The 54,048-nt window shown below is 33.3% G+C and overlaps 2 protein-coding genes and 1 pseudogene across 3 annotated transcripts; all 3 read left to right on the top strand.

The window, feature by feature from the left end:
• On the top strand, positions 2,638 to 19,195 carry LOC109327433 (protein ENHANCED DISEASE RESISTANCE 2-like). Of its 2 annotated transcripts, XM_019560575.1 has the most exons (22): positions 2,638 to 2,914; positions 3,308 to 3,382; positions 3,508 to 3,561; positions 3,914 to 3,979; positions 5,573 to 5,631; positions 5,951 to 6,027; positions 6,407 to 6,520; positions 8,412 to 8,446; positions 9,825 to 9,925; positions 10,016 to 10,111; positions 10,727 to 10,791; positions 11,143 to 11,214; positions 12,090 to 12,260; positions 13,624 to 13,826; positions 13,962 to 14,028; positions 15,270 to 15,445; positions 15,821 to 15,922; positions 16,515 to 16,562; positions 16,872 to 17,015; positions 17,097 to 17,192; positions 18,093 to 18,194; positions 18,683 to 19,195. In XM_019560575.1, exons 1-22 carry the CDS (start codon positions 2,708 to 2,710, stop codon positions 18,773 to 18,775), a joined length of 2,223 nt encoding a protein of 740 aa, XP_019416120.1. In that variant the 5' UTR covers positions 2,638 to 2,707; the 3' UTR covers positions 18,776 to 19,195. The 2 variants fall into 2 exon arrangements, with proteins under 2 accessions (XP_019416120.1, XP_019416121.1); XM_019560576.1 differs by lacking the exons at positions 2,638 to 2,914; positions 3,308 to 3,382; positions 3,508 to 3,561; positions 3,914 to 3,979 and adding an exon at positions 5,085 to 5,180.
• Positions 19,464 to 21,145, top strand: LOC109327641 (annotated as a pseudogene).
• Positions 35,657 to 35,998, top strand: LOC109327640. The gene has a single exon (XM_019560814.1). The coding sequence runs from the start codon at positions 35,657 to 35,659 to the stop codon at positions 35,996 to 35,998; it is 342 nt and encodes a 113-aa protein (XP_019416359.1).

Below are 54,048 nucleotides of genomic sequence, written 5' to 3'. Positions count from 1 at the left end.
AACCATGACGTTCAAGGAGAGCTTTCCAAAGTGTTCCTCTTGACATGAAATCTCTTAGAAGTATGTGTGAGAGATTGAGAAAACAAGAAGAGAAATACTTTGAAATCTCTTAGAAGTGCTTAGAATGCAAAGTGAGAAAGTGGGGGACAAAATAGTGTTCTCCCTCTAGGCCAAGGGGTTGCTTTTATTGAGGAAGAAATCAGATTTTGGGGGGAGATCAAAGTGGTTCCCCAAAATCATGGTAGTCTAAGGAGTTCATGAGTAATTTAGGGGATTATGTAAGTGATTGTACTTTTGCTTATTCACCAAGAAAGTTTGACTCATGAATGGGTGATGTGACTAATATGATGAAACATCATGATTAAAACCATTCCCGAGTATTGTCGGTTAAAACTCGGTCGTAGATTAAAAATCACTCGATTTAGGGTTACGTTTAGAACGTCCAAACTCAGATTTTAGAGTGAAAAATATGTAGAGACGAGTTATGGAAAAACTTGGTGTCTATTTTGACTCGAAATAATATTTCAAATCCAATTGCGCAATCGGAATTCAATTTCGAGTTACGGAACTCTAAAATTACATTTGGGTCGAATTTAGGGTGAATTTGGGCCTGAAAGAGGGCTGAAGACTTTCCGTCCCAGAAATTATAAAAATTTACCATAAATTAGGAAATCAGAATACATGACTAAAACTCAACTGAGGTTTAGCCTAAATCAATACCGATTAATATATAAAATTAATCATTTGTCAATTAAATAATTAATAAAACACGCACATAAAATTATGGTGTTACATTTATTGTTATTATACTATAATTTATGCATTACTTTTTATGTTATTATACCATGATTTATGCATTATTTTTTTATGATTATTGTTATTATAAGTCATGTTTATTGTTATTATATCATGACTTATGCATCATTTTTTAGGGTTATTCTTATTATATATAAACAAATATATATTTATATATAATCTAGTATTTTTTTTAAAAGAATTAATTCTTTGAGTTATTCTAATAAACTGAATCAAGTTGCGCCGAACCGCTTGTGAACTTTAACTAGTCGAACTCGAGCTAAAAAAATCATATCGAACTTGAGTTATGTTTCAAGCTAAATAAATCTTTAACGAGTTGAACTCTAATTCGATTCGGTTCGGCTTGTTTTCATCCCTACTTATAAATATAGAGATAAACCCACTTAGAGTTTTATAGTGTTATTTGAATCTTAAATAAAATCGATTGTCCGTATATAAATATTACATTCCTAAGTAAAAATAAAAAATTATATAAGTTAGTTTGTTCAAAAATTATTTAATTAATTTTTTATTTAACCTTTACTTAGAGTAAGAATGTAAAAATGCATGTATTTTTTATTTCTCTTTTAACCAATGTTATGAGATTGTTTCAATCGCTAAAGGGACTTAAAATAGCTCTAATTTATAGTCTTAACTGAATGAAGGGTTTGACCACTTTAAGTATGACAAACTTTGGTCCGACTATGTTAAACCGCAATAACCTGGAAAGTAAACCGAACAATTCACGTAATTTAAAAAAAATAGAATGCTACTCTACTATTTTATTTCTTTCCGGTCCAAGAAAAGATAGAGAGATGTTAGTTCAATATATTGGACATAATTATTAATTATATAAAATTTTGTATTTTATATGTAATTATTTATTATAAATAATTATTAATTATATATAAAAGATTTGGCCTGGACAGTTTAACCGTCAAAACCAATTAAACCTAATACGAGATCTTTTCTAGTTTAATGTTCGGCTCAGATTTCATAACATTACTTTTAACTAGGATATTCTAAAGTTCATCCTCTCATCTTATAAACCGATATGTAAAAATATTTGGGTCTCTAATTTATATGAAACTTCCAAATCAAAATTGAACAAAATCTAAATATGTCAAATTTGGGTCTAGTTTGGCTCAATCAAAATTGATTGATCTTGAAAATCGACATGAGTTTGGTACGGCTTTAATTCAATTTTTGATTTGATTTTGCGAGTTGCTCTATTCAACTTGCCAACTCGAATTGGTTTATTTTACTTAGGGGTGACATGGGTCATGGTGGGTTGGGTAAGACTGGTCCCTTACTTGCCCTTAAATATTGGTTGAGTCAGTTTTTGAATCCAGACCCGACCTTAGACTTGATGTTAGCCCGACCTTAAATATCAATAGAGTCAACCTTTAAACTCAAACCCGACCCCATATCCAATTAAATATAATGCTTTCTCATTTTAGATAAAATATTCTCAATATTACTTATTATTATGCATATGTAATTTGACATATAAAATGATATTTGAAATAACTTCCCCCTCATCAACCATGAAAAGCAATTAATCAAGAATTACTAACATCTTAAGTGACAACAACTTATTTACATATTAAAAAAACTTGATTAAATATGAATACACAAAAAATGTTATTTAACACTCGACAATAGGCCACAACTCAAGCATGCTACGTGTAAAAACAAGGAACGTATATTAACATGCACTTGACAATATTACCCAACCATATATTTCGGACAAATTAAGGTAAAGAAAGAATAGACGAGAGAAAAAACAGTGCAACATATCAAATTTCATTTTTTCTTCTTCTTCATATCAAATTTCATTTTTTTTTTCTTCTTCCCCTTTTCATTGAGATCTAATAATCCTCTAACTAGAAGGAACCCATAATTGAATGGAATGGACACATCTTCTGTGATAAGTGAATCATCAACACATGGAGGAACAGAACGCAATGAAGAGAACAAAATGTTTGAATACTTTGGTTGGGTTTATCACATTGGTGTTAATTCCATTGGTCATGATTATTGTCACCTTCGATTCCTTTTCATTAGGGGCAAGTGTGTTGCTATGTATAAACGTGACCCACATGAACATCCTGGCATAGTATGTTTCTTAATTAACTTGCATCATCATTTTTCATTCATTCATTCATCTTAATCCTTTATTTCTATTTATAACTTAGCCTTAAATATTGTTAGGTTTTTTAAATATACTAATATAATATTTGTACTAACAATGCCTTAATCTAGTGGTATAAGACTTTGTTACATCCTCAGAAAAATTAAAAGGTCAAGAGTTCGATTCCTAAGAGGAACACTTTGTTAAAAAGGATTAGCGTCTAATTCATTAGTACAAAAAAATATAATATGTGTATCGTAAATAAATCATGTTTGATTCAACATAAATGCAACATGTTTAGTTCTAAGCTTTCAATATTGATTTTTTATTTTTCTTTTCATAATCTTTAGATATGTGTTATAATTTTCCCTTATGCAGAAACCCATAAGGCAAGGAGTCGTGGGCCCCACCTTAGTGGTGGAGGACCTAGGTTGTAGAAAGATTAACAATGCGGTAAGACATTCATATTTGGTGCTATTTTATGATCATGTGTTTCATTTATTTTTAAATTTATGGAAGCTAAGTATTTGTTTTTAATTTTATGGAAACTAAGTATTTGTTTTTAATTTTCTCTTCAGGATCTTCATGTAATACGCTTTTACAATCGTTTAGATGAGTCAAAAAAGGGAGAAGTAAGTTATATTTTCAAATTATTTCTTGTAATTAATATTTGTTATTATTATCAAATTTGACAATTAAACCCTCAAAGTTGCTCCTCTCTGTTCTAAATCCAAAATAAGAGCATAATATCAATATTGCATTCATAAGGATGTTATGATGGATAAACGATATGGTTAAATAATATATGATTATAAATAAATGCATTAGGATAATATGTTAAGTTATTATAGAAAGAATAATATGTTAAGTTTTTTAGTCTAAAATGCATAGGTACTCTGAGAATTTTATTTTATATTTTGTCCAATTATTTTAATTTATTGATTATATAAAAAATGAGTTTTTGACATATACATTTTGTTCCAGGTTGCGTGTGCTACAGCTGGGGAAGCCCAAAGATGGATAGAAGCATTTGATCATGCAAAGCAGCAGGTATGACAAAATTATTTAATGTATGAGGAAAAATTATATATGCATCGAAAAAGTATATGAATTTTTTATGTCATCATTTATCTTTATATTTAATTATTATTTACTCTTAAAAAATAATAAAAATGAAATGTGAATAATTTATTAAATATATACAAATATTTAAACTAACAGTCTATAGATTAAATGTGAAAGTATGATATATATTAGTGTAGGGGATACCTTGGTACCCAAATTTTCAAGGTTACCACTTAAAGTGCTGTTTGTTTAGGTAAACAACATAATTGAATGTTTGTTGGTCAATAAGCTTTTCAAAATAAACTTATAAGTCATCGAAATAAAAGAAATTATAGAAAGATTATAAATTGTTATCATAAACCTAAATAAACTTATTTTAATATGTAAAAGATGTATTTTGATTTTATTTGATTAGACTCCACCATTTATTTTTAACTTTAATATTTGAGCAAAGTTATGTCATTTAAAATCTTGTTTATTTTTATTAAGAGTGAATATTTATATTGGTCTTCAAAATTCTGCATGTATCAATTTGATTTATACAAAAAGTAAATAACTCAAAGTGGTATTTAAAGATGGTGAATGTGAAAAAAAATAATCATTCACAACGAAAATGTATTAAAAAATTTATACACAGTCGATACATCATACATTATTTATTTGCATTATATTTTTAAGAGTCAATAATGATCATAATAAAATTGATGATATATGATATAATGATAATATATATTTTTTACATTGTTAATCATAATTATTTTTCTCACCATAAAAAGTGTTTAAATGAAATAATTTGACTTATATTTAATATTTATTTATGAGTGTAAGTCACTTTGTATAAAATTTAGAAAAAGTTTCAGCTTAAAGCATCTTATATTATCTCTAAACGCAAACTTTTATTATGATGGATGAAGACATGAATATTTAAAATAATATGTTGAAAATGTTATTAATTTTTTTATATAAAATAATTGTGTGGATATTTTAGCAAATACGTAATAACCTCATTATTTTTAAAAATTGAACAAAATTCCATGCATGGGCATCGTAGTTTAATAAAAACAAAGCAGAATAGCGACAAAGCGCGCTGGTTCTGCAATGGTGGATGATTATAATGGTTAATTTCTTGGTCTCTGTGTTTTGGAGCTCCGAGGTGGCTTGTCGAGGAAGTTTTAATATGGTGCAGGTTGCTTGTATCACTGTGATTCAATGTCACACCACAATTATCGTTTGATGCGGTTGTGGCGGTCACCGCAACCCGAATATTGTGATTCTACACGTGATGCGGTCTGCAATTTGAATCAGTTTAAACCGGGAGATTATGACCTTTGTCCTCTCCCTTTGGCTTTCCCTTCTCATCTTGGCATTCCTTGAACCAAAAACAAAAAAGAAATAATTTAGAAAGAACTCATGGTTATACAGTTATGTGATGACCTTATTGAAATAAACTAAAAAGAGCGCACAAAAAAGTAATAAGAGTTATTTTCATAAACTTAGTTGGCTAGCTTAAAGAATTTGGATCTCCATATTTACCATAATTATGCTGATTTGAATTTCATCAATGTATGTTCTTTGCAGGCTGAGTATGAACTGACAAGTGGAGGAAGTGCCAGAGACAAACTAAACAAGGCTGGCGAGTATGCTTTTATTTCTCCATTTCACATAATTAGTTGAATGATCTTGATCGGTAAATGATTAACGATGGTCGCTTTCGATCATCTTTGAGTTGCGATTGTCTTTCCTTTTCTTCGTATATTTTCCGTAATCATGAATAAGTCATCTCTAAGGAATATGCATAACAGTTAGATATTACTGCACGTGTTTTGATGGGTTAAGCTTAATGAAAGATGTGCATTATTGTTGAGATCATTGTTAGGTGGTCTACCTTAGAGGTGTTACTTTTGTTAGAGGACTTATTTATAAACTGACATGCCATTTCTCTTCATGTTGTGGAAGGATCAATCTCGAAGGACATCGACCGAGAATGAGGCGTTATGCCTCTGGGTTGAAGAAGTTTATCAGAATTGGCCAAGGTAAAATGACAAGCATTGCTTGATTCATAATACTCTACATGGGGTGCTTTTTGAGGTCTTATATGCTTAATTGATTTGTAACTTGTACCTATATTCTACTATGTATTATCAGAGTATGATGGTGTGTGTATTATGTTTCCTATTTCAGTAGAGGACTTAAATTTGCACTATTGATATGCACCAGAAACGTGTAGAGAAATAGTTATGCAAGTGTGATCCATAATTAATATTGGTTGCATTTTTGCAAGGAATCCCAAGCTTCTATTAGAATTTCTATGCTTGTTGATGAGATTGTTGTGTCATTAATGTTCATCCTTATATGTCTCTCTTAGTCTCTTTATATATTGATTAACATTATTCTTGCTCTTTCATTTTAAAGGCCCAGAGACACTTTTACGGCAATCATCCAAGTTTTGCAGTACAGATGGGTTTGAAGTGGAAAGTGGAGATGCATTTGATCCACATCAGTGGAAATGTGTTCGTACCATGGCTGGTAATTTTCTTCTGCCACACTATTTTGCAGCCTTTTGCAAGCCGATATGTTACTGATTCTATACATTTTTCCCCTAATAATTGTTAAAAATAAAGTATGCCCATTTTAGTCAAGTCTATGCAGAAATTGTAGTTGTTTTTTGTTGAATAAGTTTGTTTTGTAGAAAAAAGTAGAAGTATAAGTAGAGGAAGGTTAGAAATCCTCCAAAAATAGAAAGAAAATAAACCATAAACCATAAACCATAAACAAGGAGGGGGAAATGAAAAAAATAATTGAACAAGAAAACTTTTTATGTCACTTCATTATTCATGAGTGAAATACTTGTACTTTATACATAGAATTATTATGTGACGCGAGAAGTTATCCAAATTAACTGTTCAAATAATACTGCCCGGGACAAATAAACCAAGTATGTTTCAAGGCTTCCCAATCTCTGCAAGTCAAAGATAAAAGCACACTTGGAGTAACCATGAGCACAATACAAGTGTTACTCACCAACCACACATACCAAAGTGGCACAGAAACAACAACTAGGCACTACCCCACCATATGAAAATGCGTTACAGATTGTTTGCACTCTTTGATAAATCTTGGATTAGCCCTATGCTGCTATGCTTTTTCCTCCTTCGAGGTTTTGGTTCTTGGAAAAATGCTGATATTTTGTGGCAGTGTGCAATCTTTGCTAGTATTTGATGTATATGGCTAGAAAGGAATATTAGAATTTTTAGAGATTCATTCTCCTCTTCAGAATTTGTTTGGGAAAGGGTAACTTTTTTGGCATTCCTCTGGTGCTCTGCCAATGGATATTTTTGTGGGGTTTCCATGGTAGACTTGCAAAGGGATCGGCACGCCTTGTTGCATTGCTCTTCCTCCTGGAATAGTTGTTCCGCTTTCTTTTTGTTCTTTGTGAGGGTTTCTTATTCTCTTCTCTTGCATTACTCAATTCTCTTGCTTATGGTTGGAATTTTAAATCTTTGGTTAAGCTAGATCATGTCCTTTGATGATATGGATTTCATGTTAGGGGATCCATTTACCAAGTTTACATGCTTAAGTTTACATTTCCCTCTTATGTTTGGACTGGGAGGATTTCTTATTTGTTTATTTAGAGTTTTTGGAAGAATTTTGTGAAGAGGTTCTTATGTGCACTTTTTTGGTATGTTTGAGTTGCAAGAACTCAATCTTTTTTAGAAGTAAAGTTTAGTTATTAATTTTCTATTGGAATGTCTTTTTAATGTTATTCTCATAGTTTGTATAGAGAACTATGACTTATGCATATTCAGCAAGATTGGTAGGTCATGTTTTTGCAAGTTTAAACTAATACTCTTTCTGTCCACGTAGAGGATTGTTCTTCCTCCATTTCTTGTTTGCTTCTCTATAATAGAATCTTGAGTAAATAGTTGGGGTGGAAATCTTTTTACATTCTTAACTTTTTAAGATTTAACATATAATATCATCTTCTACATTTGCATTGAGATCATTTGGCAATTAAGAGTTTTCTAATAATATCATCTTCTACTTTTGATGATATGGATTTCATGTTGGAGGATCCATTTGCATCTCCTATATATTATTTCCCTAATAACCTCATAGAGGTTTTCTTGTACCAGGAAAAAGAAAAAGAAAAAAAATTAAAAGAAATACTTCAAGAGAATAAAATCATTACTTGTATCTTTTTAGGATAAGGTAATCTACATGTTTTCACTTCTGTGCATGGTGTGTTTGACTATTGACTTTTGTGCATGATCTGTTTGTTAGACTATTGTGGACTTACGATGATACTTGTTCTTATATTTTTCTTCTTCTTGTAATTCATGTTTTAATTGGACATGATTGAAAAGTTTCTAGTTGGATTTTTTCTTACCCTCCTATCTTTCTTTGTTTGTGGTTTCAGGAATTAGAGTTTTTGAGGATGTTTCTAATCGTAAGGTATGTGTGTATACAACCTTTTGAGGCTCATGGGAGCAACAGATTATAACCATATATCTTGAGAACTAATTGGCTTTGCATTCATTTATGTTATTCTTACAAAATTTGTAAAACTACATTTGGCTTTTCCTGATTCATTTATTGCTAATAAAATTTATAAAAAAATCTGAAAATACTCGCTCCGCTTGTGGGGTAGGATTGCATGCATCTATTCCTCAGACTCCACTTGGTGAAAGCCTCGTGCACCCGAGTCGCCCTTGTAATGTTATAAAGATCAGCAGTTTTCATGTAAAGCCTGAGAACTTTTAAGTTTTTTAACTGAGCCTAGTAGGATAAAGCCTTGGTTGTTGGTTGTTGTTGTAGGTGATGTTCTTTCGGTTCATTTATTTCTTTCGGTGCATCTGTGTAAACACAAATGCTGATTAATTTTAAGGATATTGTATATTGGTAATTATCTGGAGTGATATAAGAAATGAGAAATGGTGAATTTTAGATATAAGTATACTGCTAAATTAACTTAAAGGAATTGGTTTTCACCAAGGAATTAAACCATATGTGCAGCTTTTCTCCCAGAATTGGTCATTTATGCTTTAACTTTCAAGTGTTAGTTGATATGTGAAAACTCTTCGATTCTCTATTCTTAATGAATCCATTACTAATTCATTCATGAACAGAAGTTTTATTTGTTTACTTAATTTGATATGCAATTTGTCTTGACTCAAATGCTAGAACTTCAATTATCAATTTGAAAACAATATTTTGATTGTGTCTTTGTTGTTTCACTCCTTTGATTGTCAATATTCATTGAATAGAACATGACTATGTAAACATTAATTATGATAAAATATTATATGTGAAAGTTGATTTGGAAAAACTGATAAGCATATAATCTCTATCTTTCCAATCAAAGTTTTTTTGTGTCTGTCTCTTTTTACCCTACTCACTGCAAAATTATGTTTGAAGAAGCAGGTCCGTTAATTTCTATTATGATAAACAATAAATTGTGTTCTATTCTTCCTATTATGATTTCACTTGTGATTGGATTTTTAAATTGTGGTCTGTATTCATAGTTGCACATGTATTATCACAAAGTGTACTTGTAGTTTGGTTTTATATCTATATGGAAAGACCCTTGTGTGTATTATTGTCTTTTATATGGAAAATGAAGAATGAAATGAATTTTACTTTTTCATGATATAAATAAGAAAGTGTTCTCATAGAAGGGCTTGAATGTATAACTCAAAAACCTTTACATTCATGATAATGAATCATCTGGTCTTCATTTCATTGCATTAAGTAGAATGAGTGCTTTAATTTATTATGATAAGATAGATAGTTATATCTTATGCTTTTATATTCCATTTTATATGCTTTGTAGAATGGTAAGGGTGTCCTTGCAAAGTCAGTTGGTGTTATTGATGCAACTGCGGATAGTGTTTTCGAAGTTTTCTTAAACACTGAACAGCAGAAAAGATATGAGTAAGTTTCCCACTAAAAGTACTGGAGAGTCTTGACAAATCATTTGATAGAATATTGGTAAATTGGTCTTTCTTATAATTAACTTTGCAGGTGGGATATGTTGATGGGTGATTTGGAGTTGGTCGAGTCTTATGATGGACATTACGATGTTGTTTATGGGACTTATGATCCTAAGTATCTAACCCGGTAATCATTTAATGTTGACTTTACAATAGAAATATCATTTGAATAACCGATTTAGGCAACTTTCATGATATTGATAGTTTACGTATAAAATATGTGTACTTTGCTAAAAACTATTGGGTTTCATGAGAAGTTGTCTGAACCGGTTTCTCAAATTACGTTTTCGTTTTCAAAACTAAACACTCTTTCAACTACTTTTTTTAATAGCATGCTTTGTTCTGAAAAACTTCTTTGATGGTAATCTTGGTAAAATACCTCAGTAATCTTATTTTTGCATGTAAAGAGTGCATTGTTATAATTGATAGACTTTCAAACTGGCAACATTGACTATTTATTTTAACCTCAATTTTGTAGAATTCTTCATATCAGAGATGTGCTACTGTATGAATTGTATTTTATTTTTTATTGTCTCTATCCTTGGCATAGTTATTTGTGATAAACTTAAGTTTCCAAGCAGCTATAAAATTTTCATTTTTCTGCATTTTCTTCTATTGCCTTAAGAATTTCTATATGCCTAAATAAATAGAAAGCACATTTGACGAAAAGTTATTTGCACTTAATCTATACTTTACACTTAACAATGTCTATTCCTAAATTGTATTGTTCAAATCTATCCAGGTGGCATTCAAAAAGGGATTTTGTCTTCTCTAGGCAATGGTTTCGTGGACAAGATGGAACATACAGTAAGAATAAGATTTTCTTACACCTTTGATTATATTTTATTTTTTGTCGAATTTCCAATTAACTAAAACTTTTAAATAATATTTATCGAACTTAAATCAGTCCAGCAATGAAGTTTATGAGTTTATCTAATTATGCATAGCATCCATGTTGCTTAGTTTTATGCAAACACATTATTGGTTCTTTAGTAGAGCAGTTTGCTATTACTATGGTAGTTGTTGTTGTAGCCTTGGTTTGCATAGATCATCAGAAGTGATTATTGGATTAGTTTTTTGGTTTAATGGAAATTATTCTGTATTTTGATTTACTTGGCTGGTATATTCTGACATTACTAATTTGTTTAATTGATGCAGCTATCTTGCAATTTCCAGCTATTCATAAGAAAAAGCCTCCACGATCAGGATATCGACGAACAAAGATTAATCGTAAGATATATTATTCATATTAGTAATTCAGCTTCCTTCATTGTTGCCAATTTCCAACAACAAATATAGCCTTTTAGTGAAGACCTTCACAAAAATCGATCATTTAAAGAGAAGAATTAGGTTCCTAACAAATTTGTGAGCTACTGTGATAGTGAGTACATATTGATGATATTCGGGCAACAAATATTGACTCACAGACTATCACTCTTCTTAGAATAGTATTAGTGTATTACCATGCAGCCTTGCCCATCATCAATAACATGTTTCTGTGCGCTTTACTGAGATAAGTTCAATGCTATCTCACATGACTTAGGAGTTGTAGGTAACCAATGAAAGCTAATCCATCACATAAAGAGTACAATGCTTACTGAGATAAGTTCATTTCCTGTAATGCTTTCTTGTAGATTTTCAAATTAGTTATAGTAAACAATTTTAGCCCTTATACTTCTAAGTTATAAAAAAGTGATTTCCCCCTTTCACACTCATTTCATGGTGAGGTATTGCTGAAGAAAAACCACAAAATCTGATCCAATTTTCTGTAGTCGATTATTTAACATGTTCTTTAATCGTATTCCGAAACAAGAAAAGAAATCATTGGTTTATCAAATTATATATTAAGATATTAAAACAGTTCAACAAAAGATAGAAACAAATTCACTATTTGTTCTGCATCAAGCAATAAATGGAGAAACTCCCGATATAGCAATAAAAGCAAGACGTGTAGACGGATCGACTCATAAAGTTCGCATTACAAAACTTTATATAAATAAAGAAGTAGACAGATAAATTGACATGATTACTGCCTTGAAGTTTGTGGTGTGCTTGCTGATTTGGTTTGACTACTTATCCTCATATGTTTTGTGTTTTGGCTGCAGCATCTACATGGGAGATTAGAAATTTAAACACACCAATGGGATCAAATAGACCAAGATGCTTAGTGACCCATACATTAGAGATACACTCTGCATCGTGGTGTCGATGGAAGAATAATCAGACATCAAAATTTGAAAATAGCATCCCATATGCATTATTGTGCCAAGTAGCAGGTTAAATTAATTAACTTTTCTTTTCATCTAGTACCTATCTGAATTGTTTAGAATCATTTGCAATTCTAAGTTCTGTCTATCAAAAGTATATATGGTTTAAAATACGCACATCTACCCTTTAGTTTGGCCACATAGTTCTAATGTAGAAATCATTTTGTTGTACATTTAATTTAAGATATTCACAATTAAAAGAGAAATTATTTTGACCTAAAATTATTCAATTTGCTTCTTTTGTTTTGTTAATTTAAGGTGTCTTTTAGAAAATAAGGAAAAGGGGGGAAAGTAAGGAGAATGGAGGAAGCACTTCCAATTTTATTTATTTAGAGAAAGATAATCATAGAGATATATATTGACTTTCATTTTAGGGATAGCTCTGATTAACACTTAAGCATTGCACTTTAAACATTTAAGCTTACAACCCTAGAGGTAGAATATGAATTTTGAAACAGTTCAAACAGGAATTAACTCAAGTTAATTATTAATTATCACATGTTTGTATGAAAAAGTCTAAAAGTCTAGAGAGTGAGCCTCAGTGCAACGGTAAAGCTGTTTGCCTTATATCTTTTACTCTAAGAAATTCTTCATTCTAATACAGTTGATACAAAAAAGGTTTAGGATGTATTTTGATCCTTCAAGCTGTAAGTAGATTAACCAATTGCTTCTACTTGGTGTATAGTTCACAATTTTTCTAGAGGACTTTTCTGACAAATATGAAGAATGATTTGTCTAGCTTTGCATCATTGATATTTTTTTATTTTTCAGTGATTATTTTCTTTTTCATTATGGAGGATCTCTTATCCTCCATTGACATTTTTATCTCTCTCAATGAACTTCTTCTTTTATACTAAACAAATAGAAATTGAAAATTCAATGAGTTATTGTACTCAGAATCATCTTAAAACTCATTTGTCATACCTAGGCATGAGGTGGGTGTGTTAAGTATAAAGTACCACATAGGATGAGAATATGAGCAACAACCATTTATAATGACTTAGGCAATCCTCCTATGAGATAGCTTTCGGGATGGAGTTAGAACCAATTATTCTAGCATGATACCAGAGCCTACCCGATGTATAAAGTCCCACGTCGGATGAGAATATGAGCCAAAACCATTTATAATGACTTGGACAAAACCTCCCCTTATGAACTAGATTTTGAGGTGGAGATGAAGTTAAGCCCATCTATTCTAACAAACTCCTTTCCATTTCAATACATGTACTAATTCTTTTCCATTTCAATACTTTTACTAATTCTTTTCCATTTCAATACTTCCCAAGTACTTTTAGTGTCAGTGTATGTGGCATGTGACCTATACTCTCATATTGAACAGTGGCATTTAATAATTGTTTTTAAGTAATGATAGGTCTGAAGGAATATATTGGAGCCAATCCAGCAGTCCATCAATTGCAACAATATGCCACCACCGATGTTCATTCCAAAATCTCTGAAGCTTCTATGACCAGTGCTGAATATGGAAAAGCTGAAGTGCAGGATGAGTTTTATGATGCAATTGCAGCAGAGTCGTCAACATCAGATGAAGAAAGTGATGAGGAACTGGATCAACAGGTTTCCTTGAATATTCTGATCAACAATAAGAGAGTGTAATTAGAAATGGATGTTATATTTGTCTTGCTGGTTTAAAACAAAGAAAGTGTAGGTTTTATGTTAAGTTCTTTATCTAATGAATTCTCCAATTTTCAGGAGCATAAAGTTACACTAAAGAATATTTCAGGGGCCATCACAACCTTAGATTTGAAGAAAACTGCAGGTCAGCATTTCCTTTGTTTCTTGTTATTTTCAAGGGGAAATGGGCCTAACGGCATTTTAACTTTCTCTATGTATTTATGTTTGTTTTGACTATCCAATTCTCAATGCCTATCGTCTACATAATTCTAACCTCAAAACAGTACTTGAAATGTTGAATTCTATATCTAATTCCAGCAAAACCGAGAGTTAAATAATAGTTGAATGCTACTATATCAGATTCCTTAGAAGTGAGAGTCAGAGACCTCTGAAACTGAGCATATACTTCGGAGAATAGGGACAAAGCTAACAGAGGAAGGTTGACCTACCATAATAACAGCTATGACATGTACTATCAATATCAAAATTGTGGGCTAAGATTAAAATGCCCTGAGATTACCATTTTTTGTCATGGAGCGGTATTCCCACTCTATGAATGTGAAACTAATCCCATTCACGATGCTAAGGTTCAGGTTACCCTTCCCAGCAATGTCTTTCCTCAAACTTGAGCCCCTGATGTTGAAAAGGTCCACTAACCACTTAACTCAATGCTGCTTAGTACTTGAGTTTCAGCCTATTGGTTAGGGACAAAGGGTAACATATCGTAATAATGAATAGAAATGATGATTAAATATTGTAGGATTTATTTGGTCTGTCAGGATTTGATGGGCTGAACATCCCCGACTACCAGTCAATGGCACGGTAATGGGCGCACTGCTTCAAGCTAGATAAAAAGGGCAGCCCATTGGACGAGGCACCCACCTAATATGGTATGGGGAGAGTAGATGTGACAGTTTTACTCTCACAAGCAAAGAGGTTTTTCCAATATTTGAACCTATATCCACTAGGTCACAAAGCAAGCATCCTTACTGTTGCTCCTCAAACTACTTGCAGATCCGAAAACTTTAACCAAAAACAGTTGTAACCTTGCCAACAGTTATAGTTTTTGGCGTAGTGATAAACATTGTACCCAACAATTATAACTTAAGTCTTTAAGTAATATCAATAACGAGAGAGGTTTAAGTGTTTATAGATTAACTTATAATATTCATTAAAAAAACAATACATTTCAATATATGTGGTTTTAATACAATACATTGTGCATATTATGTATACATGTGTATGAGTAGTATTAATTAAAAATGAATCATGTATTATATCATTTTTAATCAACAAGTTAAAGATACATGCAGGTTCTTCATTTTTCAATTTTCTTTCTTTTAATTCAAAGTTTCAATCTAAAATACTTGGTCACTCTGCCTGCAGCTCCAGATAAAAGCAAAGAATTAGATCCTGATGTAACTCCTGTCACAATTGATGCAAGTGGCTTGCATGGTTCCTTGAACAAAGGAAAGGATGACAGTGACACAAACTGTTGGACTTCTCCTAGTGGTAAAGGGTTTATGGTTAGAGGAAAGAACTATCTGAAAGATAATTCTAAGGTGAGTTGACCATTTATGTACATTGGTTATATGCTGACATATGGAAGGGGCATGATTCGGGGGGAGGGGGTGGCCTCGCTGGACAAAATAAAAAGGATCTGAAGATCTATTCCATATTCTGATCACTTAGTGCATCTAATTGTAATGACATTTGTAACTGGCATGATTAAGCATAGAGGAAAAGAACAGAAAACTCATTGTCACGTTTCTTGGCATTTAAATTGTGGATTTAGTAGTCCATGTGTTTCAATCTTATTTTTGTCCTCCCAAGGAAGGAACATAAGAACATTAGGATATTTGAAGAATATTGGTTAGACCTTTGTACACTATTCTTTTGTTCTGGCTGAATGTCATGGACATGACATTCTCATGCAGATAGTTGGAGGAGATCCTCTTTTCAAGCTCATTGCAGTTGATTGGTTAAAAGTCAACAAACCTGTAGATAAAATTGCACTACACCATAAAAGTCTGGTTCAGGTAAAATTGACATTATAAAATTTTATATCTTTAATATTTACATAGACTGTTACAAGTAGGGATGAACACTTTTTGTCTGAACCATTAATTATTTAAAGCTGTTACTCAAGTTCTTCTCTAGCACAAAATTTGACCCTTTTGAAATTGCATAAATGCTATATCAATGTCTGATATGGACCTATATTTAATTATTATTCCAACGGAGCCTTAATATGTCACCTTTAAGATTGTCATTGTATTTTGACAATGAGTTCAACAGTTTAGTTTGGAACACTCTTTTTTTCTCAATTATGCATAATGTTATGGTTGTGTTGTGCCTTACATATTGTACATATCATTCCAATGTATGATTGCCACATGTCTGTTCTAGATCATCTATTTTTCTTAGTCATGCCTCTTCTGCAAATTTTGTAAAATAGTGTTCTAGCCTTTTATGATTTTAATCTTGTGTTTGCTGTAGTCTTAAAACTTGTGATTGACATTATGCATATATTTTACCTTGATATTTGAAAATATTAAGCTGGAGAAAGTGAGATTCTCAATATTTGTATTTGAAATTATTACACTGTCATTCTTCCCTTCTGAATTTCAGTCTGAAGCAGGGAAAAAGCTTCCATTTATCCTTGTATTTAACCTCCAGGTATGTATGTGATTGTTTTGCTTTCACATTTCTTATTTGACTACAAAATGAAGTTTAAGAAGCATTTTAGTATTAAAATAATCATTCTTGGGTCCTTGATTATCAAGTGGCTCTTTAAAATAGAATCAACACATAGTTACAGGATTCTCTTAATGATCCTGCAAACTATGTATCAATCAATTCTTGCATATTGAGTACCAATTAATGGTACTTCACAATGTAAAGAAAGTCTTCAATATTATTGGAAAATGTGACAAACCCCGTACTACATTAGTTTATCAATGTAGATGTTTACCTTGTCAATCTCAGGTTCCAGCTAAGCCGAACTACAGTTTGGTTCATTATTTTGCATCCGACAGACCTATAAATAAAGATTCTCTGTTGGCTAAATTTTTGGATGGAAATAATGCATTTCGGGACTCAAGATTCAAACTAATTCCAAGTATAATTGAGGTGTGTGATTCTTAATAAAGTTTTTTATGCCCTTTCTATGCCTGATAGCATTTAACTGCTAATATTTCTCAATCGAGACAGGGATATTGGATGGTCAAGCGAGCTGTTGGAACGAAAGCATGCATGATGGGGAAAGCGGTGACTTGTAATTACTTCAGACAAGATAACTTTTTGGAGGTAAAGCTACAATATCAAGCAATGAAGTAAACAACTAGTTTATGCTGGTTCTGACATATTATGGAATAGATTTTGAAGTTTCTGCCTTTACGCATCGCATTTTCTGTTCTATGGTATTACACATAGTATTGTATTTTTATGTGCTATGCTTAAGTCCATATTTTTCTCATAAGACTCTCATTATATTAATCCATATTAATCTTGGTCTACAAAAAATTGCAGTATTACTCTTCCTAAGATCAAACTTCCATTAAGTTTGCACATAATTATAGATATGGGGTCCTGTATCCTATCTATGCTCTTTAGGAAACCAACTCCAAATGTGAATATTGGTGTTACTATAAATTTGGTACACTATATTCTCAGCTTGGATTTTGTTTATTGTTTTGTGTAACGAATTTGTTAGGTTAGCTTTGTAAATGTCAAGGCCCATTTTGCATCAACTAATGGCTCTTTGCTTGTTGAACCTTAACATTCATTATGCATTTAGTTTAATTTGGAGATTGCCATCTCTCCTCAAAGTTTAGGCTTTTAGGTGAAGGGCATGGACTCGTTGGACTTAAAGCATGGATGACCATCTTTGCGTATGCTGAAACTCGACTTTTATTTAGAATAATAGAATGGCAAGGATTGAGCTGCAGACCACTTGGTCATAAAAGCTTTAATATCATTTCAATCACCAACTCTACAAAAACTTAAGATTGTTAGGTGAAGAACATGAATGTTTTATTATCTAACACCATTCATAAAAGATTCCTGATTTAACACTATTGTGGAAATTGTGTGCTATAGTGCAATTTGGTCATGTAATTGAACTTCAGTGTTACTTTAACTTTTCTTCCGCTGTTATAACTTTTCTTGTAAGTTACACTTTGATATCAAATTGTCTGTATTATGCAGATAGATGTTGATATTGGATCATCCTCTGTAGCTAGGAGTGTCGTTGGCCTTGTTCTGGGATATGTCACGAGCTTAGTCGTTGACCTTGCAATTTTGATAGAGGTTTGTACCTTTCTGGTCATAATATTTATGAAATATTTTATCCGGGTATGACATCATCTTTTCTGTTCCGTTCATATGGACTAGAGGTTTGTTAGGAATAAGGAGTCTGGTTTTCTGGAATCTGCAGTTAAGCAATTCTTTGGTGCATTTGATTTGGTTGGAGAGGGATGCTTCTTTTTCTCAAGGGTGTCTCTTCACCAGGACATTGATTATGCGATAATTTTCTTTATAAATAGCAAAGTTACCAAAAAGTTGTTCAAACTTGTCAACGACTTTATTATTTATAAAAGGCAAACAGAAAAGTTGTCGAGAAACTATTCACAATAGTTGTTCATATAACATTGTTCATCGAATTCTTGCATAAAGCATGTCCACATGATTCGCATCTAATTGAATGTGGCCAAAATGATGAAACCATCTCCTGTTGGATTCATTCATCAACCTTGCATCTCACATATTCCATATATTTACGAATGCGATATTTGCAGGCAAAAGAAGAGGAAGAGTTGCCTGAGTACATTCTCGGAACTGTCCGATTAAACCGCGTAAGACTTGAATCTGCTGTACAGTTGGAGGATTAATGAGTTCTTCCAGAACCAGAAGTATCAAATAATCTGGTTCTACTATGTTATTTGTCCAACTAGAGGTGACATTTAGACAATACCAGCACTTACATTTTTGCATAAACTAGATCTATTATACCTTGAAATATGGTATATTTTGATACTCACCCTTACAAATATTAACATACAGGGTCTTTAGGAAGTTTCCAACCAAAAGAAAAATTTCCTTCTATATCCAAATGTGCCATATATATTTTATTTTCTCTTCTCCAATGGGGTCTTCTAGTTATCCAAGTTTGATTTGTTAAGATTTTTTCTCTTTGGTCTTACTAGCTTTACTATATATTCTTTGGGTGTGAGACTTATTATTTGATTGCCCCACCCTAAAAGTGCTTCTTGTACATTCAAATGCCAACATTGTATAAACCTCTCAATTTCTGAGTTGGAGCTTAGTTACCATTTTTTTAATCAAGGGAAAAAAAATGTATGCAATAACGGTATTAAAGTTTTATACATTTTCAATGCATTATCTTTCATTTATATTTTATTATTATTGACTCTTCAAAAAAAAATTAATACAAATAAATAGTGAATGATATATTGACTGTATATAAATCTTGTTACTAATATTATACAAATATTACACTATTTAATTAATCATCCCTTACAAGTTTGGAAGTAAGTGCTTTACTTGAATAAACAACAAATGTGTTGGTAAGTATAAGGTTAGTTTCACTAATTAAAATGAATCATTAATAATATGTATCCCTAATCTTTTTTTATAAGGAATTAATCTCTTTTAGGGTTTATGCTTGTTCCTCCTAACAAGTGCCGTTCACAGGAATTGAACATTTAAAATTTTGGTAATCCTTAGGATGTAACGGAATATTACACTACTAAAAAATCATAATTGCCAACTAGTTTAAAATTTCTAAAATTTATTTTAATTAAAATAGGAAATGGGCTATAAAGTTAAAGGGTAAACTATTGCATTCTATTTCAGGCATCTACCTTATATCTCATATGTTGACCTATCCATGAACAATTTTGTTAGTGAAATTCCATTAGATATTTATCAAGCTACTCACCTTGAGTATTTCAATGCCTCTTATAATCCGCAATTACGAGGTATCATCCCTCCACAAATATGGTTTGTGTCCTTACTTCAAAACTTTTCAGCATCTTAGTCCTGCAAATCAGTTTCAATTGTTGATCTAGATATGAATTACTTATTGGGAACTATCCCAAAAAGTGTTTCCAATTGCCAAGCTCTTGAGATAATGAAATTATCTAAGATAATCTTACAGGTCATATACCTATGGATCTTGCTAGTATCCATGTTCTTGGTGCACTAGACCTATCGAATAATAAGTTGAATGGATCCATACCTGCAAAGTTTGGTAGTTCTTCAAGTTTACAACTTCTTAATGTGTTTTTCAACCACATCTCTGGTTCAATACCCACAGGAAAGTCATTCAAATTAATGGATAGCAGTGCCTTTGTTGGAAATTCAGAGCTATGTGGCGCACCCCTTCGACAATGTCCTGATTCGGATGGAACATTCGAAAACAAAGGCACGTGGAGGCTTACATGCATCGTGCTACTCTCCGTCGGGTTGCTAATAATCCTTCTAGGATTAGCTTTTGGAATTGTTTATTTCAGAAGGGAAGTTAAAACTCAATGGAAGATGGTCTGATTTGCAGGACTACCTCAATTCACAGCAAATGATGTTTTGACAAGCTTTAGTGCCAATAAAACAACTGAAGTTCCATCACCATCACCATTTGTCTCAAAAACAACTCTGCCTACAGGAATAACAGTTTTAGTTAAGAAGATTGAATGTGAAGAAAGGAGCATTAATGTCGTATCGGAATTCGTGATGCAACTAGGAAATGCAAGGCATGAAAATCAAATCAGGCTTTTGGGTTTGTGCTACAACCAGCATCTAGCCTATCATTTGTATGATAATTACTTGCCTAATGGAAATTTGGCTGAGAAAATTTGAATGAAATGAGATTAGGCATCTAAGTTCAGAACCGTGGTTGGAATTGCAAGGGGACTTTGCTTTCTTCACCATGATTGTTATCCAACCATACCCCATGGAGACTTGAAATCAAGCAACATTGTGTTTGATGAAAATATGGAACCTCATTTAGAATAATCCTGGTTGAAACATGTGTTGAAGTTGAGCAAAGGCTTGCCTATAACCACAACTAAGTGGGAAAGGGAAACAGGTATGACAAACAAAAGTGTGCACATAGATATGCATTACATAATATGTCATCGTTTTGTTCCCTTCCTCTTTTCAAATAAAATGTGAGAATCACATATTCAAATTGCGAACTGCATTATATGATGTGGCCACAATAATATTGTTCAGGTGTATAGAGGAAGAAGTTCTTTATTGATTAGAATAGAATTACAAGAGAATATATATACAGCAAAAACAATAACCATACATAAACTGAAATCCTAAATATATGGCACTACTTTTAAGTACATGGGCAGAGGTGGGAAACCAACGTTGAACTGGTCAAATATTTAACTGGTTGTTAACCCCCAGTAAGCGCAAGGTCAGGATGAACTTGAAGCTTGGAACGCAGCAGAAATATCCGATCCTTGGATAGAGGTTTCATGAAGATATGAACCACTTGGTCTAAAGACGATACATGACATATTTGTAGCAGTTTGGATTCAACTAGTTCGCGAATGAAATGGAAATCCAAGGCAATATGTTTGGACCTGGTGCCGATAACAGGATTCTTGGTCATAAAAATGGCACCCACGTTATCATATAACAGTAATGGAGGTCGAGTAAGAGGGACACGAAGATCAGTAAGCAATTGATTGATCCATAAAAGCTCAACAACAGTATATGCAAGAGAACGATACTCAGCTTCGGTACTAGACCGAGCAACAACACGTTGTTTGCGGGAAGTCCAGCTTATAAGATTAGAAGCATGAAAAATAGCATAACCATATTGAGATCTGCTATTCTCAGTGTCTGAAAGCCAACCAACATCAGAATAAGCTAGAAGAGATTGAGCCCTGGTAGGTGTGAAATAAAGGCAATGGTGTGAAGTGCCCTTTAAATACTTGAGTATTCTTTTCGTCACCTGCCAATGGAAAAATGTTAGTGAATGCATGAATTGACAAACACAGTTCACATCATAGGCAATATCCGGACGAGTAATGGTAACATATTGAAAAGAGCCTACAATTTGCCTAAAAAGCTTTGGATCATGAAAGGGGCACCGAGACTAGTAAGCCGAGAACTAGGATCAGCTGGTGTGGAAATTGAGGAGGCTTCTGTCATGTTACTGCGACAAAGAATATCATGTATGTATTTCTCCTCTGAGAGAGTTAAACCTGCTGGATTCCTTCGAATTTGCAGGCCAAAAGGTAATGCAGATCACCATGATCTTTAAGGGCAAAAACTGCATGTAACTAAGTGATGAACTACTGAATTTTGCCTGCATGTGTACATGTTATGATCAAGTCATCCACGTAGACAAGAATGTAAATGATTGATACTTAAGAGAAGTGAACAAATAAGGAAGTGTCAGATTGACAAGCTTTGAATCCGTGAGTGATAAGATAGTGTTTCAACTTATTAAACCAAGCACGTGGGGCTTGTTTGAGGCCATAAATTGCCTTGTGAAGACGACACACATGTGAAGGACGTGACAGATCTTCAAATCCATGGGGTTGTTTCATGTACACTTTTTCTGTTAAATCTCCATTAAGAAATGCATTGTTTATATTAAGTTGTTGAATGCACCAACCATTGGAAAGAGCTATGGATAGAACCAACCGAATGGTAGCTGGTCTAATAACTGGATTGAATGTGTCAAAGTAATCAATTCCAGCCTCTTGACTAAATCCTTGTGCAACCAAACGAGCCTTGTGACGTTCAATGGAACCATCTGATCGACATTTAATCCTGAAAATCCACTTACACCCAACACGATTAACATTAGTAGGACAAGAAACAATGGACCATGTTTTATTTCTCATGAGAGCGTCATATTCATTTTGCATGGCTTGCTGCCAGCATGAGTGTTGAACAGCTTGATTGTAAGTGTGTGGCTCAATGGTTGAAGTAGAGGAGATGGTGGTAGAGAAGATCTTGGGTTTAAGTGAGTTGGTGCGTGCCCTAGTGACCATATGATGTGTGTTGTTATCAGCCTGCCGAAAATGATATGTGGATGGTTGAGTGTGTTTGGCACGAAAGCTTACAGTGTGTTGTTGATATGAGGGAGTAGTGGGAGGTGATGGAGGAATAGATGAGGAAAATTGGTTGGAGGAGTGAGGAGGGGAGGGTGGTGTGTATGGTAAAGGCAAGGCAGCAATATGTTCAAGAATATTGTGTGTAGTGGCTTGTGGTGAGGAGGAGGAATAAGGAACCGTAGGGGCTGAGGTTGAGGCATATGGAAAAACATCTTCATTAAAAACAAAATGACGAGAAATATATAACCTAGAAGTTGGTTTGTGAAAACATAGGTAACCCTTATGTGCAACACTGTAGCCAAGAAACACACATGGAAGAGACTGAAAATCAATTTTATGTTTGTTGTAAGGTCTTAGAAATGGGTAACATAGGCAACCAAAGGTTATGAGAAAGCCATAATCAGGAGATTTATGATAGAGTTTTTGATAGGGAGATTGAAAGTGTAGTAGATGGGTAATTGTGCGATTGTGGAGATATGTAGCAGTTTTGAATGCATGTTCCTAGAAAATTTGGGGAAAAGATGATTGTGCTAGAAGGGTAAGTCCTTTTTCAACTATGATGCGATTACAACGCTTAAGGCACCATTTTGTTTCTGAGTATATAGACAAGAAATGCGATGCTGGATGCCATGGTGTTGTAGAAAAGTGGAAACATTGTGAAATTCGCCACCTCAATCTGATTGTAGAGACTTAATGTAATAATAGAATTGAGTTTGTATCATCTTTCAGAATTGCGCAAAGGTTGAGTAAACTTGTGATTTTTGAGATAAAAAATAAATCCACACAAACTTAGTGCAATCATCAACATATAAAACAAAATAACGATTTCCATTAATTGAAAAGTGAGGAGATGGTCCCCAAACATCAGAGTACATAAATTCAACAGGTCTCGTAGATGCAACATGAGAAGTAGGAAGATGAAAACGATGAATTTTCCCAAGTTTGTAAGGGTCAGAAACTGTAGGAAATTTATTTGTAGACACTGTAAGTTGAAATAAGGAGAGAAGACGCCTTAAGATAGGTTTATGTGCATGAGAAAGGCGTTGATGCCAACCATGTAGAATGGTACGAACACTAGTAAAGGCTATAGTTGAGGGTGAGTTGTTGGTGAGAGGAGGCAGCCGATACAAGCCATGGCTAATGTCCCCTTATAAAAGTTTTTGTCCCTGAAAATTCTTAACAGAATAATGAGTAGGCCAAAATTCCATGAAAACATCATTATCACGAGTTAATTTAGAAACACTAAGTAGATTCTTGGTAAGGTTAGGAAAAATGAACACACTAGGCAAGGAAAGATTGGATAATGAAGATTAACCCACATGAGAAATAGATAAATGTTTACCGTTTCCAACTTGCAACTTGTCATCTCCGTTATAGTCGTCGACAATGGTAAGCTTATGAATATATGGAGTGACGTGATCTGTGGCACCTGTGTCAAAATACCAAGACGGGTCCATAATAGTGGAAGAAGTATTAGTTTGAGCAACATGAGCTTGACGAGATGAACCTCTTGGGTTTGGTCGACGTGAAGGCTAATCAATTTGATTTATGTGTTGTCAACAATCGATAGTCTCGTGTCCAGGTTTACTGCACAATTGACAAATAGAACGACGACGACGATTGTCATTGGTGCGATTTGGAAATAAATCAGCACTATTGGGTTTGTTGCTACTAGAAGAGGACCGGTTGGACAACCGGTTTGTAGTGTATGCAGCAGGAGCAGTTAAAAGAGGTGCTGGATTAGTGGGCTGTGAGACAGCAACAGTTTGACGAGCATATTCCTGCTCTGAACGAGCCTCCTCTTGAAGAAGAAGAAGGCCAGCAAGATCATCAATTGAGACATCATCAAATTTCATCATAAAGGCAATGGATAAAGCGCCATAAGAAGAATCAAGGCCACTTAGAATATATCTAACAAGGTCTTCATCGAAAATTGGATGAAGATTTTCAGCAAGAGAGTCAACAATAGAGCGTTTGCGCTCAATATATTCAAGCATAGAGAGAAACCCTTTTGTTAGATTTTTTAGTTGAACCTTCATTTCCATGCGTCGAGCTCGTGTCTGAGCTTAGAAGGTCTTGTCAATGGCAGTTCATCCCATGTGAGAGGAGGTGGCACGAACGACCAAGGAGAGGGCTCTTTCAGATAAGGTGGATTTAAGCCAAAGTAGGACAAAATGGTCACGTTTCTTCCATATAGTGAAATCAGGATTGGTTTCAGTGATGGAAAGACCTTCAGAGGTGGTCACGATATGAGTGTCCATCGGTGGTGCATGATTCAAAATGAAAGACTCTAGTTCAAATATCTCAAGAGTAAAAACAATGGTAGATCTCCATAGAGAAAAATTATCTCTTTCTAATTTGATATTAATGGATGGGATTTGAAAATTGAGGTTGGGACTGGTAGTGTTGGCAAGAGCCAGAAGAGAAGGGCTTGTGTTGGCCATGAAAGAGATTCAGTGCATAAAAATAATTAACATGGTATTAGAGTCAGAGCCCAACTTCTTTCCGGTTGTTATGGACCAAAAGTTGCCCTTTAATTAAAGGTCAAATGTAATCATTTGCCTGGTCCGACAGGCTTATGTGGAGAGAGAATGTTGGAAAGTAAGTCCTGCATTGCCTACCTCGTTGTCTCGGGAATGGTTTAAATACTTGTTGGGTTATTCCTCTCATTGTCAATTGGTTTTGAGATGAAACCTTAACACGATGAATTGCAGTGTCACACCAAATTATAATAATATGACAGCATTACAACCACATCGGACTGCATTTGGGTTACATCAGGCCACAATGCAACCATATCGGACCGCATCAGATTGCATCAATATCAAAAATATTTTGTACTAACAAAATAATTCACACTGCAATGACCGCAATTCACATCACAATGGTCATAGTAACCGTAATGGCATTAACCGCAGCCGCAATCATGACCACAACCACAATTTAAAAAACTAGGATGAATTTTATTTTTTGAGTTTAATACATGTGGATGGATACTGTAAAGTCTTCTACATTTCCAACACATCAATCATTGTATTCATGTAATGTGATCTTTACCTTAAAGTCAAATATGTTTAACATAGACGTTGTGCTATATTGTCAAAAAATATTTACCCCTTCAATGTAGAAACCATTTTCAGATTCTTTTTTGGTGAATCAGAATGAAAATATATCTATAGTTATTTTTTAAATTCTTAATCACCTGAAAATGAGTAGGATGGGGAAGAATACAAAAGGTCCATGGTAACAAATTCCTGGTAGAATATAACTTTGTTCCTTTTAGAGAACATCATATTACAAATAGCATAAAAGTTATATTTTGAAACACTGATATAGTATAAGTCTACCTTATCTGGAGATTCTATATTATTAGACAATTATGAAAACAATCACATAACATCTGGTCAGTTTTAGATAACCCATATAATCATATTCATTATCCAACTTTTCATGCTACCCAACTATCTCCAACCCATAATGGTGTGCGGCAAATTCGAAACACAGGCCCATAATTAATGGAGTCCATATATTTTTACATATATAATTAATTTTATCTCTACATGACAATTATGCTATTGTTTTTATTTTTTAAAATTGTTGTGTTATTGACTATATGCATAAATTTGTTCAATATTTTGTTAGCTATGATAATCATTGCTTTATATTATCATATGATTGTTATGTGATTGAAATAACCGGTGAAAAAAATAAGACCTTTTAACGAAAAATGTAGGTACATTCTCACAATTTGTATAAAATATTTTTTTGTTTGAAATTTATTATAAAAACATTATTTAATAAAATTCTTTTGGTAAAGAACATGTATTCATTTTTATTACATCATCAAAATCTTTTAAGATCTTAAGTTTGTTCGAATTTTGACATACAAGTTTCATATAGTTAAATTAAGGCCCCATATTTTTTCCTCGCACCAAACCTACAAAATATAAGGATCTACACTATCCACTTATTAATGTTTTTATTATTTGATGGAGGAACACAATGAAGTCATAAAAGAGGAACTCTGCAGGACTGTATGTAAATTTGGAGATATAATTCTAGAAATTTTAACTAACAGAAGGTTACCAAATGCAAAAGTTAGCATCTACAACAAACCATGAGAACTTCTTTGTTAGGATGATTATGCTATTTTGTATAGAATCAGCTAAATTTGTAGAAATGAAACTATAACTTTTCAGAAATAGTTACTGGAAATTCCTCATACTCATTCATGAGTCATTAATAAAGCAAAAGTTCAGAAATGATAAATGATTTGGATCGTACATCTGATCAGATCTTACAATAACAATAACTAAAAAAAGGATAAATAATGCAAGATATTTTGGAGGGTTTTAATCCTCTACATAGTCTTTCATACAGGAAGGCTTTTGTGCACCTCTTTTGGGCCTTTCTAATTTCTAGTCCGTAACATTGCCCACCTCATCAAGAAAAACCTTGTCCTCAAGGATTGAGGAATGGGATCTGGAAGAAGAGCAACCCATTTTGTGGCTGTCCAAAATTGCCTTTCCTTCAGGTACATGTGATGTGCACACTACATGGCTTGGTCGAGACGAGGATTTATCTAGGCGGGATTTTGGCATTTTGGAATGTGGTACAACCCACGTGGATGGACCACAAGCTGCCAAAGCTTTGTCATTGAATGAATCATGTGGTGTAGAGAGGTTCCGTGTGGGAATCGTGTCCTTGACACATAGGGAACCAGTTTAAGTAATTGCAGGTCTTGGGTTCGGTGCAGAGCAAAAATCTTGTGGTCCTTGTTTCAGATGTTCTAGATGATCCAAGGGCAATGGAGGGGAGTGTAGAAAAGATTTTGAATCATGTTGTCGAGTTGGAGATGCCAACAATTCTTTTGGTGGACCGTTGGATTGCCTTTCATTTTTATCTTATCATAAAAAAATGGGCGGGTCAACAACTATCATAGGTGGGCCCATAGAGTTTAATGGAGAAAAAAGAGTTGTAAGGGTATGTTGAACACATTTACTCTTATGTTCCTTTATTGGGAGTGTCGTATTCTATCCTTGCTTAGGACTTATCTCTTCGCCAACTTATCTTCTATCTTTTATTCTAACATCATCATAGGACTGTTGAACATGATTTCCTTCATCTTCATCCTTAAACTCTGATTGTGGTGGAGGAATAAATTGAGTGTGAAGGTCTCCATAAAAACAACGCAGGAGTGACACGTGAAACACCGAGTATATCCTTGTCGTGGTTGGAAGTGATAGTTCATAGGCCTACGCCCCTATTCGTCGATGAACTTGGTAGGGATCGAAATACCGAGGGTTGAGCTTCTAAGAGACACGACGAACCACATTGACCTATTTGTATGGGTGGAGTGTTAAAAAGACCCAATCACCCACAGAGAAGGTAATATCTCTTCTCCCCGTCTGAGTTTGTGCAATCATGCGTTGTTGGACTCGAATGAGATTTTTTTAACATTGTATGCCTTATTTCTCGTTGTTTCATATTGTATGCCACTAGTGGGACCAAGATGGTGGAATATGCATAGTGTTTGAGAGAGGGAGGTGGATGCCCATACAAAGCTTCAAACAAAGAGATGCCCATAGCGAAATGTCGGTTTGTATTGTACCAATATTATGCCAAAGGGAGGTGACAAAACCATTTGCGCGGCTGTGAACCACTTAAACAACAGAGGTAGGTTTGCAAACATCTATTATGACCTCTGTTTGACCATCGGTCTGAGGATGATAGGTCGAGTTGAAGCACAAAGTTGTTTGCAAATGTGTGGAAGGTTGTCTTGTGAGTGTTCGAAAGGTGCACTCTGATTTGATAATAGCTAGACCGTAAATCAATCTTTGAAAAAATTGTATCACTCCCTAGCTCATCCAACTACTCGTCAATAATAGGAAAACGGTCTGAAATAGTGATTGAGTTGAGGGCACGATAATCCATACAAAATCTCCAGGTCCCATCTTTCTTTCTTACTAATAAAACTATAGATGAAAAGAGACTGGTGCTTGGATAACAATCCTATCTTGTAACATCTCTTAAATGATAGAGGTCATAATCTCTTTCTGTTAATGAGGATACCGATATGGTTTGATATTCACTGGTGTAGAATTGGGAATAGAGGAAATGGAATGGTCATGGTATCTAGGAGGGGGTAGTGTAGAGAGTATAGAGAAAACAGAGTCATAAGTCTTGAGTCATGTTTGTATTTGTGGATGGATAGCGTGGGTAGAGTTAGGTGGGTCTGGTGGAAGGATAGAAATGACATGATAAGTGGTTATGCTATCCGTTTAGAAATGCCAAGTGAGTTGGTGAAGGGCGGGTGGTTGGAGGTTATATGAACATTCCCTAGTAAGTGTGATAGTAGAGTTGCCAACAGTGTACTACATAGATGGGACAGAGAAATTCGAGATGATTGGCCCAATGGTCTAGAGCCATTCAATTCCAAAACAACATTAACACCTTTAATGGGAAGTAAATCAAATGGAATGATAAATTCCTAATTTTGCAAAGTAATAAGGGTGTCATTGCATAGGCCACTACAGTAGATGTGAGCTCCATTACCAACCATGACCAGAACATTAGTAGTTTGAGTAATCGACAAGTGTAAACAACTTACAATCAGGGGTTGTAAAATATTGTGCGAGCTATTAGTGTCAACCAAAATAGTAACATGGTGTCCCCGAATTGAACCCTCAAATTTCAAAGTTTTAGGGGATAGTTGACCACCCACGGCCTGGTGAGAAATATGGAAATGAAGTATATCCTCCAATTAGTGGGTGATGAGGCCTGGATCAGGTCAGGGTCATCCGTAGATTGTGGGGGTGTTTCCCAGATCTGGTAAGACTCATCCTCCAATAACAATAAGATTTTTTTTGGTTGACAGTGGTGGCCTGAGTGAAACTTTTCATCACAATTGTAACAAAGGCCCTGAGCGTGTCGTTCTTACATTTGTGCAATGGATAAACAGCGGGTGGGGAGGGAACATGGAGTAGGTGTGGCAGATGGGTGGGAAACTAGTGTAGCTTGGTTGGGAAAATTGGGTGTGTTGGAGGTGTGTGAGAATTTTGTAGATCTAGGGAACACGCGACCAGTATCAATGAGCTTTGCTTCCACCAATTTAGCTAAACCCAAGACCTCGGATATGGATTTAGGGCATAAAATGGTCAACTCTCTTATAATTTTAGTAGATAGTCCCGAATGAAAGTAGATAAAAATTACCTCTAGGGACAAACCCCAAATCTATTGCATAACTTTTGAAATTTGTGTTGATAGTCTGTCACTATCCCCATTTGTTTGTGTTTAAATAATTTAGCCTGGTGATTGGTGTAGGTGGGAGGCCCAAAATGGGTCTCCAAGTCCTAAGTAAAAGAATGTCAATTAGATAGTTGAGAGTTGTGAAATATCCATTGAAACCAATTAAGTGCTTCTCCTTACATGTAAAAGGAAATCATGGGAAAGTGTTGGTCAGGTGGGACCATATATAGTTGAAAAAATTGTTTTGCCTAAAACATGCAGTTAAGAGGTTCAGAACCATCAAAAGGAATAAATTGTTGTTTAGGTGGTCGAAGTTATGGAGAGGGATGAGGGTGATGTGGCGAGTTTGTGAAAGTGGACTGTGGGTAAGGTGGTGGTGATGTGTTGGGATGGTAGGGCGTAAGACGGTGAGTGAAGGGAATGTTGGGATGGGGCTGGCTGGGAGTATTGTGGGTTAAATGGGAGGAGGATGTTTGGAAAGGAGAGCCATGGGGTGGATATAAGGGAATTAAGGTAAGATTCTAAGTTCAATAAGTTTATCGGTGATGTGTGTAGGACAATGGTGATGACAACATGTCTTGCATCTTGTTGCTCTTAATTTTACTTTAATTGATCAAGGAGTAGTTGGATGATGGAGTCATTTGGTTCTTTGTGAGTGGTTTTGGGAGACATTTGACAAGGAATGAAAGCACCAAAACGTTAGGTTTATTATGCTATTTTGTATAGAATCAACTAAATTTGCAGAAAAGAAAGTATAATTTGCTAGAAAATAGTTATTGGAAATTCATCGTACTCATTCATCATTCATGAGTCATTAATAAAGCAAAAGTTTAGAAATTATAAATGATTTGGACCGTACATCTGGTCAGATCTTACAATAACAATAACTGAAAAAAGGATAAGTAATGCAAGATATTTTGGAGAGTTTTAATCCTCTATACAATCTTTCATCCAGGAAAACTTTTGTGCACCTCTTTTGGGCTTTCTAATTTATGGTGCGTAACATTCTTCTAAGATAAATTTACAATGAGAATAAAGTTAGTTATGTCAGTTCAATGCATGAGATTAAACTAGCTCTTGAGGTTAGCTTAGTTTACAAGTTTGCAAGTATGTAATTAAATGAGTTTGGAGCTTGTATATAAATCTCTCAATCCATTCCATAAATATTTCAAATAGCAGTCATTTCATAATATTGAGTTCGATGAGTCGACGCATAAGATAAGATAGGATTAGAAATGATTGTAGTGGGAGAAAGTTGAATTAATTCTTATTGTAGAAAAATATGGTAGAATTATGTGTTAGGTGATTTGGGCATGTGTGGAAGAGATTGGTAGAAGCCCCATAAATGAACATGATTAAGAAATACCAAGAAAAATCATAGGTAAAATGATTAAGAAATACTTAGATATTGTTGTTTTGTTAATGAACATAATTTACAATAGAACATTTAGTATCATTTGTTCCATATAGACAAACCCCACAAGGTCTAATTATTGTTGTTAATTTTATAGTATGTATGACTCACACAAGTAAGTTTCTTATTGGTGGTATCTTTCCATTCATCTTGAAATCAGAGGCATGCAACACCACTTTAAGAACAAGTACTAAGTCAGTATAGAAATACAGTTAATGAACAAGCCAAATTTGGCTAAGGGAAAAACCTATGTAGCCAGGAACACAGATCACCTGTCCCAAAAAATTGTGTCTCTTCCTGTTCCTATCCAATCAAAGTACACCAAGTAATATAATTATTCATTTACAATTTTTCTATTTAAATTAATGATGCATTTTAATTAGTCTGGTACACTAATTAGGACGCAAATGGAGACAGAGGATCTTCATTTTGTAGCCAGAACCATGAACTACTATAAATCTTTATAGAATAAATATTGTGTACCCTTCAACCAATCACTATTCACAACATCCAAGAAAAAAAATGTATTCATTTCCCTAGAGCTCTACTTATATCCATATGCAGTGACTTTCAAAAACTCTTTCCGTGTATTTTGTGTGTTTTACTCATTCTATCAAAAGTTTTGCAAGAAGTTGTGATGGATTCCTCAAATAACATCTTTAATTGGAACAAAATTGTACAGCTCTATCAAATTCAAATTTATAATCCCATTATAAAGGAAGTACAATTTCATATTATATATATCACAAGAAAAAAAGACTCTAATTGATAGGCAAATTTACGTTTAAATTGTAATATAACATTTATAGTAAATTATACTAACTTGGATGTTTAATAATAATAAACAAATCACCCCACAATTTTTACATAGAGAAACCACTCTAATCTATATACATAGATTACAATGAGTGTCTCTTAAAGGGAGATGAGAGAAATTAGACTATCTAGATATAAGTGTAGTAATTAAGGTGGTGAGTGTAACTAAATTTTACGAATAGTAAGTGTATTAAGAATATCAAGAACTCCTTCAAAACTATCAAACTTAGAACTGATCACATCCATAAAATTTAATTGAACTAAACCATAAAAAGTTAGTCAAGTTTTATGGTTGAGTTTCATTCTAAAATGGTTTAGTTCTTCATAATAAATTACTTCAACCGATTTATATTTGAGTTTAAGTTTTGATCTATTTTTATTATCATAAACTTCTATTTCATCCATTACTTGTTCGATCACCATTTCGCAATGTATCAAAAATTTGAAACTCTTATTAATAATCTTTCATTGTCGTGTCATCTTCTCATTGATTAGTATTTATTCATTTTTTTCTCAAACTCATAATTTCACATTACTTCCAACAATTATCTAAATAAACAAATATCAAGATGTTATATATATATATATATACATGTATATATATATATATACATGTATATATATATATTAATTTTTCTTCTCAATGATCATTTTGGAGTTGTCTTATCTCCTAGTAAGGAATTATATTATCTGTGGTTTCTAATCTTCATGTGGTGATTATATTATTGGTTTTTTCCAAATGACAATTATTTTGGTTGTCTTTTTTCTCTATTTGAAAAATTGTATTAGTAATGACTTCTCAATAATTTCTTTTTTCATCTATGTTCATTTTGGTGATGCATTTTGTCCTAGTGGTGAATTATATTTATAATACTTCTTTTCTTATTGATGATCATTTCGGTTGTCGTTATACTAGTAGTTTTTTCTCAAAGACGATCATTTCAGTAACACTTTTGTCCCACTGATGAATTATATTAGTAGCTTCTTTTCACATTGACAATCATTTCACAATACCTTCCAACGATTTTGTTTGGAATCCATGTAATCATTTATAGTATATTTAGCATATAATATAAATTAATTGGACTGATACTTGACTTGAATTTGATTAATCTTTATTATCTTAAATTTCTACCATCTCATAACAAAACAGAGCAAAATATAAAATCTCATATTTCTATTTAATGCCAAAGCATGCAATCTTTGCTGTGAGAGAATGGAATGAAACAAAGATACATTGAGGGCCTTAGTTGAGGTGATTGACTCACATTACAAGTAACAAAAGTTTATTACGGTCATGATTGGTCCTCTCAAAATTAATTAGTAATCAATAGATATTTAAATTTAAATCATGCATAGGAGAATGAAACATGTAATGTTGGATTTACTTCCTAACATGTCTATCCACAAAAGTCCATCGGATCACACGAATGTTGTAAAACTCCAATTTTGACATGTGACCACTCAAAGTCATGAATTTATTGAGTGTGTCACCTATTAAACTTAAATATTTTTGCAGTATTTTATTCCTATAAAGGGAACTTCGCAATTTGAACTCATAATCTCATTCACTTATAGTCATTTGCTCCTTTGAGTTGCTACCACTAAATAGTATATTTTGGTTCATAACAATCAGAAATATATTGGACTATGAGGTTGATATCTTGTTTTCATCTTAAAACCAATAATCAATGTGAGAATTATCCAATATATATTTAAATAATGCAGAACAAAATGATTTAGGTCATTCTTAATATTATTTTATCCAATAATAATTAAAATTTAGACTAACAACATATTACGTGTCAGAAACTTCCTTAATGTACCTCATGGAGAAGATTTCTACTCCTTTCATTCATAAAAGTTAGAATAATCATTCTTAATTCTTAATTAATAGCTCTTTTTTGTTACAAACAAACTAAAACTGAAATCATATTTTGAATTTATCAAAAAAAAACTGAACCGAATGGTTGAGTCTGGATCCTCTCCAGTAATGGAAAGGCCAGTGATTTTCAAGATTTTGAAACGTGGCAAGACAATAAATCAATGGTTATAATTCAACAATGAAAATAATAGAAATTTTAATTAAAAAAATCCCTAAATTCCTTCTACGACTCATTTCTCTCCCCTCTCTGTACTTTCTTCTTCCAAAACTGAGAAGAAGAAACTGAGTTTAAGGTTTAACTTACTAATTGAGTGTCAAATTGAGTAGAAGAAACTCTAAGTTTGAAAATGGTGTAACTTTGGGATTGGAAAAAGATAAAATACAAGAAGAAAAACAATATTGTTTCAATGAAATTGGTTGGAACGCAATAGTAATATTTATGGTTGAGAGAGAAAAATTCCCTTTTTACCTATTCATGCTCTTTCACACCAATTGTGAGTGATGATTATGTAAAATATGATAAATATTCTTTAATTTACTGGTTTTCAATTTATCTCCAGCGGTGATGGTTCTTCTACCCTCTCCCTATTTTCTTCTTCAATTTATCTTAACAAAACAATGAGAGTGACTCTTTAAAATCTCATTTTCATTTGTTTCAAGTTCTAACTAAATTAAAATAGCAATGGATTCAATGCTTAACAATGACTATTCTTCTACCCTCTTCATACTGAGTAAGACTATGGAGAGGCAAGTTATATTTTGTAGTGTATTTTTAAGATTAAAGTTGTAATTTCAATGAAAAGTAAATGTTATAAATATCATTATCTATTGAGTTTTTAGTGTATTCCCCCTAACTTGCCTCTCCATTATGAGTCTAACTCCTTCATACTTGCAGCAAAGGATTTTCGAGGAAAGGAAATGAGGAAATGATTTAGGGATTTTTTTAATTAAAATTTGAATTATTTTTATTGTTGAATCATAACCATTGGTTTATTGTCTTGCCACATGTCAAAATCTTGAAAACTAATCCAGACTCAAAACAGCTATGAAAGTTCGAAACTAGAATCTACCCACACGGCAAAAAAAGCGATTGTGTTGTTATATACCAAGTCTTGGAAGTGCCCCCGCATGTGACGTTATGTGCTGTTTCTCTCTCTCTCCCTATTTAATAATCAACGCCTAACATTATATAAATGTCACCCCTATTCATTTAAAACTTTAATATCACTTTATATAAAGTTGGTTGCATATATTATCATTATTGTAACACCCATTGCTAGGAACTAACATATTCTTAGCTATTGGAATGGCCACCGGCGCCGCCGCAGATGGGTTTTTCAGGCCGATCTATGATGGTTGCCTATCCGGATTCGACCAATGCGTCGAGCAGCGGCCTTATCATCGTAATTGTAGTTGTGCACTCCATAGTAAGTCTAGGAATTTATGTACGCATAAGTTGCCCGGTAAAAATGTGACATATCCTATGAGGAGGGCATGGAGCGAAGGAAGTTTGTTAGTGTTCACTGCTTCTAATCATTCATCACCTTCAACTTCTCTAGCTCTTAATGGGGTCAGATCTCAACTTTGTTTGGTAGATCAAGATCAAGACAAGGAGGAGGAACGTAATTCAACTAGGTTTTTTATTTGAGGTTTGAGGAACAAGATTTTTTTATAAGGCTCTTTTTTATCTTATTCCTCTTTCCTTTCTATTTATTTTTATTTTTATTTTGAATAATTTGAGTCAGGTTTGAGATCTTGGTTAACAAATTTTTATAGTATAATACCTAATTGTTTTATTGGGTACTCTTATGGGGTTTGTATTATTGATCTGTGACACCATTTTGAATCAGACACCAAGTGTTTTGGGATTTGATGAATTTGGTTGGTTCTTTATTAGGAAACCCCATTTCTTGTAATGATGACAATTGATTTTCTTTAGTATTTATTTATGTATTGATATTTTAGTGTACAAATTTCTGAGTTTTAATTTTCTTGTGTGGGTTGCTAACAATTTCTTTTCTTGTACCAATTTTCTTGTTCTTCGATTGGATTTGTTGCTGTAATTAAGAACTTGGGTTAATGTTCATGTGAAATATTCAACAGTTTAAAACTGCAAATCAAATTATGATCCCAGAATGGATCTTGTGACAGATTCTGCGTTTCTTAAGATCATGTTAGTATTGAAGAGTGCAGCATATGTAATGATAATATAAAGATTTACACACTATCGGTGTATAAGACTCGTACGTCATACGCCATACGCCATCGGTGTATAAGACTCGTACGCCATACGCCATCGGTGTATAAGACTCGCACGCCATCGGTGTATTCATACACCAGTTTATATATTTTTTTCCTCCTTATTTGATGAAATAAATCTTGGCTGTCCAAGTGGGTTCAATTTTCTAAGAGCCTGTTGCAAGTAAAGGTGTTCTGACAAGGGAGAATCTTATCCTGGGATTTGATTTAGATATGTCACTATTATGTTCCCCTCTACATAAATAATTTAACGAGAAAAGGAAAAGATATATATATTAACATTGTAACATTTTTTATATTCTGATAATATTAGTTACTATTCAGTTTTTAATCTTTGTTGATACTTAAATAAAAATAACACAAATTAATAGTACATTATGTATTGAGTTATACTATAATTTATTCCCTTGTACAGTTTGTGAGGAAGGGGAAGACTTTTATTTTGAGTATATTTATATCCTCTAATAAATCTTCCTAAAAAATCAACTTAATTGCTTTATTGAGTAATTATTAATGTTTTTTAATATTTTTATGGAGCAATTATTTTTTATTTTCAAACTTTATTACGTAGATTTAGTGACCACTCTTTTATTTTATACCGACTATTTTAAAACTTAAATTCAACTTTATGTGTGTCATTTTCTCAGTTCAAAATATTCCAGAACTATACCTATACTCTTCTCTCTTTTTTTTGGTATCCATTAAGCCAACCTTTTCGTTTATGGCTAATGTCTTAAAAAAACATAAAGACGTGAACATTCAATCTTAGTTTTTATGTTTTAATTTGGTTCTCTAACAAAATAAAAGTATTAAAATAGTTGGTTGATTTCACTCTTTCGGTCATAATAATGTGTTAGATGTTGGGAGATCTTCATCCATGGGTTACAACATTCTTCTATGGACTAAGTGAAAGAAGCATATAAGTGGGTTTGACACCATATCTTGACCCAAAATCTTAAGACATTAGGTCTATGAGTTCATCCACTTATAAGCTCTTTAACTCATCCATTCTTGCCCAATGTGAGACTTCTTCATTCACACTTGGACTACTCAACATCTCCTCCTCAAGTGTGAATTCTCATCCGAGTATTGGATACACTAGAGTTTAACTCTCTATCTACTTGCCCCGTCGTTGGCTTATCCTTTCATCAACGGAACATGCCGCCTTGACCTCTCGTCAGAAAGACTTTAAACACAAGGATCCCACATGGATCTACCGACCAATTGTCGCTTCAATACTCCGTTGAGCCGTCGAACCATCGACTCTGATATCACTTGTTGGGAGATCTTCATCCATGGGTTACAACATTCCTCCACGAGCTAAGTGAAAGAAGCATATAAGTGGACTTGACACCACATCTTGACCCAAAACCTTAAGGCATTAGGTCTATGAGTCCATCCACTTATATGATCTTTAGCTCATCCATTCTTGCCCAATATGAGACATCTTCATTCACACTTGGAATACCTATCATAGAGAGAAAGTGAGAGAGATACAAGCCTTCCTCCACGTCCACCGCACCAAGCCTTCCCCCCTTCACTATATATATAGGGGACTTGTGAGAAAGAGATACAACAAACATGTGAGAAAAACAACATAGAGAAAAAGTGAGAGAGTTTATATCTACATAGTGTGAGATTTGTATTCCTAGTGAAATACTAGAGAGTTTGTATTTCTATCCTTTTTGGGTAAGATTGAGTGTTATCCTCTTTGTAAGAGAGAGTCAAATATTGTAATCCTACTTTTTATAGTGGAAATATTTTCTGGACTAGGTCCCATGGTTATTTCCTTCTCACATTGAGGAGGTTTTTCCACGTTAAAATTCTTGGTGTTATTGTTTTACTTTTCTCTATTTTCTTTATCCACTAGCCGCTTCCGCAAGTGCCCATTTTGCATCACACATAGGAGGAAAATTGGCTCTGAATTTCCCAATAGTGGTATTAGAGCTCCCAGGTTCATTCGGGGAGCGTAACCTGTGTAGTCCATGATGGAAGGAGCCGCTAATATCTCATTTGATGGAGATATGTTCAAGTTGACAACTGACAACTATTCCTATTGGAAGCCCATGATGGAGGATAATTTATACTGTAAGGATATGCATGAGCCTATATCTTGCAAAGACAAGTCAGAAGATAAGGGTGATAGAGATTGGGAGGTTTCGAATCGAAAAGCTGTCGCAATGATTCAGAAGTATATTGATAGAAATTCATTTCAACATGTGTCCACATACACAAATGCTTATGAGTTGTGGTCGAAACTTGAATCTATGATTCAAAAGAAAACTCCTAGAAATAAAGCATCTCTTGTCAGAAGGCTGGTGAAACTCGACTACAAAGATGGTCAGAGCATGATAGAGCACTTGAATTCATTCAAGGGTCTTTTCAATCAATTGATAAAGATAGATATGAATATAGATGATGAGTTGCAAGCACTTCTGCTCCTGAGTTCGTTGCCTGAAAGCTGGGATACATTGGTGGTCACGCTCAGCAACTCAGCCCCTGATGGGAAGGTCTCAATGGACATTGTTTCAGATAGTCTATTGAATGAAAAATCCAGAAGAAAAGAACGGAGTACTACCTTCCACTCTGAAGAAAATATTGTCGAGAGACGTGGAAGAAGTGAAACTCGTGGGAGGAATGAATCTCGTGGAAGAAGCAAAAGCAAATTCAGAGGTCGCTCTTAATCTCGTATGAGGTCAATAACATGCTATTATTGTAGTAAAGAAGGACATAAATCAGGTCCTTAAAGAGAGACAAGAAACCTGGAAATGTCCATGAAGATTTAGTTGATCCAAGGAAAAATGGTCATAAGTCTACCACAGTCGTCGCCACAGATGGTGATGTTCTCCTCATTGGAGAAGACAATTACCTAAATGTTGCATATGGTGATTGTGCTTGGATCGCTGACTCTGGTGCTTATTTTCATGTAAGTCCACATAAAGGTTTCTTCGCAAACTACAAGAAAGGTGATTATGGTACTGTGAAAATGGGAAACCATGTTACTAGCAAAATTGCAGGAATTGGTGATATTGTGTTGCTAATAGACACAGGAGGAAATCTTATACTGAAGAGGCAACGCATGTCCCAGATATCCGTCTCAACCATATCTCAACGGGTAAGTTGGATGATGCTGGTTTTGTAAGCCAATTTGGTGCTGGAAAGTGGAAACTAGCAAAATGCAACCTCATGATTGCTAGAGGCTCAAAGGAAGGATCTTTGTACATTATGCAAGGAGGAATTTGTTCTGGAGAAACAAATGTTGCTACCGACTCCAAAGATCTTTGGCATAGGCGATTGGGGCTCATGAGTGAGAAGGCACTTCAAATTCTCGCCAAAGACCACCTTCCAGGTATAAAATATCAAATTTTAGATTCATGTACTGATTGTCTTTATGGTAAACAACATAGAGTCAATTTTCAGAGAACAGGCAATCCCTCACGGAGAGATGAAGTACTTGAATTGGTGCATTCAGATGTTTGTGCATCAACTGAAAGATCTCTTGGAGGAGCCTACTACTTTGTCACATTCATAGACGATCACTCGAGAAGAGTATGGGTGTACTTGTTGAAAAACAAAGATCAAGTACTATCATCATTCAAAAAAATTCATGCACTAGTAGAACGTGAGACTGGGAATAAGTTGAAGTGTCTGAAAGCAGACAATGGTGGAGAGTATCGTGGTCCATTTGAAGCCTATTGCAAGGATTTTGGTATCAGACTGTAGATGACACCACCAAAGACTCCTCAGTTGAATGGAGTAGCTGAGAGGATGAACCGCACAATTGAAGAGATGATCAGATGCATGTTGCAAGATGCCAATCTCCCCAAGTCTTTCTGGGTGAAGCAATGAAGACTGCAGTGGATATCATAAATCGATCACCTTCAAGACCCCTGAACGAAGAAATTCCAGAAGAAATATGGTACAAGAAGAATGCATCCTTCAACCACCTGAGAGTATTCGGATGCAGAGCCTTCGTTCACATTCCAAAAGATGAGAGAAATCACTCACTTTTTGTTTGTGGAAAATGTAGGAATTTGTGTCTCCAAAAGATGAATTTGGGTACAGACTATGGGATCCAATAAACAAGAAAATTGTGAGAAGTAGAGATGTTGTGTTCTTTGAGGATCAGACGATCAAAGATGTCCAGAAGAAAAGTCAGTGCAATTCCAAAGTTCGTATTCATTCAGGGGGAGAGATTCCTCAACAAACAGATCCTGATCATCATATAGATCTAGAAGAGATAGACCAACAGGCAGATCCTTCTCACACAGAACTTAACCAGATTAATGAAGAGTCAGATCATATGAAGTAGTCGTAGACACACAAATGCATCAAGAACTCGAGCTAGTAGAGCATCAGATGCAAGTTGAACTTAGGCGCTCCGGAAGAGGCAGAATACTTTCTTCAAAGTATCATGAAGAAGATTATATCACATTGACAGATAATGGTGAACCTGAAGACTTCTCAGAAGCTATGCAGACATCTGATAAAGAAGGGTGGATTAAAGCCATGGTTGATGAGATGAACGCCTTACATGAGAACCACACTTATGATCTGGTGGAGTTGCCCAAAGGGAGAAAATCCTTGAAAAACAAATGGGTTTATAGGCTTAAAGTTGAAGAATGAAGCTCAAGACCAAGGTACAAATGTCAGATTGTTGTGAAAAGATGCAATCAGAAGAAAGGAGTTGATTTTGATGAGATATTCTCACCAGTGGTGAAGTACTCCTCCATAAGAGTAGCATTGGGTCTAGCAGCTAGCCTAGACTTAGAAGTTGAACAACTTGATGTCAAAACAACTTTCTTACATGGAGACATCAAAGAAGAAATCTATATGGAGCAACCAGAAGGTTATGAAGAACCAGGCAAGGAACACTTAGTGTGTCGTCTGAATAAGAGTTTATATGGTCTGAAACAAGCCCCGAGACAGTGGTACAAGAAGTTTGAATCCTTCATGACCAAATACAATTTCAAGAAGACAACTGGTGATCATTGTGTATTCATTAAAAGGTATGAAGATGGAAACTTTATTATTCTCCTCTTATATGTTTATGATATGTTAACCATTGGGCGTGACAAAACCAAGATTGTTGGTTTGAAGAATGCTTTAAGCAAGTCTTTTTCTATGAAAGACTTGGGTCCTGCTAATCAGATCCTTGGAATAAGGATAATCAAAGATCGTTCCAAGAAGTTGTTATGGCTATCACAGGAGAAGTATATTGAGAAAGTTCTCAAGAGATTCAACATGGATAAGGCAAAGCCTGTTAGTATTCCACTTGCTGGACATTTCAATTTAACAACAATGCAATGTCCAACTAGTGATGAAGAAAGAAAAGAAATGAGCAGAATGCCTTATTCCTCTATAGTAGGAAGCCTAATGTATGCTATGATTTGTACAAGACCAGATATTGCCCATGTAGTTGGAGTTGTGAGTCGGTTCTTGTCCAATCCCACCAAAGAGCATTGGAATGCAGTAAAGTGGATATTGAGATATCTAAGTGGAACTACCAAAATATGTTTATGCTTTGGTAATGAAGATCCTATGTTAGTTGGATACACATAGATGTAGATTCCAGAAAATCTACATTAGCTTATCTAACTACTTTTGCAGGGGGAGCTGTATCTTGGCAATCCAAGTTACAAAGATGTGTTGCATTATCAACAATTGAAGCAGAATATATTGCAGCATCTGAAGCTGGCCAGGAGATAAAATATATGAAAAACATCTTGCATGAGTTGGGTCATGTTCAAGATAGATATGTTTTGCATTGTGATAACTAAAGTGCAATTCACCTAGCTAAGAATCCTACGTTTAATTCTTGGACAAAGCACATTGATTATCGTTATCATTGGATACGAAATGTTTTGGAGGATGGTGAGTTGCAACTAGAGAAAATTCATACAGATGATAACTAGTCTGACATGATGACCAAGACAGTTTCACTAAAGAAGCTAACAAACTGTTGCAAAGGTGCAGGACTGGTGATACCCATCAATTAATTCAGGAAGGGGGAGATTTATTGGGAATCCTTCCTAATTGATGTGAAAGCAAAACCAATGAATTTGGTAGATGAACCATTGAATAATTCAATGATGGTTATTCCAAGGTCTTGGAATTACTCCTTGAGTCTTGAGATTATGACGTCTAACTTAGAAAGTTGGAGTAGCACTTTTTAAAGTGTCTTGAAAAGTATGACATCAATTAATCATCCACTATGTCTTTATGATGGAGCCTTCCTCCCTTTCACTATATATATAGGGGACTTGTGAGGAAGAGTTACAACAAGCAAGTGAGAAAAATAGCATAGAGAGAAAGTGAGAGAGTTTATATTCACATAGTGTGAGATTTGTATTCCTAGTGAAATACTAGAGAGTTTGTATTTCCATCCTTTTTGGGTGAGACTGAGTGTTATTCTCTTTGTAAGAGAGAGTCAAATATTGTAATTCTACTTTCTATGTGGAGATATTTTCTGGATTAGGTCCCGTAGTTATTTCCTTCTCACATTGAGGAGGTTTTTCCACGTTAAAATTCTTGGTGTTATTATTCTACTCTTCTCTATTTTCTTTATCCATTTGCCGCTTCCTTAAGAACCCATTTTGCATTACACAGAGGAGAGAAATTGGTTCTGAATTTCCTAACATTAGATTTATATTGGAATATGCCAAGGTCATCTTAATATGCGTTTCTCAATTGAAGACAAGCATGAATATGTTTTGGGTTTAATTTGACATTGTTATTATGAAATTGGTATATTTATTTGAGTGAAAAATTAACATTATTATTATGGAATTGTGAAATTGATAAACACTAAATTAACGCATTTTCATCACAAAAAAATGATTTTTTTATAGTGAAGTTGAAGATTTGCTGTCTTTCTTCACACTTTCAAGAAGTTAACAGGACAGAATCTGCTATCTTTAAATATGTCCCCAAATTTGTTTTAAATTAATCAGTTAAAAAAATTAAATACTCATAATTTTTTCTATTTTTACTTCACTTTAATTAATTTGGGACAAGCTTAGAAATGTGCTTGAAAACAGTATATCATTATCCAAGTTGACCCACCACATGGGACGGAGAGTTCAGGTTGCTCGCACTTCCAAATGTGAACAGCTTATTGATGCATGATTGCAACACAAAAAATAATATAATATTCATAAAGAAATGTTGATGAATGTCTTAAGTTATTACTTCATTATTTTATTATTTAAAAATATGTTACTTAAGATATTGATAAACGAAATTCTCCTTATTTTTAATTTGTACAGCTAAGATCTACTTTTTTTAAATGAAAGTAATATCTATGTTAGTAAAAAAGGAAAGAAGGGAATTTTGTTACATTAATTTAATAATTTAAGTGATCCATGTTCACAAAAGTTACTAATTTGAATCAAAGTATCTAATGTAGTGATGACTGATAATTAATAGATCAAATTAGTGAGGTGTATTGCTAACTTCTCATCTCACTTTATATATGGTTTCCATCATATCCGAGGAGTTATTTTCTTCAATAAATTCTCCTAAATCATTCTATAAAGAGAATATTTATGCATAAGAAAAATCATGGCATTGTCTCTCTTATGAGTAGAAATACGGAGTGAGAATTAGATAAACATTAGTGAATGAGTAAGAAATGTGCGATGTTTTATAGAGAATGAGAGAAACTAAGTTCTTAACCATTAAAGAACACATAAAATGGAAGGCAGAGAGGTGAGAACAAAGATAATCAGAAAGTATGGCAAATAGAAATGAAACAAAAATGGAACATGTATTCCTTAATCTCTTCTTTTATTACATGTGAATGTTATAATGTCAAGTCCTAAAGAAATGGCTCTTATGAATCATTAAAGACTAATAAAATTTTAAAGTAATCATTGGTATAGAGCAACATGTTAGGAACATTATGATTTTCCTTGTGTTCCTCGAATTGAATTATGTTTGTTTGTATGTTCATTAATTATGATGCATATTTTAATCATCCAAATGTAGATCATTGCATATAATTAAGATTATAATGTCATAAAGATAATAAATTGGGTTAGCTCATTAATATGATGTATATCTTGATTATCCAATGATGGAATATTGCATGTATTTAAAAATATTAATGTCTTAAACATACTTATTTTTGCTCGTTTATCCAAAGATAACATGCATGTTTAAAGAATAATATGATTAATTACTTATTAAAAAAATAATATTAGGCCTCATTACTAAGGTTGCATTTAAGTTTTATCAAAGATAAATTAAATGCATTAATAAAAGTTTAATTTAAATCCATAAAGGTTTATTCAAAGAAGTAAAGTGTCAGCATCTCTTATTTCACCTTCATCCAGTACATTCACCTTAGGCAATGCATGTGGCAAGTTCAACAAACTGAACTATGTTGATTGGTCTGAACAAATTCAAATCTCACTTGGTGTGATGGAGTTTTACTTGGTCATCATTATCAATAATGTATCAACCATAACAGAGACCAACTCGAAGGGAAACAAAATTCTATTTGAGGCTTGAGAGCGATAAAACAAGTTGATTCTTAACTTGATGAAGATGTCAATCTCTAACAATGTCAAGCCGTCTATGCCTAAGATGAATAATGCTAGAGAACTTATGAGGAAGATGAAAGAGTACTCCCAGTTAGACATTAATGATAAGTCTGTGGTCTAAAATCTCATGACAAAACTACCGACCAAGAAGTTTGACTAGTTGCAGCCCATTCATGATAATGTAACTAGCATGACAAATCTGGATGTGAAAATGAATGAAATGAGGATGGAGGTAATAGAAACATTCTTAGTACAGTTCATCATTAACTTCCTTCTTGTTGAGATTCGTCAATTCCATGTGAACTACAACACCATAAAAGAGAAATGAAATTTCACGAAGTAAAGCAATGCCCATTCAGGACGAGGGAATGTTAAAGAAAATTAAGAATGTCTTCATTCACTTGTTTATTCAGGAGTCAACTAGCACCAACAGATTCAAACCACTCAATAGAAAAAAGAAAGGGGAAACAAAAAGATCCCCATTAAGGAATGGAAAATCCACAAAGAGATGAATTACTTCTTTTGTAATAAAAATGGGCACTATAAGAAGGATTGTCCTAAAAACAAGAAATAGTTCGAAAAGAAAGGTAAACATTTTGTTTTCGATTTAGATGAATCATTTCTTATTAAGGTTTCTAATAATACTTAGTGGTTAGATTCTGGTGCAACAACTCATTGTCATATATTGTGTAGGGATTCCTTTCAATATGAACCAAGAAACTGAGAAGTTTCTTTAGATAGGGAACAAAATGAATGCAGAAGTTAATGGAATTGAGGCATACGAATAATCTTAATTCAAACAATAAAAATATCAATTCAAATATATATGTATTATAAAAGTGACAACTTTTACTAGGAAAATATGTACAACTATTCTTTAAAGATGTATCGTAAAATATCACACTTGTATGTCGTTAGAAAATTAATAGAAATATCACAACTCTTTAAAAGAGAAGATAAAGAAATCATATAAACGACTACCGTCGTTCTTGGAAAATGTGTAACCCACATCACGAAGCAACCAAACTAAGATCAGAGGATAACAAAGAGCAAAAAAACGTCACAATGATGAAAATGGAAGAGCTGATTTCAGAATGCATCATTTAACCACACAAATATGCATATGTGTGTATTTGTGTAATGATAGCAAAAATACTCCATGTAACGAAAAGACGCAAAGATGAAATGAGACAGAAAGAAGTTGATGAGAAGATGAGAGAATGTCGTTTTGGTCAAGAGCTTCAAACCCCAAATTTCATTAGATGAACTTAATCCCTCCACTATTATTTTTTAACTGAAAAATCATAAACAGAAATTTATTGCATATGGTCATTTACTTTCAGTGGCAAAAAATTGTTGGACAAATTATCTACGTGTCACAATAGCAATTTTCCTTTTTTAATGTGACATGTAATGAAGCGTGAGCATTATTTAGAAATGCGACAAAAATGGATGGACAATGTGTGAGCATTATTTAGAACTGAAGAGAGATTATTGGAAGAGAAAAAGACGAATTTGAAAAAAATATTCAACATTATTTAACATGACATGTAATGAAACATCACCTTCAACTTTTCTCCCCCTTTTGAAAGAAAAAGAACACAACTCCAACTTTTCTCCCTCTTTTGACATCATCAAAAAAGAAGAAAAGCTAGTTTGTCCAACACATAGATAGATATATATAGCAAATAGTAACAAGAGATATATAAGGTTGACTTATTTGAAAAGTCAAGGTCAGAAATTTCTTATAAGAAATAGGAGTATGAATTTTGAATGAAATTAAATGCTAAAATATAGTCAACATGTCATAACATAGCATTTAAACGCAGTACACCTTAGTTCATACATAACAAAAAGAGTTCAAAATAGCAAATAACAACTATAAGACATTAGCTTTGAAATAACAACAACAACATCAGCAAAATATTTAAGTAAAATCCTAGACCACTACTCCTAAGAATCTGGATCAGCTCGTTAAAAATCCAAGTTCATCTAATCCAATCGGTTTGATAAACGTTGAAGCTCTTGTTTGACTTGATTGTTTGCTGTGTCAAGAGCATTCATCCGATTTGTGATATAGTCTCGAAGCGGAAACAACTCATCCATTATCATCTGACTAGAAGGAGTGGAGTCAGAAGACGATGATTCAACACGGAATGAGGGTCAAGTAGGAGGGTCAACAAAAAGATTTTCCTAGTTAGCAGCTTGTTGATCACCATTATGCTTATAGATCATATCGGTGGTATCTCAAAATAATCTCATCTTGTGCATCACATCCACATCGAATTTTTTATCACGAGTATCGAATGAAATCTTAGACTCTCCACTGAAAGAAATGCCAGAATACTCAAGTATAGCACTTATGAGAATATCATAAGACAAAAGTCCATATTCATCTCTAAAGGTCCACATTTATCTCATTATTATTAATGTCCAATTAATTAGAACATTATGTTTGATTGCGTACATCAATTATAGTTCTATATCATTTAATTGTGAATGATTTGAAATCTTTAGAACTACGGTGTAACTCAAAAAATAATGAAGCAAATAGTCTTTTAGGTTTAAATTTTCAACAAGTAAAATATTTTGGTTTCTCGCAAAGTCACTGATAGACATTTGCTTACACATTTCAATTTCCTCTTTTGAATATCTACATATAGAGTAGTAGAATTCCATATTAGTATAACCTTCTAAGTCACATTTAATGTCAGATTCAACTATCATCCCTATGTATGGCATATTACTACAAATAGAACTTAGAGTTTTGAAGTCTATGGCAATTTATTTGCCTTAGACAAAAGAGAAGGTGTTATTCTTCTTGAAATTTAGATTGCAGTAAAATACCCGTACAAGTTTAGAATAGTAAGAATAATGCATTTAACAAAAATCAAAGAGTCTTTGTTTCTTAAATAAGGTAGGGAAAATGAAATCATTATTCTCAAAAGAGCTTAACATACTATACTTTGGAGTAAAAATTGGTCTTTGCATGAAGTGTTCCTTGAAGGTTTTGTGTTGATCCTCGTTAGCCAAAAGACTCGGCTAATCCAATGTATTGACTTCATTAGAGGTTTGTGGCATTCATTGAGTTATATTGTAATGTTGTTTCTTGGTTCTAGAGGATGAAGCCATGAAGTTGAGATTTTGAAATCTTAGGTTTTGGAGATTTGGGAGTTTTTGATTTTTGCTTCTAAACACGAAAATGATGGTTGGAATGTGTTTAGAATTGAAAATATAGTATGAATCAACTCAAAAATCACTCAAAACGGTTTAGAGAAGTGGTTTTTTGAAGTTGGGAGGCTTACCATGGTTGAAAGAGTGAAATAGAGAAGATGAAGTATGAAAAATCTGAGTTTTCGCCTTATATAGTGCTGAGTGTAATCAATTACCACATTTGAGCGAACGATTGCTCAAAGCTAATGTACATGCTAGTTATTAGTTAATTAAATGTATTAATCGATTGCATTGATCAGTGTTTGAATAATTAGGCATATTTGATTCCTTGTAATCGATTATCCTAGAGTAAAAATTGATTACACGCCCTAAAACAATACAATTTAAGCAAATTTAACACATATATAAGCACAAGTAGACATGTAATACATATAATAAAACATATAGAATATATATAAATATGTTAGGATTGATATGTTTCATCAAGAATGCCTAATTCTCGTCTAAATTTATAAAAAAAGTTCTTTAGCTAAATGTTTAGTAAAGATATATGCTAATTGTTCACGTGTATCAACAATTCTAAGAGAACATATTTATTTTGGACATGGTCCCTAAGAAAGTGATGCATTATAACAATATATTTGGTTAGGGAATACATAATCGGATTCTTTGTAAGATTTATAGCACTAGTATTATCATATCTTAAGGGAATGCATCCTAAATCCAATCCGTAATCTCACAATTGTTGCTTGAGCCACACTACTTGGACACAACAACTACCTACTACTATATATTCTGCATCAGTAGTATTTAGAGCAACACATGCTTGCTTTTTACAATACCATGATACTAGAGCATTTCCAAGAATGTGATAAGTATCACTTGTACTTTTCCTTTCAGATTTGCATCCAGCAAAATCTGAATGTCCCGCCAAGTCACATGGATTTCCTTTAGGATACTGATGGGAAATATGTTACACAATATTCATAACCTTAATTTGTCATGATTGATGATTCTTGATACCTAATTGAATTTTTTCCACATGGTTTAGTGTTTTAGACTTTATTGGACTAATATTCCTAATTGTGAATCTGTTTATAGTTTTGGACCCATTGTTTAGGGTCCATTTTTTGTTTTACTCATTTGAGGAGTAGGGAACTCGGATTCCACTTCATTCTATCTTATTAGACAATTTTGTTTTTCCACTTTGCTCTGCTAGGGTTTCAACTTCTTCATTTTTGGTTTGTTCTTCCATTGCCATAGAAGGCTAAATTTCTAGACAAAATTCTTATGGTAATGTATCACAACTCTTGAGATTTTGTTATTAATGCATTTTCGGTTTCCTCACTATTGCTTAATTCCATTGTTTAGAAACTGGTTTGTGAGTTTATCATCGCTTAATTGATTTACTCTCTAGTGTATGAATGCTTAGTTCGTGTGAATTTTTTAATTGTTTCATGCTGATTTAGCTTAGTTAGAGGCTTAGGTTTTAGAGCTTCAAATTGATTATCGCATAGTTAATTGATTCTCAACAAATTCGGAAGTTAATGATTGGAATCTGAAATTTATCTTTCAAAACCGAGGATTGAATTGTGAATAAACGAACCAAAGGATTTAGTCACTTTATTACACTGCTTACTTACTGTTTCTGTATTATTTTGAGTTCATATGATCCAACAACAAATGCCCCATGTGTGTGTGAGTATAAGGTGTTTGAATCTTTACTTGAAAGATAATCCTTAAGAAACGACCTAGGAGTCACTTCCTAGTACTATAGTTTTTAATTGTTATATTATTTGCATCGGGTACGGCCTCAATCAGATACCATAGTCCTACATCAAGTGTGCCTTTAAGATATTTTAATATCCTTTTCACAACATTAAGATATTACTCTTTAGGCTTTGATTGATAACGTGTACATAAACAAACACTAAACATAATATCAGATCTATTTGCAGTAAGATAGAGAAGAGAACCAATCATACCTTGATACTTAGAGACGTCAATGCTTTTTCCAGTCTCATCAGCATCAATGTATATTCCAGAACCCATAGGAGTGGTAATAGGTTTGTAGTCATCCATTTCAAAGCGTTTTAGAAGATCCATGCAGTATTTAGACTGACAAACAAAGATGTCATCCTTGAGTCTTTTTTATTTGTAGTCCAAGAAAGTAGTTCAACTTTCCCATCATGGACATCTCAAACCCCCATTGCATCAGTTTAATAAATTCACTATATAAAAGATCATTAATAGAACAAAAAATGATATCATCAACATAGATTTGAATAAGTATGATGATCTATTTTCTTAGTGAATAAAGTAGTATCGACCTTTCCTTTAGTAAATCATTTGTCAAGTAAAAAGTTTGTTAGACGATCATACCATGCACTTAGATTTAAAGAATAAAAATGTTACCTATACCAAAGATTTTTCTTTTGATATTCTCTACATAGGTAACACGACCTTTGTTACTTGAATAAGAATATTTTGAATCTCCATGTGCTATGTGCTTTGAACAGTCATTATCATGATAACACATTTTGCTTATGGCTTTCAAGCACTCCTGCTAAATAAATTAAAAAAATATTTTCTATGTACACAATGTGATTTGGGTCCTACGGGGTTAGAACCTTTTTCTATCCATTTATATTGGCCAGATGACACACCATATTTTCTAATATGACAAGTGTTAGGTATGTGACCAATTTTATCACAGTATGAACAAGTCGGTAGATGCTTATGTGTCCAAGATTTTATTTTAAAAATAGGATTAGTATGGACAGTTTCTTTATAAAACTTTATAGTGTTTCCCACAATTGTTTTTCCTAAGATATTCTCATTTTTAGCCACATTACTATTTGCCTAGCCAAGACCTCTACGGTCTATTAAATGTCTTTGAATTTTTATGATATTTTCTAAATTGTGGCTGCTCTTGTTAAGTTTATTAAGTTCAAGACTTAACGTTGAAACTTTAGTTTCAAGAGCAACACAATATTGACATGATGAAAAAAATGGGTTTTCAATATCTTTCTTTAGAATATTGTTATGGAGTTCCAAAATAAAAATTTCATTTTTATGTTTTAGGGAAAATTTGGAAAGCTTAACATATTCTTGATCTAAATCATTAAAAGCATTTTGTACTCGTCATATGAAAATGTATCATTTGGTTGAGAGTTACTAACCTCATAATCGTCATTTGAATTGTGTGAAGTCATCAAAGAAATATGTGTTTGCTCCTTAATTATGAGTTCTATATTTGAACCATCATCTTTATCTTTTGATATGACATTTGTTTTACTATGTATCTTGTCATTCTTTCTTTTGAAAGTATGATGTTTCTGTAGGGTTGGACAAGCACATTTAAGATGATCTGGTTTTCTGCATATAGAGCATGTGAATTTTGTTTTGATGTTGATGTTTCACTATTTGTTGCGGACCATTTTATGTCTTTACTTCCATGCATTCTTTCTAGAGTGTCCCAAATTTCTTTTGACGATTTGCACCTTGACATTCTAAAAAATTCTTTTTCTCCTAGAGCCAAAGAAAGAATGTTTTTGGCTTTAAGATCATATTACACTTTATTCTTATCTTCATCATTCCAATAGGACCCTGGCTTTAATTCCCTTACACTATTAACAATAGTGAAATGTTCATAAGGTCCTTCTTCATTCGCATTCCAGATGTCCATGCCTTGAGATTCTATAAAGATTCTCATCCTGATTTTCCAGAAATCATAGCATTCTCCAACGAAGCTTGGAGAGCGATTGATGTTGGAACCTTATCCCAAAAATGATCTTGAGTCCATCTATGAAGTATGATATGTTTGAGAATAATTTACTCAAAATAAGCTCTAGCGCCAATTGTAAGTATTAGATGACAACTAAGATGGGGTGAATTGGTTCTTAGGAGAAATGACCAATTTTTCTGCTTAAGATATCAAAGTGTTTGTGCAGCGGATTATTGATGAAAAATCAACAAAGTAAAGCAATAATATAATCAGAAGAATATTGTAGAAGAAGAGTACATAGAGAATTTTTATACTGGTTCGACTTCTTGTCCACTAAATATTACATCTAGTACTTTTGTCACACAAGAGATTTTTCCACTGGATAATTTGAGTTGCAATTATAAATTCTCTCTGAGACCCTTGTACCTTATACACTCACAACTATCTATCCTTGGAAACAACCTTTCCAATTGAACTTTTTTCCCCTTCTCAACACACCCTTGTGATGAAAGGTTTACAACAAGATGAAGAATATATCAATGGTAGGATTGTTTTTACATGTTTTGACAATGCTATAACTTGCAATTCTTTTCTCACAATGTATATACTTAGTAAATAATGTTCTTATATCTTTGAAAGTTTAGTGTAACACTGTGAATTTTCTGTGTATGTTTTATTAATTACTTATTTTAACAACGATTAATTTTAGAAATTAATCAGTATTGAATTAGACTAAACCGTAGTTGAGTGTTAGTCTTTTTTTATAATTTCTTATTTTGTGGTAAATTTTCGTAATTTTCTGTGACGTAAAGTTTTGTAGCTGCCATCGGGCCCAAATTCGCCCGAATTCGGCCAAATAACGTGTTTTTGAGTTCCGTAACTCGGAATCGAATTCCGATTGTGCCATTGGCTTCGAAATATTATTTCGAGTCAAGACAGACATCAAGTTTATCCAGAACGCATTTCTAATTATTTTTTACTTCGAATTTTGTGTTTCGAAGTTATAACCGTAAACCGAAGTTGGGAGATTTTTAATATCCGACCGAGTATTAACCGATAATAATCGAGCATGGTTTATTCACGAATGTTTCACCAAAAGGTCACATCGCTTTCATGTAAGAGGCTTGCTTGTTGAACAAGCAAAAGTACATATCCTCTTACACAAAATCTCCTAAATCACTCAACAAATCCTCTCACTCCACCATCATTTGACACATCACCTATGCTAGTCTAAACCTACTTACTTTGCACTAAATTTTCTGATTTGATGAGGGTGAGGCTCTCCTATAAATACCTCACCTCATTCTCTCAGTTTTACACTAAATTTCCTATACAAACTAAGTAGTCTTTTATTTTCTCTTCTTCATCTTCTTCTCATACTTTATAGAAAGTTATGAGATTTTATTATGTTGTTCATAAATTAGAGTTTATATTTGTTCATTAAGTATTTTATGAGGGCATAACTAAAGGAGATGATAATAAAATCATATGAACATTTATGAAGTTTTTGACTTTTGTACATCTTGAAATTTCTTCCTTGTTCTTAGATGGAAAAACTATATCTTTGGACAAGGATAAATGAGTTATTTGTTTGGAAATATTACAAATTATTGTTAGTATTTGAATATTTTTAAAGGTGATGATTTTAACATCAAATGAACCTTTAATGTTTTTAGGAAAAAGTTTGTATTTTATTCTTGAAAGTTTATGATGTTGACGAGTAGTTGTTCAAAATGTTTCATTTTCAGAAATTATTATGTTGTAAAAGCGGTTTAGCATATTTTACTCTTTGATTTCCAAGTAAAAATAATGATTTGGGATAAAAGGATTTCTAGTTAAAATAATGATTTGGGATAAATGATGATTTATTAAAGGCTTAACTTCATAAACTTAAAGTGTTATGAAGTTTTGGATATTAAAGTAGTAGAAAGTCTTACCTTAGGATTTATTTTCATGACTATGAAAATAACACTTACTAACCCTTGAGGTTTT

The sequence above is a fragment of the Lupinus angustifolius genome, chromosome LG15 (assembly GCF_001865875.1).
Source record: "Lupinus angustifolius cultivar Tanjil chromosome LG15, LupAngTanjil_v1.0, whole genome shotgun sequence".
In the NCBI taxonomy this organism is placed as follows: domain Eukaryota; kingdom Viridiplantae; phylum Streptophyta; class Magnoliopsida; order Fabales; family Fabaceae; genus Lupinus; species Lupinus angustifolius.
Note: the sequence above shows the minus strand (reverse complement) of the source record. Positions and strands in the feature narration are given on the sequence as shown.

Excerpts from the sequence above, each read along its gene's own strand:
- LOC109327433 (XM_019560575.1), top strand. The coding sequence starts at position 2,708 with ATGGACACATCTTCTGTGATAAGTGAATCATCAACACATGGAGGAACA. Across the intron at positions 15,446-15,820 it reads ATCTGAAAGATAATTCTAAG|ATAGTTGGAGGAGATCCTCT; the intron begins GTGAGTTGACCA and ends ATTCTCATGCAG. Across the intron at positions 17,193-18,092 it reads GACAAGATAACTTTTTGGAG|ATAGATGTTGATATTGGATC; the intron begins GTAAAGCTACAA and ends TGTATTATGCAG.
- LOC109327640 (XM_019560814.1), top strand. The coding sequence starts at position 35,657 with ATGGCCACCGGCGCCGCCGCAGATGGGTTTTTCAGGCCGATCTATGAT.